Raw genomic sequence first — 72,089 nt, 5'->3', positions numbered from 1 at the left:
GTGCACCCACAATTTTTACTACTGGTATACAGTGCCAGTTTCTGACTGGTAATTCAAAGAATATATTGGGGTTATAAATACCCTCATTTCTTGCTACTGGTATATAGTGCCATTGTCTGACTGGGAATTCAAAGAATATATTGGGGTTACGTGCACCCACAATTTTTGCTACTGGTATATAGTGCCAATTTCTAACTGGGAATTCAAAATGCGCAAGGCTCCCGGAAAGGGACGTGGACGAGGCCGTGGGCGAGGTCGGGGGAATGGTTCTGGGGAGCAAGGTAGCAGTGAAGCCACAGGGCGTCCCGTGCCTACTCCTGTGGGGCAGCAAGCATTGCGCCACTCCACAGTGCCAGGGTTGCTTGCCACATTAACTAAACTGCAGGGTACAAACCTTAGTAGGCCCGAGAACCAGGAACAGGTCTTGCAATGGCTGTCAGAGAACGCTTACAGCACATTGTCCAGCAGCCAGTCAGACTCTGCCTCCTCTCCTCCTATTACCCAACAGTCTTGTCCTCCTTCCTCCCAAAATTCCCAAGCTTCACAGAACAATAACCCCAACTGTCCCTGCTCCCCAGAGCTGTTCTCCGCTCCTTTCATTGTCCCTCAACCTGCCTCTCCACGTCACGATTCCACGAACCTAACAGAGGAGCATCTGTGTCCAGATGCTCAAACACTAGAGTCTCCTCCATCTCCGTTCGATTTGGTGGTGGATGACCAGCAACCCACCCTCATCGACGATGATGTGACGCAGTTGCCGTCAGGGCATCCAGTTGACCGGCGCATTGTGCGGGAGGAGGAGATGAGACAGGAGTTGGAAGAGGAAGTGGTGGATGATGAGGACACTGACCCGACCTGGACAGGGGGGATGTCAAGCGGGGAAAGTAGTGTGGATGTTGAGGCAAGTGCAGCACCAAAAAGGGTAGCTAGAGGCAGAGGCAGAGGTCAGCAGCTTAGGCGAAGCCAGGCCACACCCGGAATCTCCCAAGATGTTCCAGTTCGTACCCAGCCCCGAAAAACTCCCACCTCGAGGGCACGTTTCTCGAAGGTGTGGAGTTTTTTCAAGGAATGCGCCGAGAACAGATATAGTGTTGTCTGCACAATTTGCCTCTCGAAATTGATTAGGGGCTCTGAGAAGAGCAACCTGTCCACCACTTCAATGCGCCGTCATTTGGAATCCAAGCACTGGAATCAGTGGCAGGCAGCAACGGCAGGACAAAGGCCGCCTGCCGTTCACGCCACTGCCACTGCCTCTGCCACTGCCTCTGCCTCTGCCACTGCCACTGCTGACTGTGCTGGCGATGCACTCCAGAGGACGAGCCAGGACACCACTTCATCTGCCTCCGCCACTTTGTTGACTTCTCCCTCATCCTCCCCTGTTCCTGTCTTATCTCCTTCTCCTGCACCATCAAAGGCACCATCAGGCGCTTCTTTACAACAACCCACCATCTCTCAGACATTGGAGCGGCGGCAGAAATACACTGCTAACCACCCACACGCGCAAGCCTTGAACGCCAACATCGCTAAACTGCTGGCCCAGGAGATGTTGGCGTTCCGGCTTGTTGAAACTCCCGCCTTCCTGGACCTGATGGCAACTGCGGCACCTCGCTATGCCGTCCCTAGCCGTCACTACTTCTCCCGGTGTGCCGTCCCCGCCTTGCACCAGCACGTGTCACTCAACATCAGGCGGGCCCTTAGTTCCGCGCTTTGCACAAAGGTCCACTTGACCACCGACGCGTGGACAAGTGCATGCGGACAGGGACGCTACATTTCACTGACGGCACACTGGGTGAATGTAGTTGAGGCTGGGACTGCTTCCCAAACTGGCCCGGTGTACCTCGTCTCCCCGCCTAACATTCCTGGCAGGGACACGAGAAGAACACCCCCCTCCTCCTCCTCCTCTACCACCTCCTCCTCCGCCACCGCCTCCTCCTCCGCCACCGCCTCCTCCTCCGCTGTTAGATTGACCCCAGCTACGAGTTGGAAACGTTGCAGCACTGGCGTTGGTAGACGTCAGCAGGCTGTGCTGAAGCTGATCAGCTTGGGGGACAGACAGCACACTGCCTCCGAGGTGAGGGATGCCCTCCTCGATGAGACGGCAATATGGTTTGAGCCGCTGCACCTGGGCCCAGGCATGGTCGTTTGTGATAACGGCCGGAACCTGGTAGCAGCTCTGGAGCTTGCCGGACTCCAACATGTTCCATGCCTGGCCCACGTCTTCAACCTAGTGGTGCAACGTTTCCTAAAGAGCTACCCCAATGTTCCAGAGCTACTGGTGAAAGTGCGGCGCATGTGCGCCCACTTTCGCAAGTCGACAGTAGCCGCTGCTAGCTTAAAATCTCTCCAGCAACGCCTGCATGTGCCACAACACCGGCTTTTGTGCGACGTCCCCACACGCTGGAACTCAACGTTTCAGATGTTGAATAGAGTGGTTGAGCAGCAGAGACCTTTGATGGAATACCAGCTACAAAACCCTAGGGTGCCACAAAGTTAGCTGCCTCAGTTTCTCATCCATGAGTGGCCATGGATGAGAGACCTTTGTGACATCCTACGGGTGTTTGAGGAGTCCACAAGGAGGGTGAACTCTGAGGATGCGATGGTGAGCCTTACAATCCCGCTCTTGTGTGTTCTGAGAGAATCCCTGATTGACATCAGGGATAACTCAGATCACACAGAGGAGTCAGGGATAGCATCCGATCCGTCACAGCTGGAGAGTAGGTCCACACATCTGTCCGCTTCATCGCGTTTAATGGAGGAGGAGGAGGAGGAGGAGGAGGAGGAAGAAGAGTTGTCCGATGATGTGATGGTGATACAGGAGGCTTCCGGGCAACTTCGAATCGTCCCATTGTTGCAGCGCGGATGGGTAGACATGGAGGATGAGGAGGAAATGGAGATTGAACTTTCCGGTGGGGCCAGAGGAGTCATGCCAACTAACACTGTGGCAGACATGGCTGAGTTCATGTTGGGGTGCTTTACAACCGACAAGCGTATTGTCAAAATCATGGAGGACAACCAGTACTGGATCTTTGCTATCCTTGACCCCCGGTATAAAAACAACATCTCGTCTTTTATTCCGGTAGAGGGGAGGGCCAATCGCATCAATGCTTGCCACAGGCAATTGGTGCAGAATATGATGGAGATGTTTCCAGCATGTGACGTTGGCGGCAGGGAGGACAGTTCCTCCAGTAGGCGACCAAGTTCTCACCGGTCCACACAAACGAGGGGCACACTGTCTAAGGTCTGGGACACCTTGATGGCACCCCCTCGCCAAAGTGCCGCCACAGAGGGTCCTAGTGTCACCAGGCGTGAGAAGTATAGGCGCATGTTGCGGGAATACCTTTCCGACCACAGCCCTGTCCTCTCCGACCCCTCTGCGCCCTACACGTATTGGGTGTCGAAGTTGGACCTGTGGCTTGAACTTGCCCTATATGCCTTGGAGGTGCTGTCCTGTCCTGCCGCCAGCGTCCTATCTGAGAGGGTGTTCAGTGCAGCCGGTGGCATCATCACTGACAAGCGCACCCGTCTGTCAGCTGAGAGTGCCGACCGGCTCACTTTGATAAAAATGAACCACCACTGGATAGAGCCTTCATTTTTGTGCCCACCTGTGTAAAGCACCCCAACATGAAACTCCATGTCTGTACTCAACCTCTCCAATTCCTCCGCATCCTCATACTCATCCACCATAAGCGTTGCACAATTCTGCTAATACTAGGCTCCCTCCAACATGATTTCCCCCAACTCTGCTGGTTAGAGGCTCCCTCCACCCTGATTTCCACCAACTCTGCTGGTTAGAGGCTCCCTCCACCCTGCTTTCCCACAACTCTGCTGGTTAGAGGCTACCTCCACCATGAATTTGCCCAAACTGGGCTGGTTAGAGGCTCCCTCCACCATGAATTGGTCCAAACTGGGGTTTTTAGAGGCTCCCTCCACCATGAATTTGCCAAAACTGGGCTGTTTAGAGGCTCCCTCCACCATGAATTGGTCCAAATTGGGGTTTTTAGAGGCTCCCTCCACCATGAATTTGCCCAAACTGGGCTGGTTAGAGGCTCCCTCCACCATGAATTGGTCCAAACTGGGCTGGTTAGAGGCTCCCTCCACCATGAATTGGTCCAAATTGGGGTTTTTAGAGGCTCCCTCCACCATGAATTGGTCCAAACTGGGGTTTTTAGAGGCTCCCTCCACCATGAATTTGCCCAAACTGGGCTGTTTAGAGGCTCCCTCCACCATGAATTGGTCCAAACTGGGTTTTTTAGAGGCTCCCTCCACCATGAATTGGTCCAAACTGGGGTTTTTAGAGGCTCCCTCCACCATGAATTGGTCCAAACTGGGGTTTTTAGAGGCTCCCTCCACCATGAATTTGGCCAAACTGGGCTGTTTAGAGGCTCCCTCCACCATGAATTGGTCCAAATTGGGGTTTTTAGAGGCTCCCTCCACCATGAATTGGTCCAAACTGGGGTTTTTAGAGGCTCCCTCCACCATGAATTTGCCCAAACTGGGCTGTTTAGAGGCTCCCTCCAGCATGAATTGGTCCAAACTGGGGTTTTTAGAGGCTCCCTCCACCATGAATTGGTCCAAACTGGGGTTTTTAGAGGCTCCCTCCACCATGAATTGGTCCAAACTGGGGTTTCTAGAGGCTCCCTCCACCATGAATTGGTCCAAACTGGGCTGGTTAGAGGCTCCCTCCACCATGAATTTGCCCAAACTGGGCTGTTTAGAGGCTCCCTCCACCATGAATTGGTCCAAACGGGGGTTTTTAGAGGCTCCCTCCACCATGAATTTGCCCAAACTGGGCTGGTTAGAGGCTCCCTCCACCATGAATTTGCCCAAACTGGGCTGTTTAGAGGCTCCCTCCACCATGAATTGGTCCAAACTGGGCTGTTTAGAGGCTCCCTCCACCATGAATTGGTCCAAACTGGGTTTTTTAGAGGCTCCCTCCACCATGAATTGGTCCAAACTGGGGTTTTTAGAGGCTCCCTCCACCATGAATTGGTCCAAACTGGGGTTTTTAGAGGCTCCCTCCACCATAAATTTGCCCAAACTCTGCTGGTTAGAGGCTCAATCCACCCTGATTTTCAAAACAAATGTTGGTGCCAACCTCAACTTACTACAAGGGCCAAATTCACTGCTGGTGACAAGCTCTCCTCACTGCAAGTGCCAAATACACATGTTTCAAGGTGTTTTCCTACTGTCAGAGAGGTGGTATTGAGTGTGTAAAGTGTGTAGTTGTTAGGCTGTGATGTTGGGGTAATAGAGGGTCTTTGGTGTGTTAGATGCCCCCAGACATGCTTCCCCTGCTGTCCCAGTGTCATTCCAGAGGTGTTGGCATCATTTCCTGTGGTGTCATAGTGGACTTGGTGACCCTCCAGACACGGATTTGGGTTTCCCCCTTAATGAGTATATGTTCCCCATAGACTATAATGGGGTTCGAAACCCGTTTGAACACACGAACAGTGAGCGGCTGTTCGATTCGAATTTCGAACCTCGAACATTTTAGTGTTCGCTCATCTCTAATTATTACTATAGAACAGTCAATGTAACTCACTCAGAAAGAAAATCTCCTGCTGTTGAGTGCACTGGCCAGATAAGTAAAATATAGCCGCCTCTCAAGATGTCTTAGAATACGTTATTATTATTAATAGACTATATACAGTATATACAAAATAAACATAAAACCAATTGCTTAAAAAAGTCTATATATTATCCTATAAAGTATATTAGTACAAAAAATCCTAGCTGCACCGCAATGTGATAGTCACACTATAGAGAAGTTAGGGGATCCAATTATAGTGAGCACATGATATCATTCCACCCAAGCAGATAATATGGTTGCACTTTAATTAATCACGGTCCCATCCTAGGAAAGATGGGTGATGTGTTTAGATGCATATAGCTTTGTCAGCAATTTTGCAGGATTGCTCCATAATGGTCCTGAGTGGTAGCAGTAACCAGTAAACGCATGAAGACCCCGACTGCCCCCCTCGGAGACCCAGGGGAAGATACAAACATAAAAAACACTGTTATTTACCTCTCCCTGGCTCCAGCGCATTGATGTCGGACATCTTCAAAGTGGCGTCACTTGAGCCAGGGCTTGCATTGCAACACATAAGATAAGATAATCCTTTAATAGTCCCACAATGGGGAAATTTCAGGATGTAAGCCCAGCCCAAATGACGTCTGGGACGTCACACAAGTAGGCCTGAAGCCTTTTGTAGCCAGGAGAGGTAAGTAACAGTGTTTTTTTTATGTTGTCTCACCTCTCCTGGGCCTCTGATCATTATATTTGAGTGTCTGAAAAGACCCCCGAGTATAATGATAGTGTATGTGTGGTTCGCGGACCCGCAGCCTCACTTACCAATCCCAGCTCCTGCTCACAGCCACCTCCGCAGAAGAGGAAGCGCCGGCGCCGTGAGCAGGAGCGAGAATCAGTAAATAAATAGGGCCCATTACCTGCTGAAGTTACTCTAACACATAACAGCCTATTTAAAAAAACACACAAAAAAAATTCTGCAGCGGTAGTGGCTGCCGCTGGGCCCCCTAATCTCCCGGGCTCTGTGACAGCCGCTAGAAGCCCCTGCAGTGACCTTACTAGAAGACCCAAGACCCAAGATTGCACAGCCCCTAATACATTTTCAGGGATTCAGTGTTTTTTTCTGCTGGACACTACAGCCCTGTCCATAAATTAACAGGTGATTGGTAGTCCCATACCTCCCAACTTTCAAAGGACTGAAAGGGGGACAAAATGTGCAATGAATTTACATATCATAAGACTCACCCCCAGACCCATCCACTTCCATTTTGGCATTGTTCATTCCCATCAATGGCTTTTTATGCCCTCATATAAAGATAGCCTAAGACAACATATAATAAGAATTTTCACCAGCAGTGACCATCTTACTACATCTATATCATATAAGGCTTTGTGTTATGGGCCTTGCCTGAATTTTATCGGTTGACGGTGGGTGATTAATAAATAGATACATAAGATATTTTTATGCTTTTATTGAAATATTGGTCGTACATTCATTTAATTTATATTACAGCAGAAGAAAGCTCAAATTTATAAGTAAGTAAAACAATAGTATTGCATCTTGAAAGAATAAAACTATTACATGTTTTGCATTATATCATAGCGCCCCCATCAGGATGCTGCTGCATTTTGGTTTTTTTTGCTTTTACCTTGCAGTCACAGCTAATTTTGTCTTTTACATGTGGGATAATAAAATTATTGGGATAATAAATAGCAGATTATCCCTGTTTATCCATATACTCACTTAGGGTCGGGGTTAAGCTATTTTTGCTGCAGCTAGACATATAGGAAGAACCTTGCACTAGATGTTACTGATGAGAATCTCATATCATCTATGCCTGCTGCTGATATCACTTCTCCAGGTTCAGTGACCCATGGCCCAGACTCCTATGAGTCAGTCCATATTGATTTCCCATCTGTTTTTCAGCATTACATGTAATCGCTTTTTTACTTGTTAAAATGAACTTGGCTGTAAATCACACTTAGAGACAGTGAAAAACTGCAGTGACAATAAGTCTTTGTTCACATCAGGGTAGAGCATTTTGCCAGGGTGTACATTAGTAGGAATCTATAACACTAAACCTTAGGTCAGCAATCTCAGGGGTGGGATACAGTCAGTTCTCCCTGGTTCTGCTGACTCACTTGTTAAAATTTCTGCCGTTTTGCAGAACTGGGGAGAATGGCACAGTCTTAAACCCTGGGCAGGACAGGAACACTGCCCTACCATCGTCCTGAACCCTGGGTAGAGCGATTTGCAGTCTATAAGTGGCCAACCTACAAGGTGACGGGCATATGGCCAAGATGTCTGTGTCTAAGCCAAGGCTCCGGCAGTCACTGAATCGCACCTAAAAGGGCTTTAAAGTGACCTCTGGCAGATAACGTACCCTTTCCCTTGGCATTTGTTATTGCTGCATAGTCCAAGTAGTAACTAAATATGTCTCGCCTAAATGCAATCCTAACCAGCATGGTTTGAAGAGGAACAAAGGGACAAAGGGGATGGTGCTTAATACTAAGAATACAGTGGTCCCTTGACTTTCGCGGGGGTTACGTTCCAAGTCCAAACGCGAAAGTCAAATTTCCGCAAAGTGGAGATGCAGTATTTAATCTCATGTTAGGGGATGTCCTGCAATACTGTTCATATCCAAAATAGTCTACGTACAGTACAGTATATGAATTGATATGGGTACTCACCATTGAAGAAGATACACAAAACTTTTCTGATGATATTGATGAGCGGCCGCAGGAAAACCTGTGGTGTTCAAAAAAACAACGGAGTATCCTTCCATTAATATTAATATTCAAACAGCCTAAGAGCACATAGAAGCATTTTTCTCTGATAACATACATTACACAGTTTCTTATAATCGCCTGTACATTTAGGCAGAGTTTTCTTGAAAAGTTAGTGAACATTTATTCATGGGCTTCAGCTCTGTTGGATCATAGGGAAGTTTGTACTCACATATGTGTTCATATTTTAGTTTTCTTGAAGTTTGTTAAGGACTCGCACAATTTCTCTTGACACAAATCTAATATAATATTGCACCATGCTAGTAAAAGCCTTGACAGGCTGCAATTCACTTCACAACCAATAGGTGGCCATATATAGACACATATAACACAATCTACTCCTGACGGAGCATCGTTATATTATGTTATGTTATTTATTTCTATAAGGAGGTCTTCTCACCTCAGGATATGTCAAGCCAAGATGAAATGTTAGAAAGGACACATAGGTACCAATGAAGCAGCACATGGTTCCCCTGAAGACGCTAAAACCTGATCAGAAATCTCTATAGAGCAGAGTGTTACAAATCATGGTTGGGTAGGTTAAAACAAAGAGATTGGGGTCAAGCAAGCCTTAGTTTATCCTGTCCAAGATGGCTATTTGTGTCCCAGTAATGGCAACCAGTACCAAATGGAAATCCCATATTCATGTTTACTATTGACAGCAAGAGTCCATCAAAAAACAAGGAATAGTCATAATTTCTAACTCTCAGTATGATATATAAATATTCATGCTGAACTCCCTCACCTCACCATGGAAGATAGGAGCCTTAAGACCTCATCATGGAAGATAGTAGCCATAAGACCTAAACATGGAAGATAGGAGCCATAAGACCTCATCATGGAAGATAGCAGCCATAAGACCTCATCATGGAAGATAGGAGTTATAAGGCCTCATTATAGAAGATAGGAGCCATAAGACTTCATCATGAAGATAGGAGCCATAAAACTTCATTATAGATGATAGGAGCCATAAGACTTCATCATGGAAGATAGTAGCCATAAGACCTCATCATGGAAGATAGTGGTCATAAGACCTCATCATGGAAGATAGTAGCCATAAGACTTCATCATGGAAGATAGTAGCCATAAAACCTCATCATGGAAGATAGGAGCCTTAAGACCTCATCATGGAAGATAGTAGCCATAAGACTTCATCATGGAGGATAGGAGCCATAAGACTTCATCATGGAAGATAGGAGCCATAAGATCTCATCATGGAAGATAGGAGCTATAAAACATCATCAAGGAAGATAGGAACCATAAGATCTAACCATGGAAGATAAGAGCCATAAGACCTAACCATGGAAGATAAGAGCCATAAGACCACTTATTTGGGATCATCTGCTAAAAAGGGGACCCACTATATGATGGACTTATCTAAGCTAATAGTCATATTAGAAGTTGCTGCCCATTATTGGCCTTGTTGAAATTTAACATAGGGTAGGAAAAAATGTGGTATTGTAATATCTCAGAGGATCCTCAGGTTCTGTTTAGTTTCACAAGTTCAGCAGAAATTCTCTGGCCAATATACAATAGATCAGTAATATGTTTCTCTGCAAAGTGTTTATCTGAGATGTAACAGGGAGGCATTGAACTGACAGCACAGTTATGACTTTAGGACAGACCCCAGGCACTCCCCTTTAAAAAAATAAAATAAAAACCTCTGTTAAAAAAACTAAGAAAAAACCTTGTTATGTTGGTCAGATACATATTACTTCTAAACTACAGACACAATGTTTTTTCTGCTTTTTGGTTTTGTTTTTTTTTTTTTTTTTTTGCACAATCCTGTTTGATCTGGAAGTTTTCCTTTTTAGGAAAGTGAACATAACAAGTGTCGGGTGCCAAAAAAAAAAGCTAAATAGCAGAGTGGCGTCTTCTAATACCCCCCTCACAGACATGAGGGAGTGGAGAGGCTTCGGATAAGACATATGGACAATGGAAGAAGTAAGGCTTGTGAAAAGCTCTTTTAAATCACTGCTGGAGGCTCCTGTGGGAAATGGACATATGATCCTATGTGACATTAGATAAGTCTACTAAAGGAGACGTCAAGAAATGAAGCATACAAAATAAATACTAAAACTAAAAATAAGTGTCTCACTTGAAAAGAATGGGACTATCTATCCAGCTTATAGCTGTATTCAGACTGCATTTAGTGTATGTGCTAGAAAGGTCTTTGGCTCATGCAAGAAGTCAATCTATATGCCACAAACCATTGTATTTTGTATTGTAACCAATGGCCAACATATTCTGCTGTAAGGACTTACAGTGCTCTATGTCAGAGGTACTGTATATAATATGTAGGGGAAAACTTCCAGTGCATAACTCCAATATGGAACCCAAACACAATGTGAACAGAAATTTGGTAATGTAACATAAGGCCTCCTACTGAGTAAACAATCCTCTTCTTCTAGCCACTTCTCCCATTTCATGTTATCAAGATTAAGACTTATTAAGACTTTTTAAAGAATGTAGAGACTCTTGTGCTTGTCTTGTGGAAACTTTTTAATTGGTATCACCCTCTTTCTTGTCTCCTTCTTCCTTGCTATAGGTACCAAACGTACCTTAATAAGATCTCTCTAGACCAGGGGGCTTCTGTTCATTTTACTTGGTTCAATAACAGAAACCATGAATACACAGAACGGACGCTGAACAAGTGGAATAATTATTTTATGTTTACATAAGCTGGAAACAAGTTCATGTGATGTGTCAGGATCGGCGAGCGATGACACAAGTCATAGATTGTGTAAAACACAAATAATTGCACAAGACGTTAGGCAAGTATTAAAATGCATCACAGAACGATCATGTTGTGCCCAGGACTTCGTCACTACTTTTAGGATTAATACGTATATCCAGTGTTAGGTCTGACAACATTTTTGTATTTTTCCTTTACAGGACCTTTCATCATCTCCACCACCAGCTCTTTGCATCCTTCAATAGATGCCATCATTCTGATTCCAGCACTGTTGGCATTTTTTCTCTAGCCCACACATTTTCTGAGCTAGTTTTGGTACCCAATATACTAAAGTTCACTTACTGTAAGGTGGGTGGTCCTGTGCTGTAGCTGATAGTCTGGGATCACCTGCCTGATAGGCAGGTTTCTGTCTCCTGTCCAGTTTCGGGCAGGAAACGGAAACCTGCAAAACGGGGACAAGAAGGAACTTGGGATTTATCTGGAAAAACAGAAAATCCCTTTATCTTTATTGCTGAGATAAACAAAATCCTGTTCAAATCCACCCATCTTATCTGTAGAATATCTGCTGTTAGCATGTTCATGTGATGGTATTCTATGCAGATCTAACAATATAGGTAAATCCTGGTTCACATCTGCGTTCGGTGTTCCGTTCAGGGAGTCGGCTTGGGGGACCCCTTCCTGAATGGAAACCTATACGTATTAAAAAGCAGTTAGCTAAGAAATCCCGCGGACCCCATATACTATAATGGCGTCCGTGTGGGTTCCGCACGAATCATGCAGAGAAGAAAGTGTATTTTTCTCTCTGCATGATTAGTACGGACACTGAGCGGAAACCACATGGACCCCATTATAGTATATGGGGTCCGCGGGATTTCTTAGCTAACTGCTTTTTAATATGTATAGGTTTCCATTCAGGGGGGTCCCCAAGCTGACTCCCTGAACGGAACACCGAATGCAGATGTGAACCGGGCCTTACGTAGATTGGAACCACCAGAAGAAATCTCTATAGTACTTTAAATGGGTTATCCCATTAAGAACATTCAGCAATTATTCACAGGATAGGTGATAAGTCTCTGATCATTGGGGGCCCTACCAGTGGGATCTCCATAATCAGGGGAACAGTGCTGCAAAATCCCCTGCTCGCTGTATGACCACATTTGTATACACATGTCCTGTTGCTCTATTAATTTCTATGGAGCCAATACAGAGCTATTGGACAAAGCTGAGCGCTGATCGTGACTACTGTTTTTGTACTTTTACCCTACAAATTTTGGAAAACTTTATTACTCTAGTAAAGAAGCATCTTATTTCAGAATGAAAATATTTTCCGATGTTGATGTTATCGTCCTCTAAGTTGTAGATTCGTCATTTAGATTTTTTGTACCAAAAAAAAAAAAAAATCAGTAATGGTCGTCAGGGTGTCAGGTCAATGAGCGGTGTAAATCCATTAAAACTGGTCAAAGATTACTAAGTGACCTTCATCAGGACTTTTGAGCCCCTCTATCTGATCTATGATAATTCCGGGTCTACCTTTGTACTTTGTAGGTACCTGGAAAATCATTTGAGTTATTTTATTTTATTTATTTCAGCTCAGATACTGTTATAAGAGAAACTAAAACAGTGTTGCAGAGATGAATAACTTAAAGGAAGACTCCGGACAAAGCTGATTTACTGAGTTATAGGCTCTAAGGAAGAGGAGGAGCCTGACACACAAATTTAAAGAGAGGTTTCCTGTTTCATGCTCCACCCCTCAGCCCTTGTAACAAGCAGAACACAGTAAAGCTGAGGCCCCACGTTGCGGAAACGCAGTTTTTGTTGCTGCAGATTTTGTTACAGTTCTTTGAGCCAAAGCCAAGAATGGCTACAATGAATGAGGAATATATAGGAAGTTCTTATACTTCTACCTTCTGCTCAACCCACTCCTGGCTGTAGCTCAATAAACTACAATAAAAAAGCTGCGTTTCTACAACGTGGGGCCTCAGCCTTAATCAGCTTTATCTGGAATGTTTCTTTATTGTATCTACACTGTTGTCTGAGGTCCGTTACTCTAGTGCAGAGATCCAAACCCCTTGAAGAGACCCTGGACAAATTTATCCCACATGGGTACATTGTGCGCTGGTCTTCATGTTCTCAACTTTAGCGGCAGACTCCGGCCTCTTAATAATTCTGGTGCACCACGGTAAGTCTAGTGCTTCAGAAATGAAATCTACGCTAGATTTCAGGTATAAGTCAAACCAGTTATAGGATAGCAGACAGGTTGAGGGGTCCGATCCACTCCAGCTTGTCTTCATCCCTGCCCTGCTCCATCCACTTTTTCCAAAAATGCAGGAATCGGAAAATTGACAAAGTGGCATAAAATAGTCATGCCCCATTCTCAATGAATTTCTGGGGCATTACCGTGTTCCACTGTTCCTCTGTTGTTCCTCCAAGAAATGTATAAATGGACAAGTAGGTGTTACCCATTAGGGGTGTGTCCCTCCACAGACACTACACATGCAGTGCAGACAGTGCCAGAGCAGAGACATGTAGTGGTAACTAGAGATGAGCAAACACTGTTTGGATCAGCTGATCCGAACAGCACGAACCCATAGAAATGAATGGAAGCACCTGTGACGCTAGCCGACCGCCGGTAAAGTCAGCGTCACAGGTGCTTCCATTCATTTCTATGGGTGTGTGCTGTTCGGATCGGCTGATCCAAACAGTGTTCGCTCATCTCTAGTGGTAACATCTAGCTGTCAATATATATATATATATATATATATATATATATATATATATATATATATAGGCGACATAGAGGAACAGTAACTCAGAGTTCTAAGAAAAGATGCCCCAGGATTGTTATTTCATGGTAAATGCAACAATTTACTAAAACAGACATGGTCAGGAGAGGTGACATCATAATAAAATTCTGGTAGCCTGCAGCCATCACTAGGGGGCGCTAACTGTCCACTGATTTATTAAAGGGATTGCTTCTTGATTTAAATGTATCTACATGATAGATGATAAGTATAAGTGGGAATCTGACCAATAGGACCCCAGCAGTGACTAACATGGTGTCCTACATGCCCCTGTATGAATAGATCAGTGCAAGCTGTAGCCACATTCATCTCTATGGAACTGTGGGAGAGAGGCCAGCTATCTTACTAAAACTCATAGCGTTCAATGGAACAATGGCATGTATGCTTGACCATTGCTCAATTCATACAAGGGGGCCCAGAATTTCACCATTCTCATGATTAGCAGGGGTTGTAGCGGTGACTATCATGGAACAGGAACCTTTAAGCTAAAAGAATGCTGAATATATAATAAAAATCCATGTAATTTTTTGGAAGTAATTTTTTCACCATACCATCTAATTGTGGCAAATGGCTAAGGATAAAGTGGAATATTCAATGCAATTCATTCCACTCCATCTGCAGACAGAAAAGCCGTGTCTATTATTGGCAGGTACATAACCTTCTAATTCCGCGAACAAACAGACAGGAACGCAAGCATAACCTGGAGAGCTTAGTAAGCATTTTCAGTATTACCTGTATTCTGACGTTCTTCCATGAGGAGGACTCTGCCCCCTGCACTGTCAACAAGTCTATTTTCACCATTTCTTCATCATTTCATTGTAATATGAGACTGGTCAACAGATTTTTCCCCCTACCCCTACCTGCGTCATCCATGTAATTTTGTCAACAATGTGTTGCTACAGGGATGTTCATAGGGGTCAAAGATCATAGTGGCTGGCTTGAGCTGTAGACCATATAATAGGCAGCCGCAGGGAGCCAGACATCAGATCAAGAGACTCAAGGCAACTAAACAACCATCCAAGAGCTCGACAAAGAGATGGAGAACGGAATGGATGCTCTCCACCACTCTGGGGTCCAAATGGTCCAGTACCTCCAGATGAACTACAAGAGTTCCCAAGACTGGTTCATGTTCATCTCCTTTGCTGCTGATCTAAGAAACACCTTCTTCATTTTCTTCCCCATCTGGTTCCATCTTTGCGAGTCAGTGGGCATCAAACTCATCTGGGTGGCAGTCATTGGGGACTGGCTCAACCTTGTCTTCAAGTGGTGAGTACGTCGCAGATGTCTTGTACGATATCATGCTCTTACTATAGACTGGGGGTTCAACTATGGTCTGTTTTATTAGTCACGTATCCTTTTTGTATGTTCCACCTGTGGCTCTCCGGCTGTTCCGAATCTACAATTCCCAGCATACTCTGGCAGCTTATAGTTTTGCAACAACTAGAGAACCCTAGGTCACCACTGCTGGTTCTTTGACTACAATACCATATTAATATTACTATGAGCAGTGTCCTAATATATTAATATACTATTTGCCGTTCGTTTTTTATGGACCTTGCATGCAGGAAAGTGAAATTTCCTATGGCTGTCCTTAGATTTTGTCTAAGACCTCTATTTATGTCTATGGTACATACTGTAGGCTATAGAGTGTAATGAACACTCCATAGGCTGTGATCAGATTGCTCGAAAGTCAAAGGAAGTTCAGAACTTTGTTCATTCATTCTTCTCCTTATTCTATTGTCTACATAATGATGGTGCTGGAGAATATACATAATGCAGGATTATACCGTATACTTCTTAGTTCTATCCATACTTCCGCAAGTTCTGGGTTGTGACTCTAGGAATATATCTATCTGTCCTCTGTAAGGTTCATCTGATAATCCTTTGTGGTTTATGAGGCATTTTTCTTCATCTCCAGGATTCTGTTTGGCCAGAGGCCATATTGGTGGGTACACGACACCGACTATTACAACAACATGACGGCCCCCATCATCCAGCAGTTTCCAGTTACCTGTGAGACCGGCCCAGGTGAGAAGATCTCTTATCTCAGATTCAATGTCGGTGTCTTATTGCTAGCAAGTAGACAAAACACAGGTCATATAATAGCATATCTAGAAGCCCCTCACTATACATATACTACATCAACTTACATCACACCAAGATGTCCTGGTACACTCAGATATTATTAGGATTATCACCTAGATGTTTCCAGATATCAGGATATATAGATGATATAATGTGTACTATTAAATCTAGGATGTAAAATAATATTTTTAAAAATTGTGCCCCCCTAGGAAGTCCTTCAGGCCATGCTATGGGATCGGCTGGAGTCTACTATGTCATGGTGACATCACTGCTGACTATCATGCTGAACAAGAAGCATTTGGTCACCTTTAAAAGCAGGTAAATAATATAACAATACTGATGATGAAGAAACATACATGATAGACAGATATGGATAGATAGTTGTGCCATGGTGTATTGATAGCAGTCCTCTCCTCTCTAGATGTCTCCAGGCCACTCTCTGGGTTGGATTCTGGGCCGTCCAGATTTGCGTCTGCCTATCGCGAGTATTCCTTGCTGCTCATTTTCCCCATCAAGTTGTGTGCGGAGTCATATCAGGTCAGTATATGACTAATATACATACAAAGGAATCTGAAATCTTATTAGTTAATTCGCTCAAGATGTTGGCCACTAACCGTACTGTCCATTCTTATTGTAGGAATGCTGGTAGCTGAAGTTTTTGGAAAAGTTCAATCCATCTACAAGGCCAGCTTAAAGAAATATGTGTATACGACTCTGTTCCTGTTCTCCTTTGCTTTGGGCTTCTATTTGGTCTTGAAAGCAGTGGGAGTGGATCTCCTGTGGACACTGGAGAAGGCCAAGAGATGGTGTGACCGACCTGAATGGATCCACATCGACACCACTCCTTTTGCTGGACTTCTGAGGAATCTTGGTATCTTCTTTGGACTAGGCCTAGCACTCAACTCCCAGATGTATAAGGAAAGCTGCCAAGGGAAGCTTTCCCGCCAATTCGCCTTCCGTCTCTGCTGTATAGCAACTTCCCTGTTTGTTCTCCATATTTTTGACAGCTTCAAACCACCAACAAGAGTTGAGATGGTCTTCTACCTCCTCTCCTTCTGCAAGAGTGCCGCTGTTCCCTTAGCATGTGTAGGGATTGTCCCATACTGTATATCCCAAATTATGAACAAAAAAGAGAAGGTTCTATAAGAGTTGGTCAACAATTCATTGTGTACATTTTGCATTGGACATTTAAAGGAGACTTTTTCAAGATGGTTGACATGTCCCATACACACTCTTAAGAAGACTACAGTGAAGGAACATACCTTTACTTGTGATCACAAGTCACAGAGCTTCGATAAAGGAACAAGGTCAATCTTGGGATGAAGCGGCTCCCTGAACCAGAATCAAGGAAAACTTGACATTATGGCCACAACTTTTATACATGAACTACTGGTAGGAAATCAGAAAAAGACTAATGTTTATGTATAGGGCTGGTCCAGAGTCAGGATCGGCCAAGAGGGTAACGTAATATGGACACAACAATTGCATTTCATATTTAAGCCTTAAAAGGTGTGTCCTGGATTAGACAAACTATTTATTTCCAAAAATAGTGCCCCATCTGTCAACAGGTTATGCGTGGTACTGCAGCTCAGCTCCCTTCTCTTCATTTGAGCAGAACTTCGGTACCAAAAACAACCCATGGACAATGGTGGTACTATTTCTGCAAGAAAGCAGCAATGTTATTTTAATCCCATACAAACACGTTACACTTTTATATATTTTTTATATCGGTCTGTTCTCAATACCTAAGAATGATGGACTGATCAAGTGGTGACAAAATGGTTAAAAAAGCCACTGCCTGCCTAACTAAAGGTGCTAAGTGCCATCCAGTATTACCGTGCCATGTCCATTCCATATCTGACCCAAAAATAGCCAATCCAATTGTCTTTGTCTCCATTTTTGTAGACGTGAAAAGTATTTGTCATAGGATGAAATAACCATTTTCTTTTGTCACACGTGAAGATCAAAGGTGGTAACATCTCATTTTTATTGTATCGTTCATATTGTTAAAATTATTATAATAAATATTGGTTTTGTAATATAAAGGTTTATTCATTTTTTTCCATTGTTTTAGATGGGTCCATATAATACCATGATTGGGCGGTATAATAATAATATATTAATATATAATAACTAGTAATAATAATCCGTAACACATTATAAAAATAGGTAAAGCAGTTATAATAATAAATGGGTGCCATCAGGGAGAATAAATTAGGGACGTCATCTCTAAATTTACTATCACCTTCTCCCACTTGGGTGTCCATACCAATTACGTTGGTCACTAATACTAGATGCTATTGACTATGTGCTGTATATGGGGACTGAGGAGGAAGTTGCGGCCATACACCTCTTATTTCCCAGAGGATAAAAGATGTCATATTCCCCCAATATCTGTAAGGGGAGCGTCGGCCAGTCCAGCTGAGATCTGTGGGTTCATGTACTGTACAGCTAATGTCTTAACCTTCATGTATAAGTCGCCCGAACCCTCCTATTTTAGTGAGATCTCCCAATTTTCCTCACTTAGCAGATTTAGGAGAAATGAAAAATCAGCTCAAATCTAAATTTAACCTAGGGGAAAGGAAGGACCAGCTCAAGTCAGCTTGACTGAGCCTTTGTTCCTTGGGAGAACAGTCACTACCAGAGATGTCTGGAAGAAGCTTACCCATGCAGGCTTGGTCTGTTAGAAGAAATAGTGGCCAGCCAAACGTATTTCTGAGACAATCTGTCCTATATCACGTTCCATATTGTAGAGGTATACCCAACCTGAAGTACCCATGGAGTACCCATGCTATATGATGGTATGGATGGAGTAGTGAGTGAAACAGTTCAATATGACACGGTTTTCATTGGAAACCATGATATATGGGTGTAACTGCAGTAGCCATCCATAGAGCTGAGTATGGGTCCCTGTGGCCGAGAGGTCCCACTCAGGTATAGGACTGGGGGGGGGGGGAATATAAAACATGGCGGTCTCCAGCTGTCTAGCTATAATACCTAGGTTTTCTTGTAAGGAAGATTCGCTATTGGAATTCTATCCACTTTTATATATGATAGTATATGCTGCTGTTCACATTACTACAGTTTAGCTTGTAACAAAGTGGGGAACCCATTTTTGGTTAATAAACCTTATGAATATTAGTTATGCCCCTGTCTGTGTGGAAGAGTGGGCAAAGATAACATGCCCCCATCCAGGTTTGGTATAGGTAAGTGACATATAAGAAGGGCTATGGCTATCACCTCCTGGGCCTCATAGCAGTTACATAGTCTGTTTCTATGACATAGTCTTTGTTTTTGGACAGCACTTAAAATTTCCTCATGGCTACCTCAAGTCATGGTCGACAAGGTTTGTCCTGACATTACATTGTATACGGTGTAAAGAATACTCTTAATAAGGTTAGTGACTTATCTATTAGAACAATAGGGGGATATATATATATATATATATATATATATATATATATATATTCATAGATAGATAGACAGATACTATAGATAGATCGATAGATGATAGATAGATGATAGATAGATACTATAGATAGATAGATAGATAGATAGATAGATAGATACGATAGATACGATAGATAGATAGATGATATAGATAGATAGATAAGTAGATAGATAGATAGATAGATAGACAGTTAATAGATAGTTAATAAATAATAGATAGATAGAAGTTCATTTCCCTTTCAGTGTTTTGCACAGAACAGGCCTCTTCTCTATACTAGTCAATGATTTCTTTATTAACTTTCCAGCGAGGACATGTTGTGTTTGACAGCTTTGTCCTCCGCTTCTTGGAGCCGGCATTTGGCCGATTTACAGTGAAAGTCATTGGAGTAAAAACATGTTTGTGCTAAAAGGCCAGAGAACAGATTCCTGCCTTGTGTCATGTACAATTGGCTTACTTTGAAGTTCACCCTGAAACACTCCGATATCTCTCACCTGTCACCTACTTTCTTAGAATGTAGAGAACTCATTCACTGTCATGAAAAACAATTGTCAGGACATGAACAAGGCAACAGAAAAACAACTGGACATGGCCAAATATCTTTACAAAAAGAACAACAGATTGATACAATTTAGTGTTTCAAAACGTAATTATTTGTGATCACCTTTCAGTAGTATCAAAGATGGACGCAGATATAGCAATAAATGGGATGTCTACTTTAAAGGGTAAGTACACACAGCGGAAACCTTTTCCGCCATGTGGCTTTTTGGCGTAGCTACCCACCACAGGATGCCGATTCAGTGTTGTAGTGGACCTGGCCAATTTGTGTATTGCATAGATACTCTTTGATATTAAAAAAAAGCCATGCGGGATATTACGTCACAGTCTCCCCACAGAATTCTTCATTGACTATATGTTGCTGACTAACTTCTATTTTTACAATGAAAGAGTTAATTTTCTCCTTTCTGACAGTGGAAGGTTGTGTGTTACAAATTGCCTGACTCTAGTGCATTATAGGGCAGAGGTAATACATTTATGATGCACAGGCTGCCAAACATCAAAGGAAATCATAGAAATGTTAACAGCCTGAGTGGGTAGAATGACTCGTGGATCCCTTTGGCTTCTGCGCCCAATTGCCGCTGCCTCCACTGCTTCCCTATAGTTAAGTCAGTGGTAGTGGTAGTCACGTAGTGCTTAGGAGGATGTGGGATCTGTCGACGTGATGTCAGTGCTGCCAGACCATAACAGCGCCATGGAGGGTCACAGTGCATAGTAAGAGGAAGCTTGGAGGTCATTGGTTTAGAGTGAAAAGTTAGGTTCCAGAGTTTCTCCAAGAAAGGAAAAAGGGTGCTGTTGATAACTTATCCATTACTTTACCTAATGCGATGTCTTGGGTTTTAGGCAGAAGACCTTGACTAGTCTGACAACACCTATCCCTAAAGGCCTTACAGAACAGTGGAAACGTTTATAGCCTTGCAGCGCTGGAGTCCTGGGTTTGAATCCTGCCACGGGCACCATCTGCAAGGAGTTTGTATGTTTTCCCCATGTTTGCGTGGGTTTCCTCCTATACAACATAGACATACTGATAGGGAATATAGATTGTGAGCCCTATATGGGACAGTGACTGACAAGGCTGGTAAAGTATAGCTTAAGGCTTGGAGTACTAAATGCCTCTTATGATCTCAGAAAAACCCTTTATTAGGGTCAAATTAAACTAAAAGTCTTCTGTTCCCTTGGAAAAACTTTTTTTCCTTTTGGCCGGACATGAGCTATAATCACTGGTGTCCATTCCAAGAACTAGGTCAGAAAAATATTTCCAGTAAATGTATTATTTACAGCGCCAAAACATGACATTTACAGCCAGGTTGATGTCAGCAAATTCAATGACTAATGTAAGACCTGCATTCAATATGATCCTATGGGACTGTTGCTACATTTGGATGCCTCACTGAGGAGGGAGCGGTCACATATTATTATATCCAGCATTATGGAATTTCAGATTTACTGTTTTCCTGACTCGTTCTAGCTACTATTCAAATGTAACATTGGCCGGGGTGTATTATCTATGACACAGCACTTCTCCAGAAATGCCACCCATTGATCTCATGGGGCTGTTTGAGACTACCCCTTCCAGAATGGGGCCACTGAGGTGATAAGCTAGTCACTGCACATCTACCCCTTCCAGAATGCGGTCACAGTTCCCACTGCCAGGGAAATGTGGTATTAGATGGCATTCATTAAAAGGGCAATCCACCTATGTAATGTTAATGGCCTATTGTTAGAATAGGTCACCAATATTAGATTTGCAAGAGTCGGACACCCGGCACCCCTGCAGATCAGCTGCCTTCAGGACAGCACAGCTCATGGTAATATTTACATGCTAGAAGCAGTGCTGCCTACAACCATACGAAATGTAGCTGCAGCTTTAGCTACTGTAGTGCGGCCTATTGAAGTCTGCTACGCTTTGTACCTTACTGAGGAGATGAGCTGTTCCATAACAGCTGATCTGCAGGGGGTCAGACCCTCACATATCTAATATTGATGAGAAATAATAAGGATAATCAATATTAGAAACTGGAAAACTCCTATAAGAGGAAGAAATATCCATGTAACAAGGAAAACTAGAGACCACCAGAATATGACTTTCTTATCTACAGTGCCTCAACATTTTAGGTCTCAAACGGGGAGAGAGTGAAATCGTAACAGTTATATCTTTAATAGGACATACGAACAGGTGATGTTTTGCCGAGTAAACAAGACTGAGTTGCAAAACCAAAACCTCTTAGAATCTTGGAGAGCCCCTTTGAATAGTTCAGCAAAAAGTAAAGAAAACCTGAACAGTCCATGTGTGTAAAGTTAATAGAGACTAGAGATGAGCGAGTACTGTTTGGATCAGCCGATCCGAACAGCACGCTCCATAGAAATGAATTGATGCACCTGGTACTTCCGCTTTGACGTCGGCTGGCCGCTTAACCCCCCGCGTGCCGGCTATGTCCATTCATTTCTATGCGAGCGTGCTGTTCGGATCGGCTGATCCGAACAGTACTCGCTCATCTCTAATAGAGACCTTTCCACGTGGACATATGGAGCACTGCCAAAGCCACTTCTACAAAATACTGACTTGGAGGGGGTGAATAGTAATGTATTCACTGGTGTTGGGTTTAATCATTGTAAAGGATACAGATCACCATGGTAGAAATGTGTTAGTATAAGTCTTGCATTTGTTGATCAGTGTCCAGCGCCTGGTCCTTCATTTACCCCAGTGTACACGTGGCAGCTAACCTAATAATATTTTACTCACTGGTGACTTTGCCATCATGATAACTGAATTTCTACATACAAACCTCCAAAGCTGCAGATTATATTCAGAAGCCAAGTTATAAAGTCAAAGTTGCAGTGTAGAGAATGGCGAAGGACACAGCAGCAACCTACACGTCCAATGAGACAGAAGGACTTTGTAGCCTAGTCACTAGTAAATAAGCATGGTCCATGGGCACTGGCATGTAAAATGTATAGGACATTGCTGGACCCCAAAGAATGGCCTACAAAGACTCATAGACAAGATGTAGACAAACAACACATTCTCCAAGAAACGCACATCTAGACACCATGATACTAATAAAATAATTGTTCTGTTGTTTTATTGCACTAGTCACTTATTGTATTTTTGTGGTTGTAGATAAGACATACATAAATTTTGGGTGTAATGAACAAAAAGGGTTTCTTCGAGATTAGAAGAAAAAGGTGTATTTCTACAAAAACAGCAGCTTTCTTGCTTTTTGGCTTTTTCTAGTATTGTGGTTCATTGCCATCTGAATAAGAAGGGCTTGGCTGCAATACCAGAATCAACTCATGGCCAAGAGAGGCGCAGTATAGGTTTAGAAGAGCACTTTCTTCCGATTCTGTACAAGCCCTTGCAATAAATAACATAGATATGTAAAGTACATAGCTATACAACTCCAGTACTATAGACTGTATACTTCCAGCTTAAAGGGGTTTTCTCATTTCAGAATTTCAGCTGCCCTTCCGTCTCCTCTTCCCTTCACTCCCTGGTTTTCAGCATGGTGCTCATACTTTTTTTTTAAAAAAAGCCGGCAGGTTTCCGTCTCCTGTCCATTTTCGGGCAGGAGGCGGAAACCTGAAAGCGGAGACCCCGGGCGCAGATGTGAATGAACCCTTAGCTGTATCTGAAAAACTGAGCAGGATAAATACTTGATCCTTCAGATGGGAATACCCCTTTAAACAATAGATTTTGCTCTGACACTCTGTGTACTCCTAGAGATGTGTACGCAGCTATCAGTACACACAATACCACATTCAGTTTCTGGATGGATTTTTCAAGCATATTGTTCATTCTGATACCTGAACCACAGAAGAACCGTCAGGGTGGACTATGATCATGTCTACCGTATTCCTTGAAGGCAACTAACAATTAAGCGGGGGCAACTACATAACTATCTATTAATATGTGTCTATTCATGACTGAGTGCTAAGTCTGTGATCTTTGATAGGAGTTCTCCATGCTTTACACTGGATCAGTAGCACCACCTAGTGGTAAACCATGTGTTTGTACAGGACAGCATCTAACACTTCATTCCTCTTTAGGTGCAGAGCCATTTATGACTTCTTGAAGCAGACTTTCTACTTCTCCTCTCTGACTCATCTTATTGGCTTTGCCTTGAAATCGCCCCTTCTTTCCAGCTCCTTTCCCTTCTAGAATGTTAGCAGCTCTGCAAAGATAAAAAGTGATAAGATATCATATCAAGGTTATATATCATTACATAGTTCCATCCGATCATTCAGTGCTTTAAAGATATTGATAATACTGTCACAAACTAAATTCCCTATCAGTATGTGGAGGGTGTGAGGAAACCCTTGCAAACACAGGGAGGTCCTACAAACTCCTTGCAGATGTTATCCTTGGTTGGATTTGAACCCAGGACTCCAGTACTGCAAGGCACCGTGCTAACCACTGCTGCCCATGCTTCTCCTTTATGTATTACCAAACTATCCACTAAGGTTAGGTCGTTGCTTGGCATTGGGAGATTTTTCCTTCCCAGCTTGAGACTTTCTTTCTAACTCAAACAACTCATAAACTTCCATACCAGCTCCAGAAGCCATCTTAAAGTGCACCAGTCGTCTTTTTTAAAATCTTATGTATTGAGAAGGGATGTTTGATGAACAATATAATATTTTATTATATTATACCTATACATACTATTTTACTAAAGGGGTTATCCAGCTTTGTAGAAATGATCTGCATTTCTCAGACCCCCCACAGATCAGCTGTTTCCACATTGAGGGGGCTCACTTGCCATACTTTTAGGGTCCGTTCACACGGGCACAGAGGGGGCGGATTATGGCGCGTAATCCACGTCATAGTCTGCCCCCTCACAATGGTGGTCTATGTAGACTGCCAGGCTGCTTTTTTTCGTGAGTGGCAGCAAAAGAAGTGGGCTGCCCTTTCATCAGGCGGATTCCATGGCTCGGTGAGCCGCGACTACGTCAGTCGTGGCAGGCTGTCCCCCCCCCCCGTGTGAACTAGCCCTTAGTCATAGCAGTCGTAGTGAATACTGCAGTGATTGTCCCATTGAAGTCTGTAGGACCACCATGGCAGTACTCACTACGGCAGCCATTAAGAGTCCAGCCAGTGCTGCAGCTCACAGTGTGAAATAGCTGATCTGCCAGGATCACAGCAGTTGAACCCCTGACGATCTAAAATGTGATGTGTTATCCCATGGATACAGCATCAATTATAAGAAGTTGGATAAACACTTTCACCTAGTTAATTTCTTTATAATAGGAAACAAACTATAATGTTCTCTCCAGCAACACTTTAAGAGTTGTCAATGAGAGTCCATCCTGTACAAACTGTGTATTGGCAGTAAGTAAAAATGTAGCAATTGCCAAAGAGGTGGTGGATTACATCAGAAAAGCCATATCTATGATTTTATAGCAACACTGGTTCTGGTGTCATATGTAAGCTAAGATTCTCAGCTTAAAAACTGAAGATATCACTTGTTAAAGACAAAACTGGTATTGTAAACTTTGTAGCAGTTTTTATACGACACTTGATCTACTGTTCTAGGTGGTATGAAACCAAAGATACAGCTTGCTGATGTGACCCTCCCTTTTCTGACAACTCTTACATCTGTACATACTGAAAATATCCTGCATGAGATTCATTCCGACTTTTTGCAAGTGTTATTTTAATGCCACCATCAACACTTTCCTGAAAAGACGCCTGGTGAAGGCATGCGGAGAACGGCCAATGGCCCTACCAGTTTCTTCATCATCATCATCATCATCATCATCATACCTGAAACCTACGCCAGCTACGAATACATCAAATGTGTAAAGGATGGACTGTCCCAGGCAATGAGACTTGTTACTGGGGGGGGGGAACTTTGTAGCCCGATTTATAATAAAAAGAAGTAAATTAGGTTAATAAAGTACAAAGTCACAAAAATGTTCACCCAACACCCCCTGCACAATAGGTAAAAGCAACAGTTACACTTTATATAGAATGTTTCACTAGTTATTTTTTATTTATTAAAAATATACACATGAATTTGGTAAGGAATCTGTGTTAAAATCCTCATTTTATTTGACAAGTATGAACAGGTTCTAAGATGCTTGAGTAAGAGGGCAACTCTCGTATTTCCCACATACAATGGCAATAAAGGTAACACGTGACCAGAGATGACTATGACCGCAGGCCCAGTTACACAACCACTAGGTCACTGCTGTCAAGGGCAAGGGCTTGATAAAGAGATGAAAAGACTTTCTGTGCAATAAAGGTGTGTAATAAAAATTTTATACTTTGTATATCACAGCACAGAAGGCAAACTATTATGGTCGCCAATAAAATGTTGCCATGTTCTGTATAATACCACTTTGTACCTGGAGCTAGATATAACACATCCACAGGGGCATAATATATAATATACAGTACACTCAATAAGGGTTGGAGAGGATGGGGACAACAAGTGCCAGACCCTACACTCCTGGTCCAGATCTTAAAGATTGGCAGGGTGGATCAAAACCAGGCGGAGGTCTCCATTCTAAGATAAAACTTAAAGAAGATACATTAGGAAGACATACCTTGGTCCTACTTGGTCAACGACTTCAGGAGGACCAGCTAGAAGGAATAATCCTGATGTCTTTTCATCTCCAACAGTTAAGAAGACAATGGTGTCCTATAATATGGAATATATTACACTTTACATTCACTCCACAGTTTACAGTTTCACATTTCTTAACAATAGGTACAAATAAATACCCCACCCCATTACAATCAATACAATAGTTTGGTCCAATGGCTTGGTAGAAACACCAGTGAGATCATAACCTGAAGAACATAATTAACAAAGTCTGCTCTTATGGGAATAAGCCAACTGAAAGATTGGAATTACACTGCTTTCCCACCCAAAGGTTATGTCTTGGAGGTCTAGGTCTTTACAGGGTGTCCATCTTCTTTAAAAGCACATGAAAACAGGGATATCAGACTTCATTCTACAAGCTGTCCAAATAATGATTCTCCGCCTTGACCGCTGGTCATACAAACACCGCACTACCCTCCCGTCTAGAACAATATAAATAAATGAGAGGTCACAATGTTCTCTTTATATTCCATGCTCTTCCTGCTTTCATAGATGTCAAAAGACACCAAGAACAAATTTTTAGGTGCACTGATCACCTGACACCTGGGCCGTGTAGTGGGGAACATAAGGGGTGGATTTGATGAATGTTGTCGCTTATTACATAAAAACAAGCCTTACAAAGTCAGGTCAGATCTACGGGTGCACAAAGGCGAGTCTGGAGCATCTGCACCGACCCACACGAAATAATATTTTCAATAAGGATATACGTAAAGTCAGCATACAGAAAAGCTTGCAAAACTTGGCACTCTTTAAGTCAACATACCGTATATAGTAGAGTATAAGCCGACCCGAATATAAGCCGAGACCCCTAATTTTACCACAAAAAAACTGGGAAAACTTATTGACTTATTAAGCCGAGGGGGGGAGGGAATCCACCATTGCAGATAAAAAGTCTGGTCATGTGCACTGCAGCTTAGTAACTCCATGGGGATCATAGTAATAGCAGTTAACCCCATCATGTCCCTCACATTAACCCCCTGTGTGCCTCACATAAGAGTTACTGATTCAGCATGTAACTGATTTAAAGTGTCTTTTATGGAGGTAATGATCCTTCGAAAATAATGAAGTCAGTCTTTGACTTTTCTGTAAAGTTAACCATTTCCAGTGACAAGCAATATGGCCACTGTTATAGCTGGTCCATGAGTTATCGCCCACTGACTTAATGAAAGTATGCAACAACATGATGGTGTTACAATAAATGCTATGAAAGTTCCCGGATCATCTCGTATCAGAAGCATTTTCAATCCCTGTCAATGATGAGAAGCAGCAGGGGCAGTATGATCATTTAGATGTATCCGCCACATACCCCCCTTCCCTGTACATGAGGCTCGTTGTGTTGTGCTCTTGGACTCTATTACATAGCAGTAAACCTGTAACTTGAAGCATCTGGTTGACATTAAAATTTCATTCTAAATTAATTCAGACTTACAGGAGACAGAGAGCGCACTGTAAGAGGACTGGCTGCATACAACCCATCCAAGGTACATTATACATAAGCCCTGAGGATACACAGCCGGGTCTAATAGACTATTCCCAATGTCGGATGAATAGTTTATGCATCACCTAGCTAACAAAACGTGCTGAGAATCGAGCCGTATTGTCCCAGTGACCATATTACAATAGGAAACAAGCTGTCTGAACACTGTGCCTTTTAACTGAAACACTCCTAACATTAAAACCACCTTACCGATACAGTGCAGGTCCATGTCAGCCTACCAGCACAGCTCTGAACTAGAGATCAGCAAATCAGTTCATAGCGGCTGAGTTCATTACAAATTTTCCAAAAACCTTGAAAACCGCAATCAACAAATCATTATTATACTCTCGGGTTTCTTCAGACCCCAGAATATAATAATGCAAGACCAGGGTTGGTGCAGAAGAATAATACTAGTAATACTCCTACTCATCTTCCAACACTCCTCTCCAGGACATCCTTGTGGTGTAAGGTGGGCATCTTTAAGTCATCGCCTTCAACTCTTTGTTATGTTTCTTAAATCATAGCTGTACAATTTTTGCCTTGTGGAAGGATGGTTTATTCTGCTAAAGGCATCATTACTATTAGGCCTAGTTCACATCTGCGTTCGGTATTCTATTCGGGGAGTTTGCTTGGGGATCCCCTGAACGGAATACCGAACGCATTGACGAACGGTAAGCAATGAAAGCACAGACCCCATAGACTATAATGGAGTCTGTGTGTTTTCCGAGCAGTGTCCGCACGAGTCATGCAGAGAGAAAGGTACTTCATGAACTACTTTTCTCCCCACATGATTCGTGCGGACACCACACGGAAAACACACGGACCCCATTATAGTCTATGGGGTCCGTGTACCTTCATTGCTCACCGCTTTTTAATGCGTTGGTATTCCGTTTGAGGGGTCCCCATGCGGACTCTCCAAATGGAATACCGAATGCAGATGTGAATCAGGTCTTAGGGATTACCATTAGCATGAAGAGGTGTAGCCGATCTGCAACAATCTTTATAAGCCTTGTCAACAGTTCTCCTTCCTTGTACCCTTTTGGCAGACACTACAACTGCATACTGGGAACACTCTGATTTTTTTGGAGTTGCTCTGATCCAGTTTGACCCTTGCCAAAGTAGCTCAGATCCTTACGCTTGCCCATTTCTGCTGCTTGCACGCATCGGTTTCAAGAACTTACTGTACCGGCTGCCTACTAAATCCCTAAATAATAAATCTCTTAAAGAAAAGGTAGAGACAAAAAGAAGGAGTACAGGAGGAAGGTACACAGTGATAAAGAAGCTCTGGATCTGCAGCTTTTGTAGGGCACCTATCCAGGTGCTCTCATGTCATGCTTTATTTCAGAAGTTTTTCTTGGCCAGAATTACTACAAAATGCTATGGTTTAGAAGGAATTTAGCAAAAATGATATTTTGTTCTGGTTTCGTAGATGGCGGCTTCATGCTGAAGAAGCAGGCCGGACTCTCTATTTCGGGGTGTAGGATGACATGAGGCAAGCTTCAGCGTGCCCCACAAATCTAATCTCCAAGACTCAGAAGGAGACAGCGCTATTGATGTCACTGACTGCAATAAGAAGACGATCCTACTCAGATGTGCGCCCAGGCTTGGCCTCTGGTGAACTTTTATCTAATATAGAAGTAAACATAATTTTCACAAAATTCAAGCAACCATTCTGCCAACTCATTACAGGACTGTGCTCAGTGTACGCCGTGTGATAAGGTACTGAGGCGAGTGTAATGGTCATCTTCTTTCTGACCTTTAACATCATTATAACAACATCACAAATATGACAAAATAATCTGCCTAATACTTAATGCAGGACACATTTTCGCCTCCACATCATCCTGCCTACGGAAATGTGTGTCAGTTTAAGATTTTATGATGATATTCCCATCATGTGCCAGGTAAACACTTCCCTCTAGTGGTCAGACTAAAAAATAGCAGAGGAGAATCACATCTCATTTCTGATAAACGTATATAGAGCAAGGATGAATATAGCTTCCACTCTACACACCACGATGAACCAGGAATTTTTGATCACTGGAGGTTTGCAAAGCCGGACCCACCGTAAACAGTTGATCACCATGGTAGGACCTTTATATAGAAAAGGTAGATGACAATTTACCTGCATAGTAGGAGGAAAATTCCTTCCCACCATTTGAATATCAGAATAAAATCGCCCTTAGTCCATATGTAGACAGACATAATGTATCCGCAAATCCTGTCCTGACCACAGATCTAATGACCCAAACTCAAGGAATCCTAAGGATCTATGGCGCTGAAAAGTCAGACCATCAGTCAGAGCAGAATTTTAATGTTATGCAAATTAAGGTCTACTAGTCAAGTGGGCGGTAACACTAAATGATATACAGGACAAAGCAGACAATGTTACCACCCACTGACATACATCATCTAATAGGCGCGGTCACTCTATGAGCACTTTGGTATTTTGTTTATTCAAATCCATTCATCTGTTTCAAAATGTTGATCCAAATTACAGTATATTAGCCAAATGGGCGGTAACACTGGTGGTGGGATCTGTTTGGTGTACATCATACAATATTACAGCCTACTTGACTAGCAGACCCTAGTGTGCATCAACACTAAACAAAAAAGCAGCCTTATTATATCTAATAATACTGCTAACCAAGTATAATAGGAAAGAGATCATTCAAAACACATGGGGGCAATATGGAAAGATTGCGGCTTCTTTCATTAGGCCGTGCGGGCTTCTTGTAAGAGAAGAAAAGCATCATGGAATAGTTGTCGGCAAAAGCAAAGTCAAGGGCGCACACAGTAATGTCACGTAATGATCCTGTCTAATAATAAAATAACTTATTTCCTCATTTTTCTGCTTCTGTTCTTGAAGGATTCTGAACTACCTTGTAATTTAGAGACAATGCTATGTAATTTAGAGACAATTCTACTCACCTCTGTGCCAATCTCATTGGCGATAATATTCATAAACTCATTGTCTCCCTCTTTTCTGGTCAAGAAATAAGATGATAATGATCAGGCCTGTATTATAATACATGATATAACATACAAGTATAGGGATATGCAATAACATCATGGAGGGTGGGAGATCACAAAGCAGGCAGATGTATAGGGCATGTACAGGGTAAAGCGCTTTCCAAGTAGTGACACTCATGTAGAGAACAAGTAGTCCTTTCTCTCACATTTGTGTGCATGTGTCAGGTCCATGGCTCAATGGCACAGATGACTCTCGGATGATATCCATGTGCCTCCGTGCCTGCACGGACCCATTCATCTCCTTTAGTGAGCCCGGTCTGCAAAATATTTAGGTATAAAACCTGTGCTGGGTTTTGGCCCAGGCTCACAGTCCCATACATACAGAGGCATGTATATGGCGCCATTAGGATATAGTGATAGCCGTGAAAAACCTTTGTGTGCATGGAGCCTTAGTCACTGTTATCTTCACTGTGTATCTACCTTGTTCCCTTGTCACTGCCCTGTGTCTGACTGTAAGACAACTGACTGCAGCAGGAGCCTCCCCCTCCGCAGCAGGTAAAATGGACTGCTGAACAGCACCCCCTTCAGGCTGACAGATATCGTGAGCAATATTATATCTTACTTTTAGTAATTTCTAGGTTTAGTGTTCCTTTACATGGATCAAAGCAAACAAGGGTCAATGAAAAATGATTGCCGAATGCAAAGTTTAGGGGTTCACTCACCTGTGTAGGGAAAATACTTTGCTTTTGTTTGGGTTGTTTTTATAGCTCTGGGCTGTGAGGACAGCAAGATCTCTCAATAAAGTCAGGTTATTCTGAAAGACAACACGGACCTCATCTTATCATCATCATCACCATCCAATGTCCACACAGTCACTTCCTCTAAGTAGTGCTATGGTTGAAGACTTGACTGAGAATCAACAAGTTCTCCTTGATTCTCCCAATTTTCCATAAGGAACTAATCACATCACGTTTTGCTTTTGTGTCCCACAATGACTGACTATGTAAACATTCGATGTTTGGCCCCATACAAAGCAGATAAGATTAAGAAATATTGAGAGGTGCAAGTGCATCCCTTTACACGTGTTGTTTCATATGAGCCTAAATGGTACAAGCAAAGAGTAAGACATTAATATTTACAGAGGTCACAATAATTAGCAATCTTCTTTCTGCAGGTAGCAGACATCTTTAGGGGCAAAAGGTGCAGCCTTAATATTTATAGGGAACACTATGGGCGGCACTGTGACTTTCAGGGGACACTGTGTGGCATTAATATTTTCAGGGCACACTATAGGTAGCTATGGGTTTTTCAGGAGCAGTTTGTGTGGCACAATTATTTTTAGGAGGTACCCTTGTGGTGAAAATTATTTTTGTGGGTACAAGTTGTTATTTTCAGGAAGCGACATTTGGAACTATTTTCAGAGAGGGACTAATCGTGGTATTATTATGTTAGTAGGCACCATATGCAGTGGTGTATTTTGAAGGCACACTACCACAATTATATACAGGGGCATAGCGTGCGACAAGAGGGGGTACAGTACGTAGCGACATTATATTCAGGAGGCACTATGTACAGGTCGGCATCATATTGAGAATTCCTTTTCTAACAATTTGAAGAGTTTCTTCTACACAAACCCTGATAGAGTCCTAGCTGCTCCCACTAAGGCCACTGTGACTTGTCCTCCATACTGACATTACACTTGTTGGCCAAGTGTCCCTGTCATCCAATGGCTCATATGTCCAGGGGTTATTTTTATAAAGTATTTTTACATCAGGACTTATATCACTATAAAGAACACAGGTAAGTACACACGTCTGTACCTTCTGGAGAGTTTTCACTGATTTCTGCAGTTTCTCTACAGCTTCAATGTGCTCCTCAGGACCATTCCTGTATACAGCGAAGCACACAAGATTTTATTATGTGAAAATGTGCAAATAAGGCAATAAAATAATATAGAATCCGAGAATCTTAATAAGATCTATAAAAATGTCAGTTTCACAGAAGTGTGATTATGAGCATGAATCATATACAGTAGAGGGGGCGATTTCTGGTTGCAGACAAGATGGAAGGTGAGACAGAGTAAAAGAATGATGAGTTATGGTATATTGGATCAGTAAACTCACATGCTATCAAAATGGCTCAGAGGGGTTTGTCCTTAAAACTCATTTAACGTTGTATCATTGTAAGGACAAGCTTCTGTGACCCCCTTATGGATTATCACCTTACCCAGACAGGTGCATGTCTCGGGTACTCTAGCTTCGTCCAAATCTAGTGAATGGTGGCAGAACTGCACTACAAGGTCCAGCCACACTAGTCTGTATGTTGAATGGAGTAGCAGTGTGCGTGTTCTAATCAATTGATATAGGGGCTTGTCCTGGCAATCTGTGGCCACCCTACTGATCAGACAACCACTGATCTAGCAGCTAGCACCTATCCAGTGGATAGGATATAACAGGTCATTGCAAGAATATCCCTATAAGTGGCATTTACAATAGTGAGGACAGGTGAATTTAGGAACCTAACATACTTAACATAGCTCTTACTTTAAGAGTGCGGTCAGAGCCTTCTCCATACTGTAGCTGCGGGCTGCGTATTTCAGTACTCTCTCTCCTGCAATGAATATTAAATTAGTTTTGTTCTTCTTTCCTTTTTCCGTTCCTAAAAGTTTAATCACCTATAGAAGGACAGAGGAAATATTAAAATTTGCCAAGGGAGCTTTATATCACACACAGTTATATTATGGCTCCTCAAATAAATGGAAAGCTTGTTTTTATAAAAAATACTGCTAAATCTCAATCACCAGGGTATTAATAATTTAGGTTGGAATCAGGCCATTGAGGTCCCCAATTGGGTTGGGCCGATCTTGAGACTTCAGGATCGATTTTAAAATCCGATTTCCAATCATTTTCCAGCCGATCTCGATCCCGATCGTGAAATTTGCTCGATCGCCGATCGGAATCTGATCTTTTCCGATCCTGATCCTCAACCCTAGTCAATGCTTCTCTATGGGAAAAGTCACTTTTAGGGTTGAGCCGATCTTGAGATAACCTCCGATCTCACTCCCGTTGGAAAAGATCGGGTTGGAATTCCGATTGCAAAATTTACTCAATCGCCGGTCCCGATCGCTCAACCCTAGTCCCCAACCCTCTAAGTTAATGATGACGTCCACCCAATACCCACAAAAAATGGTATTCAACCAAGTGATCCAACATTCCTGTGCTAATGTTCCCCGGGGCCTTGCTGGCTTCTACTTACTCTTGACACGCTGAAAATGACTGCTTAGCCAGTCCATGACTATAGTGGATCACTTTTTCGGTTGACAGAGGTCATTTTGTGTGTGTCAAGAGAGACCAGTAACTGAAAACCAGCAAACGCTCAAGAAATACTGGAACAGAGGTGACACTTTTTTTCCCCTTTTTTAATACTATGGCAATATAAGGCAACCGTGAAATAAAGATCCCATATATATTCATGATAGGTTGTCTGAGCCAACTAACTCCGGTTTGACCAGGCAACTATTTATGTATATGGGAGGTCTCCCTCCGCTCCAAAACAGATGATGTTCAGGCATGGTGAATTTCAATGTTCTTGGGTAGAAGTGGCTTACTTTTCAGAATACAGAGCATGTGTGTGTAATGAGACTCAGTTGCCGTTTCTGCTGGAAATTGGTGGACGAAAAAGACCCGCACACTCAATTTTTTCATCCATTGCTTTTAGTTTAAAAATAATAGACACCAGGTTCCATTATATTCAATGGTGTTTATCGTGGTCCACATTTGTCTGCTATTTTAGCAGTCTGTCAATACTTTGTTTTGGTCTTCCAATGGACCAGAACAACAGATATCTCAAAGCTGGAGTGAGTCTAATATTATACATCTGTATTAACTGGGAATTCCACCTACTTGGAGGTCACTTAGATTAGCAACATGAGTCCCGCAGCACATATTTGCATCAACTCCTTCTATATCAATTATTCTAACTGGTCCGGCATGGTCATCGGGTAAACCTCGACTTCTGACCTAAGGAGAATTGAGGAAGTTATAAAGCAACTACAAGATATCTAGATAGATAGATAGATAGATAGATAGATAGATAGATAGATATAGATTATAGATTCAGAAGCTGCAGTGTTATTGAATGTACCTAGAGAGACAGAACAATTACTATATTTCTCATATTTCTCAGATTAACAATTGGTTTCTAGTTGCTCACAGTCTGGACCAAAAGAAGCAAGTAAGTTAAAAGCAATCTTAATGCATATTAGTATTAACATCAATAATCACACAGTCTTTCATACGGGAGTGTTGAGGCATAGCAAGGTCACTGAACATCCATTATATCTGTAAACTTACTTGGTTAAATTCAGGGTCATCAGTAGTAATAACTCTGACAATGACAGGCACACGCTGGCGGATCTTCTGGTTTACCAGCTGTTCTATAGTCTCAATCTGCTCACCGGTCATTGTAGGAGTGTCCAGTTCAATAAAACTGCGCTGTCGTCCCAGCTCCCTGTAAATTTGGAAGTGTACTAGAAGTCACATTAATGCCACATACAAGGGGGTGACTTTTCCACTCCCAATACTATAATATCAATGAGCTGACAACTGAGGTACAATAAACAAGTGACAACTCTGATCTAGTAGCAGAAAATGGATAAGGTATGCTCACATGTTGGACAAAATCTTGTGCTTTTCCCCACAGAAGTCAAAGATTTTCCCTCAGATTTTTGCCTGGGATTTGATGTATGCCATAGGACCACACAATGGGTAGCATTTATAAAGAGGGGGCCTATCCTCCTCTTTTCAATGGAGAATTTACACACATAAAGAGCACGCACAGTGGCACTCTATGCAAAATATTTCAATAGCCCAGTTGCAGAAAACACATTTGAATGAATGGTATGGCGAACACAATTTTGACACTAAAATCTGACAAATGAGAAGTTTTGGTTTGCGTCTCAGGTCCAGCAGTGCCCATCATCTTTGCCAATAGTTATGGTATTCCTAGATTCACTTTTTTGACAGCTTAGGCTTTGCTTTAACATGCTTCTATCATGATGGATGCAAATTAGAGAGAAGAGGTTCCTTTTCTGTTTATTGGTTGTGTCTGGTAACTGCAGCTCAGCCCCATTCATGTAAGCAAGATGCAGTACCAGACTTAAATCATGAACATAAGTGGCACTGTTTCTGAAAAAACAAAGCAGATCCTTTATCTTCCTAATCCCACACAACCTCACACAGACAATTTATTGACTACTTTATGAATGTAAGCAGTGGGCATCAAACCTGTCCCCCTACATTGCCACCTGAGCCATGGGGCTGCACAGTGTTTCCAGCTCCTCAAAAACTCAATCACATGGGCAGAGAAGTGTAATGGAGGACGTGCATGCCTCACTTACCTCAGCAAGTCTTCTCACCTATGCCAATTGCCATATAGTAGTCAAAAATTCCTCTCAAGGAGCCATCTACCTGACTTGGTAAGCAGGTGGAAGGAGTACATAACCCTCCATACTATGGTCTGTGTCCCCAGCAGAATTAAAGGTATCTGACATATGTAATGTTACAAAAATAAAGAAGTAAAAACTTCAAGATATATCTCTTACCATGAAGTTGTCTTGAACCCATACAAAGAGTCTGCAATGGCTGTGATAAGGTGCTGGCCTGGAGTAAACAGACATAAGAATGTAACACAAGAACATGCTGGAGAGGGATAGAAGAGAGTAATATACAGTGAAGCCACTGTGGGGTAGTACTGAATCTTTTATATACCTAAGTCAAAGAGACAGACAAGCAGTAGTAAAGAAGTGCACACCTGAGTGTTGCTGCATGTGGTCGAACCGACGGCCCCAATCTACCTTCACTAATACTTCTGATCCTGGGTCCAATGGAGACAATACAAAATGTACAGCTTCTGGGCCCTGCCGGGTTACACGATGCACTGGAACCTCGCCGATGAATCCTCTGTCATCAGGCTGGTAGAGAAGAGGATGACCATTTATTATGTATACCAATTTTATGCCCTGAGCAACATATTCACCACCATTTTATTTTACTACACATATTAAATAGGATCTGTATCCACCAAATGGCCCTGTCTGCTGTCATGATAAAGGATTACAAGATTTGTATATTAAAGCACTTGTGCAAGCATATGTATCTATTAAACAGTGTACACAGAATGAAAAAGTCAGCATATACTGTATACTCAGAAATTTCTATCCTATTAGGGTATATGGACAATATATAATTTGAGGTTCCCTGGTCATAATACCCATTATGGCCAGAAACAGCTCCAATTTTGGGGGACAAGGTTTATCTATGCAAAACATTTCTAGAATGACATTTGCAAATAAATCTTTACCTGTCCTCCCCCTTCAGGAAACAGAACGGTGTCCTTCAATATAACACTGTATCCAGACAGCGTCCCCTTCTTCCCTCCATTCTCTGTCTTCAGTTTATCAGGACTGCAGGACACCACCTCCGTCAGCAGCTGACAAAAAAAAGGAAATGTATTATAAAATCTGTAATAATATGAATAAATCATAACCACAGGAAAAGTATTACAGGAGTACACAACAGCGAGGACTTACACGCCAACCACACGCAGTCCCACGATAAAACATCAGCCTTAGCAAAAAGCATATTACAATTTTTTCCTATTAATAGCCATATCTAAATAAAAATTGTGATGAGGAACTTAGTTATAGAGAATCTGTCCTCACATTATCTAGTCCGAAGTGTACTTCTTGTCCATTATAAGGCTCAGGCTGATGCTTAATGGCTCCCACATGCTTTACACTACAGCTCTTCTTATTTCTAACTGGCTGCTGTGTATAAAACACGTCCTACTAGAAGTGTATGGAGTACTGAATTTTTAGTAATGGAGGGTAAAATGACTAAACTTCAAACAGCCAAACTACCTAACATCATCAGAAAATTGACACATATATGGGGAGCTACTCATGTCTTCTCTGGAGTGACCACCTTGCTTATAGAGCTGAAGACGTCTCGGCTTCCACTTCAACTAAAACAATGTACAGAATAGAACTGGGCAATTCATTGAAAAATAACCAAAACTGTCCATCAATCTGGTTACCAATGTGTTTTGTGCATGTCAGTTATCCGATTATTTCTGAGCCTTTGCCTACAGTTTCATTCAGACTGAAAATGTTCAAACTGGAACTTCTATTATACGTCAGGGACCGCTGAGGCCTGTTATTGAGCCTCAGTGGTCATGTGGCGTCATGACGCAAAGACGCAAGTGTGACGACATCAGTCACAGGCCTCAGCGGTCCCTGTTGTCATTTAACAGGTCTGAAGTGGACCACAAGCAGTGTCTGAGCCCAGGGGAGATGAGTAACACTATTTTTCATGTTTACTTACCTCATCTGAGCCTTCGCTTATTATACTGTGGGGTACCTCAATTGTAATTGGGGTAAAATGCTTGGTTAATCACTATTTAGGTTATAATCACCCAGTCCTAGTACAAAGATGTGACTGGTGGACAATAGGAGCCACAGACCCTTTTATCAGCTGGCCATTCTAAGGATAGTTCCCTCTCTCCACTCAGAAACACGTGTACACTTAGCTGAGCCAGGGGTTCATGTAAACGTGGGGTTAGGAGGAATAGCTTTCATCTAGTTGGCAGCTATGTAAAATGTATTGTCAGCTTAAAAGGGTTTTCTGGCACAAAATAGTTTTTTTTGTACTGATAGCTATGCACACAGGTCATCAGTATGTCATTTGTCGGCGTCCATCACCCAGATAGGCTGATCTGCAACATTGGCGTTTCGCTTCACAGGTCATGTGATGTTACAATAATCGGTCACATGACATTTGTAATGGCTGAGATACAATACCAATAACAGCTGCTATGCAATGTATGGAGCTGTGCTTGGTTTTCAGATCAGCAGAGGTCTGACACCCAGGCTCCTAGCCGATCAGCTGTTTGAAGAGATTGTGAGATCCACATGGGCACTGCGGCTTTTTCAGCGTCGTACACTGTATAGCAGCTGTGCATGGTATTGCATCTCAGCCCATTTACCGGTACTTGTATGGGACTGAGACATATTCAGAACATGACCAATAAACGTGATGTCACATGGCCTGTGAAGTGGAAGCGGCACTTCAAACAGCTGATCCATGGGGGTGCTACTTGATATACCCCACCAATTTTAAATAACAAACTATCCTAAGGATAGGTAAAAGTCCCGAGAAACCCCTTTAAGAGCGTGTACAGTATAAACATAGGTCCCTAAATAGTAACAGAGTATTAAACACATCACTGATGGACAAGCGTTTTCTTCTGCAGGACAAGAGCTGATCAGCAGGTTTTATAGCTGATCATTGGTCTTTAGACAAAATCTTTTAGTCTAAGCAGACCACATGGTCACAGCCACTATTTGACGTGCCCTAAATACTAATGTTTCTTTAACATGTAACCATTAGACAAACCAAATATGTATATTACTTTAATACAGGAATTAGTGGCCATCACATGAATCTCGTACTGCTCATCTTCAGAAGAGATAAGGAAATACACAGCTTAAAAACCAACCTACTGAAGAGACCAGAGGTTAGTCCTCCTCCGATTAACAGCAGGCGACATTGGTACACAGCAATAGATGTACAGCATAGGACACACAAGCAACTGGAATGTTACAAGAGGCAGTAAATGACCACAGAAGCCCCTCGCCATCACACACTCACCTCTGTGGCATAGCTATCTTTCTGGCAGAAGAACGCCATTTTATCTGTACAAGATGGAAGCCTTGGTTACTGTAATATCAGTCTCTGTTCATGCAGCTGTTCACAAGGACTCCACCTGAGAATGGTAAAAAGAATACAGGTATAAGATACGAACTACAAACAGACTTTGCTAACTGAATGGGACTGCGGCGGTACAGGCGGTATATGGATGTCAGCCATGTGCCATCTTTTCCGTTTAATCACAGCCTGACTACATGCACACAGTCGTGTATATGTCGCTCAGGCTACATTCACATCTGTATTTTTAAAGGGGTTGTCCAGGATCTGAGGATAATTTATACCGATGGCCTATTCTGACACCCGAACCCTGCACTGATCAGCCGAAACAGCCAATGTAAGCCATATTTAAGGTATTTGACCTGAAGCTACTATTCGAATAGAGCTGCAGGTTCTGGTGCCGCTGTTACAGTGTACAGATGGTGCCTGGAGCTGCAGCTTTGCTTCCATCACTTGGATATGATTAGGACTGCTTCTGGCCTTATATGATTCTTACGGGGTCACATCAGCTGATAGGCATGTGGTCCAGGTGTTGGACCCCGACTGATCTGATGCTGATATCCTATCCTGTGGATAAGTCATTTGGTTGAATTATCTTCAGATCCTGTATAACACCTTGAAGTCAATTGTTCTAATTCATCCTAGGATCAGCACAATGGACTGAAGCCTGACGTGATGATGGATGCAGAGAGAACAAACTCTGTCTGCATTTATAACAGTAGGTAAAGTCTTTAATCTTCTGTCTACGACAACAAATAAGATGGAATAAACTTCCATCTTGTTTTTCACATTCCAGTGAATGGTAATGAATAGAGACACAATGCTTCTGCATTTATCTGTCACTACTTTACTTTTAAAGTCCATTGTTCTGATCCAGACTAAAAAAAACTAGATGTGACCTTAAAATTGTGGATGAAAAAAAATCTTTCAAGCAGAACTTTCTCATCTGGAATAACAGATACCTGATAGACCCCATTATAGTCAATGGGTTCCCTTGTTGTCCGTCATTACAACAGACCAGAAGAAAGGGCTAAACAATAAATATGACCCCGGTCTACATTAGATCACAACAAAGGTGATGTCATTTGCAAGTGATGTCACCCAGCTTTCCAAAAATCCAGAGTGGCAAACCTCTTCAGCGATAAAGCAAGTTTTTTGTTTTTTTTCTTAAAGGATCTATCACTGCACGACTTCATAGATCTGAGCAGTATTGGAAACGTGGGTGACAACCTGTCTCGGAGCTGGACTGATGGCCATTTTGGTTGTCACCCAGCTTTCCCACAGTCAGTGACACATAAGGGGTCAAATGTACAAGACGAACTGGCTCCTTTTTGCAGAACATTTAGCAGATAGAGACTCAGGGGTTGTAGTATATGCAAGTGCAAAATATCTGTCAGGTGCCATTCACATTAGCAGGTACATTATATAGAGAAGTACAAGGCTATGTAGTAGCATGCACAATTCATTCATACAGCGCATGTGCACAGGCCTGTCTCACACACAACACCCCGACACACATCTCACCCGAGAAGTCAGCCTTCTGTCTATATTAATCCAGTAGCTGCCATGCCGGGTGACGAGCACAGCACAAAACTACAACTCCCAGAATACTTCGCAACTTCCTCCCTACGGAGGCCATCTTGGGTCATTTCACTACAGCTGTTTCTGCGCATGCGGCTGTTCTACCTCTCGTTACTGTGGTCAGAAGGGATAGTTCTGATACTGGACTTATATATGTACTAATAAAAGCTGGAGCTGTGGGGTTATGAGGAAAATGGATGTATTGTGTTATTTTATAAAATATTTATTGTCCCAGCTCGTTCTTAGGATGAAGATTTATGTTAGCAAATGACAGTTTCACAAGTGCAGTATTCACATTAATAGGGTTGTAGGGCGACTTTCCTTATTATGCGACCTCCCCACTAGATGTTCTTATATCCTAATAGGGCATTTGGACAGGAATTTTCAGACTTGAGGCAACTTTTTTAACCCCTTCCTGCTGCAAACATTTTTAATTTTTCATTTATTTTTTTACTCCAAAAGCCATGCGTTTTTTAATCTTCGTCTCACATAGTTATATAGGGTTTATTTTTTGCCAAAAAAACCGAATCATTACAATCGCTAGTATGAACCAACCCTTAGACTAATGCCAATGCTGTTTCCTATTTAACGGCGGAAGGCATGACGTACATCACGACCGCAGATATCTTGATTTGCATGGGTGTCCAAACACTTATTGGTAGACAGTGTATTAGATCTGCAGAGGTCTGACACTTGGCACAGACCCACGATAGATCTATTATTGATAGTGTATCCTAAGGATAAAACAATAACCCCATTTATAATTTTACTAATATACAAAAATTATTTTAGCCGTCGTATTTTAACATGTAACTTTTTTATGTTTTCCCGTACGATGCTTTCTAATGTGTCTTTTTTGGTACAAGGTGTAGTTTCAAAGTATACCACTCTAGAGAACAAATCACCATTCTGCTTATTATTTTTATTTAAAAAAATTGAGGGAGGTAAAAAGGCAATTGGCCTATTTTTGTTGTTTTAATGCTAAATGTAAACTTTTTTTTTAGTGTCCCCCCCCCCCCCCATGACCCTGTGGTCATTATATTACTTGTACCATACACAACAATACTACCATAAGATGAATGTGACCAGTATGCTATAGATTTGTGTCTACTAGCTCTAGTAATAGCTCCATCATATACCCGTCAGCAATGTATGGAAGTCTTCACATCCTGAAGCTGCAGATACTAAGCTGTCAGCAATTCTATAAAGTCCATAAATGTTTAAAAGTTTTCTATGAATGAATATTATGTATCACATGACTGATAAGCAGATAACAAACCTCAATAATGTACTCAGGTAGTCCTTTTAAAGTAAGGACCTGACAACTTGGTGTTTATGTCCCTGCTCGGTCTGATCACGTCAGCTCTGCTTGTCATGAAACAACCCCTTTGGGTAGAGCTCAGAATATGGCCTAATACATAGGTTCTTATGGAGATTATAAAGTCAATGCTGCGCCCCTTTTTTTTTTTTTAATGGAACACTTCACAAATTTGTGTGTCATCCTTGTGCAGGGGCCATGCTAATCTTCACTGTATTGTTCCAATTTTAGCATATGTGCTGCTGAAGCGAGCATGGCTGACCCCCATTGATATCGGTCACATATGTACGAATCGTAGGTATCTAGACCAAGGGTCTGCAAACTATGGCTTACCAGAAACAACTCCCAGCTATACCATGAATCCAAGTGCAAGAAAAGCTGCTGCGAGTCAATATGCCTTCTGGAGCGGTGAATAAGATTATTGAAGGAAACAAAAGACCTCCAAGGGCAGTTCTGGAGTTTATTGCATCATTGTATGAAGGTACCCCAGTCCGGTGCTGTCCTAGGGCTTTTTCCCTTACATTACCCACTGGACAGTTATATAATTCTTATAAAAAATACAATAGATTTAAAAAAAATCATAATTTATTAAACACAAAAAGTTACAAAAAGGAAGAATGACACAGTAACTTCTCTCTTCTCTTCTTCTTCAGCATCATTTATTTGGTTCTGAATTTGGGCTCTGAAAGTAAAAATGCATATGCTTCAATTCCATATGGCAAAAAATTCCTATACAGCCTGATGTCACCTTATTTGATGATAACATTGGGCAACAGGGCGTTTGATAGCCTGAGACTGCCAACTAACCGATGCACTGGGGATTCCATAAATGAAACTATTCGCCCATGTAGAAGGTGTATATAGAGGGTGGATATACAATAGGTCGCTCCTACTTGGCCAGTAATTTTTATTAAAGGTACAGAAATATTTTCCTTTATGTTGGACAAATGTGGATGTTTCCCTCAGGGAAGTAGTTACAAAGGTCCTATTAGTCAGCCTGATAATCTGGGCAATTATCGGGGACAATCGTTATTAGAATCGCTCCTTGGCGAGCTGACAGCATCTTTTATGCATATACAGATTATGTATGTGTGCTACCAATAACCTGTGCAGCTTAATGGATGAAGAGCGATTGCAGTAGTGATCATTCCTTCCTAATTCCTTCCTCGTTCATGAGAGCCCATTGATGCGTTTATCTTCTTTTGTGCTCTTCCTGGTTGGGATTGGGCGTAACTAATGCAGAGGTAGCAGCTGAACCCAGTCCTTGATACCCGAGGAGGCTCGGCATTCTCTCTGTTACATATACCAATAATATAACTTGCATATGGTTGGTAGGCACCATATTCTAATTTTCCTTAAAGGGGGTGGTTTACCATGAAAACGTATCACCTATTCACATGATGCATGATAAGAGTCTCACTGCGGGGTACCCAACCAATCACAAGAACAGGGGTATCAAATCCTTGGTTTATTGGTAAACAGAACCCAAAACCTTCATTCTCATGATTGATGAGGGCCCAGGAGTGAGACCACCAGCAATTAGGCACTACTTGCATATTCTGTATATAGATTGTAAGCCCTTACAGACAGGGTCCACTTTCCCACCTGCAATAGGCCAGTTATATTGTTAGTTTTGTGTTTTTTAGTAAAATGGTCATTTATTTCCATTTATAAGTTTAAGCTTACCTATAGCAGGGACAGACTCATTCACATATCTCATATGTCATCCTGGTAAAAGAAATGTATTGTTATTATTATTATTTCATGTAATATATATTATGACATCTAAGATATTTCATCATCTTTACCCTGCTGTATTTAATTTAAAAAATATCTCCTAATACTAAGTCTTTCAGGGAGTCTAAGCAGGTGGAAGGAGAGATCACTCTGACCTCTTAGGGTCCGTTCACACGATGTAACGCGCCGTTGATTCTGACACGTAAACTCGTGTCAGAGTCAGCGCTGCAAAACAGAATCCCATTGACTTCAATGGGTTCCGTTTAGCGCGCGTAACACATTGAAATCAATGGGAGGCTTTTCAACCCATTGATTTCAAAGTGTTACACGTTACACACATACAGTGTCAAGAACCAGATTTCTCCTGTCCACCATTTACAGGACTGGATTGAACAGGGAGCAGTATAAAAGCTTCCTATATATTTCCCATTCCTTTCTAATTCCAATCTACTCCTGTCTTTGGCTCAAAAAAAACGCAACAAAATCTGTAACAAAAAAAGCTGCATTTTCGCAATGTGGGGCCCCAGCTTTAATCCATTTATGCCTAGTGTTCCATTATTGGAACTCAAAAATATATAACCTCCAGCATGAGTGGGTTAAGGGGGTTTACTACTAAAGCACATGACAGCATAATGCTAGGGTATACCATTCTTTACCCATCAATGAGGATCCGACTGCTGGAACCCCCACAAATCTTTGATTGGAGGTGCAAATACAACTACAACACATTCCCCTACAATTAAACTTCTGTCACTTTGGCCTCCCCATCAGTCACAATACATGACATATTCAATATGCTGTAACATTAGAACTTGACAATATCCCTTTAATAACCTCAACTGTTCCATTTGCACTCTGTGAATGATGTATAAATTATTCCATGAACTGTGATACACTCACATCCAAATCATCCAGGTCGTCCATACTTGGAGGTTCTCCCTTGTCCTTCACTTTGTTGATCAGCTGTAGGAAAAAAATCATTATTTTTCAGTGTTTCAAAGGGTTTTACATCCCCAAACTGATTTTTGCTACTGATGATCTACCTACAAGGCAGGTCTTCAGTATGTGATCTGTGGGAGGCCGACACCCAGACCCTGCACAGATCAGCAGTTCTGACAGTCCACAGGTGCTGGAAGGTGCTTGTGGATGGGTAGCATTTGCAGCACCGCTTCTGTTCAAGTAGTAGGAGCCACATTACAATTCCCCGGCAGTATTACTATGCAGTAGGCAGAGCTGATTTGTGTAGGGGCCAGTTGTCAGCTCCCAATACATCACCTCCTGTGGATAGGCCATCAAAATAAAAAAAACTTTTGGTTTATGTTGTAAATATAAGGCTCTGTTGCCATTTGCATCACAGCTTTCATTTCTAAGGATTCCAAGAAAGATATAATGGATGTGTATAGTAAAGGATCGAATTTCTTTCCAATCCAAATAAACACCTATTGTGAATGGAGCCTTATAAGGCCATATAATGACATGCTATATTATTTGACTTACATCCATGTAATGTTCTGCCATTGCCATCTCTCCTTCCTCTTCTCCATCCCAATCTCTCCAGTTGTCAAAGTCTACAAACAACCAGGCAAACTACAAAGGAAAGGCCATCAATTCATTATTAGATAAAGGTAATGCTTTTATACATTTATGGCAGCTTATTCAATGGGAAAAAGTGGAAATAAATCCGTTATGGATAGGTGGTATGGTAAAGCCGACACACTACACAATTTGCTACTGAATGGGAAATGCTCCCACATTATCATTAGCACACTTGGTATGGTCATGCCACAGGTCCACAGAGCTCAGGGAATATTAGACTGACCAAGTATTACCATCACATTTTTGTCGACCATGAGATACCACCTTGTTGTTTTCCTTGGTTAGTCTTGGCCAAGCCACTTTCTCCTTCCACTTCCTGAGGAAACAAGTAATCGACCGGTCTGAACGCTTCTCCCTGGAATCCTAAATATAGAAACATTGCTTAAAACAGGTTGAGTTGAGGTTGGTTGCAGCTCGTGATCAAAATATACAGCAAGACATGAACCTCATCTGACCCCCTATAGGAAAATTGTGTAGGAAAATTGATTATAATGCACTGAAGTCTGTGCAAGTTATGGAGAAAATCATATCAGAGACTCTTTTAGACTTTAAAAGAGGAACCTACATGAATCTAATGGCTGGATAGGGTCTCCTAATAGCCATCAGGGTATCCCCCAGTACAAGTCCTATGTGCCCTCACAATGATCCTACAGAGCTGAATAGTAAGTAATCCATCCTGCCATCTGTCATAGTGCCGCCTTACCTTTGGTTGTATTCTGTCATACAGCTCAATCTCATTATATATCTGAATGTTATCTTCATTTAGACAACTGTACAGAAATAGAAGAGAAAAAAATATTCTGGTTATTCTGATGATTATAACTGGAGGGATTACAATGGAAGGAATTTATTAGACTGGTATTCTGTATGTCACTATTAATGAAGTCCCAGACTGGCGCTAACTGCATCTGAATGATCATGGCCTCCACCCCAACCTGCCTTGTTCTCCGCCCCATTCTGTCCACGTGCACAAAACTTTCTGAAGACTCTACAAAAGACTCTCCATCTAATCATGTACCAATTTTAATGTTAGTGTCTTCTTATATGGCAGAGGGGGTCTTTGGGACTCCTCAAGCATCAGGGACTAAGTGCAAGTTCTACCTTGGTATCCATTATGTCTATGCCTCTGACCAAAGAAATTCCAAAGAATATGATCCATCAGAAAGGTCATCTGTATCTGATCAGTAGGTGTCTGACACCTGGGCCCCACACCCAGCTGATCCAGCTCCAAAATATACAGCAGTGAATGGGACCAAAAGCTATAGCGGTCATGCTGGGGTGCTGCAGCTCTGTATCTATTACTTGAATAGGAACAGTTGCTTCTGGTCCTATCCAGTGCAGGAGCCTCCAGTACCCAAAGGCAGCTGAATCAGCTGATCTGTGCAGGTCTGGGTTTCGGACCCCACTAATCAGATGTTGAAGAGTTGATTTATCCCATAGACAAGTCATCAGTGTGAAAAAAAAACCTGTGGGCTGGAAGAAAAACTTTTGATAAATTAAAACTAATTTGACATTAGATACAATTTTCTTTTTAAAGGACATATAATATATTATCCACACTACTACCCACCTGAATATCAGCTTATGGGACATGTAATATATTATCCACACTACTACCCACCTGAATATCAGCTTATGGGACATGTAATATATTATCCACACTACTACCCACCTGAATATCAGCTTATGGGACATGTAATATATTATTCACACTACTACCCACCTGAATATCAGCTTATGGGACATGTAATATATTATCCACACTACTACCCACCTGAATATGAGCTTATGGTCTTCTATGTCCACCTTAACGTCCCGACTGTTTTCAACACAGAATTCAAGAAACACATATTTTGCCCGGTCGTACCAAAGGACTTTGCAGGGTTGCCTGGAAATAAAGGAAAGGCATAATACAAGGTTTTTATAGTTAAAGGTTACTCTCATATTACTAGTAAAGGTAACCAAGAAGTGCGCTAATCCACAAAGTAAAAGACTGCACTCTTAAGACAGAGGGTGTAACATGGCATCACTCCTACTACATAGAAAAGATGCCTTGCCTTCATAAGGGGATGAACTGCCATATATTATTTCTATGTGACATCATAAGCCCAAAAACAAATAGAAGAACTTGCAAGGTGATTTAGGCTAATTCACAAACTCCACAACATATGCCGACTGGCAACCTGAGCCTACGATTCCTCCCTACTACTAAAATATAACTGTTAACTATAGTGTATTAAGCATTTGTAGTGTCAGTAAGCGGTATTGTATTATACAATGAAAAGTGATTCAGTACTCTTGTGATGATCATTAAATGTGCCCAATCCAGAACTCTACCAATGGGGGACAGTCAGGAGCAGAAGCCTCAATGCAAAATCTCCATTTTGTGCCATTTACTTGCTTATCTTATAGGGCAGAGGGACTCTTGAGGTCCCTGCAGGGCCAGGACCAGGTAGTGACTGATACCTCTGCACCCCCTGTAGCTACATCCCAGGTCAGGGACATCCATACACATTAGATTGATAGTGAATCCTATTGATTGGGACAGTTGACAGTAACCTAATGGATAGGCACAAGACTTGTTTCTAAATACATTTGGTCATGTGTGAAACATGTATGCCTCAGTTGTATACAACTATACAGGGATACGGTAACAGGTGACTTCCACAGAAAAATAAAAACACTGCACAATATGCATTTTATACATAGTTGTATGAAAGGCATTGTCAACTACCCCATTCAGTACAGATGAAACAAGAACAAATATCACATACCAGAGAAACGTATCCTAGCTGGACATTCTTTTGGCATACATGGAGCTGTACAATTGCCTATAAACAGAACATTTCCCAGCATATATATGTCAAATGTACAGTAAAGTCCAAGTATTGTATAAGGTATAAGCCTTAGTTATACAGTTGTAAGCAAGAAAAAACCCACATCTGAAGAGAAGACAACCCAGCAAGGCTTTCTTTCCAGAGGTCATCCAGATTGGATCCAAACCTCAGTTTCTTGAAGTCGTTCCTTAACATACCTCATGATAGTCCTGTGAAATCCACGTAATGCTCCGAGAAGATGGTTGAACTACTGTGGTAGGTGAAGAACTGCAGGCACTGCTCGTATGACCACAACCAAACGTCACTCACAATTCCTATTTTTAGGAACAGCTGCTGGGTGCCCTATCTTACACCCTCCCCTTTAGGAAACACTAGAAGGGTCCATCGCCGTGTTAGGAAGACTCCACTGTCTTCTAGAGTATTCTTCACACTGATGTAGTAAACTGAATGCCTGGAAAATAATATGTTTTATAATAACTTATAAAGAATTGCTTGAAATAGCGTATAGAAATCAGATTTACTGGACACAACAGATGACCTTGATAGGGCCACCTCTGCTGATACTATCTGGACATTACTGGGAGTATTAAGAAGCAGTATTTTATAGTCAGTATATGGCAGTATTATATATTACTTGCAAGCTCTATCACAGGACTACTACACTGACCAACGCCTCCATATTATACACAGGACTACTACACTGACCCCTCCATATTATACACAGGACTACTACACTGACCCCTCCATATTATACACAGGACTACTACACTGACCCCTCCATATTATACACAGGACTACTACTCTGACCAACGCCTCCATATTATACACAGGACTACTACACTGACCCCTCCATATTATACACAGGACTACTACTCTGACCAACGCCTCCATATTATACACAGGACTACTACACTGACCCCTCCATATTATACACAGGACTACTACACTGACCCCTCCATATTATACACAGGACTACTACACTGACCCCTCCATATTATACACAGGACTACTACTCTGATCCCTCCATATTATACACAGGACTACTACACTGACCCCTCCATATTATACACAGGACTACTACACTGACCCTCCATATTATACACAGGACTACTACACTGACCCCTCCATATTATACACAGGACTACTACACTGACCCTCCATATTATACACAGGACTACTACACTGACCCCTCCATATTATACACAGGACTACTACACTGACCCCTCCATATTATACACAGGACTACTACACTGACCCCTCCATATTATACACAGGACTACTACACTGACCCCTCTATATTATACACAGGACTACTACACTGACCCCTCCATATTATACACAAGACTACTACACTGACCCCTCCATATTATACACAGGACTACTACACTGACCCCTCCATATTATACACAGGACTACTACACTGACCCCTCCATATTATACACAGGACTACTACACTGACCCCTCTATATTATACACAGGACTACTACACTGACCCCTCTATATTATACACAGGACTACTACACTGACCCCTCCATATTATACACAGGACTACACTGACCCCTCCATATTATACACAGGACTACTACACTGACCCCTCTATATTATACACAGGACTACTACACTGATCCCTCCATATTATACACAGGACTACTACACTGACCCCTCTATATTATACACAGGACCACTACACTGACCCCTCCATATTATACACAGGACTACTACACTGACCCCTCCATATTATACACAGGACTACTACACTGACCCTCCATATTATACACAGGACTACTACACTGACCCCTCCATATTATACACAGGACTACTACACTGACCCCTCCATATTATACACAGGACTACTACACTGACCCCTCTATATTATACACAGGACTACTACACTGATCCCTCCATATTATACACAGGACTACTACACTGACCCCTCTATATTATACACAGGACTACACTGACCCCTCCATATTATACACAGGACTACTACACTGACCCCTCCATATTATACACAGGACTACTACATTGACCCCTCCATATTATACACAGGACCACTACACTGACCCCTCCATATTATACACAGGACCACTACACTGACCCCTCCATATTATACACAGGACCACTACACTGACCCCTCCATATTATACACAGGAGTACTACACTGACCCCTCTATATTATACACAGGACTACTACACTGACCCCTCCATATTATACACAGGACTACTACACTGACCCCTCTATATTATACACAGGACTACTACACTGACCCCTCTATATTATACACAGGACTACTACACTGATCCCTCCATATTATACACAAGACTACTACACTGACCCCTCTATATTATACACAGGACTACTACACTGACCCCTCTATATTATACACAGGACTACTACACTGATCCCTCCATATTATACACAGGACTACTACACTGACCCCTCTATATTATACACAGGACCACTACACTGACCCCTCCATATTATACACAGGACTACACAGACCCCTCCATATTATACACAGGAGTACACTGACCTCCCCATATTATACACAGGACTACTACACTGACCCCTCTATATTATACACAGGACCACTACACTGACCCCTCCATATTATACACAGGACTACACAGACCCCTCCATATTATACACAGGAGTACACTGACCTCCCCATATTATACACATGACTACTACACTGACCCCTCTATATTATACACAGGACTACTACACTGATCCCTCCATATTATACACAGGACTACTACACTGACCCCTCCATATTATACACAGGACTACTACATTGACCCCTCCATATTATACACAGGACTACTACACTGACCCCTCCATATTATACACAGGACTACTACACTGACCCCTCTATATTATACACAGGACCACTACACTGACCCCTCCATATTATACACAGGACTACTACACTGATCCCTCCATATTATACACAGGACTACTACACTAACCCCTCCATATTATACACAGGACCACTACACTGACCCCTCCATATTATACACAGGACTACTACACTGACCCCTCCATATTATACACAGGACTACTACACTGACCCCTCCATGTTATACACAGGACTACTACACTGACCCCTCCATATATTAAACAGGACTACTACACTGATCCCTCCATATTATACACAGGACTACTACACTGAGCCCTCTATATTATACACAGGACTACTACACTGACCCCTCCATATTATACACAGGACTACTACACTGAGCCCTCTATATTATACACAGGACTACTACACTGACCCCTCCATATTATACACAGGACTACTACACTGACCCCTCCATATTATACACAGGACTACTACACTGATCCCTCCATATTATACACAGGAGTACTACACTGACCCCTCCATATTATACACAGGACTACTACACTGACCCCTCTATATTATACACAGGACTACTACACTGACCCCTCCATATTATACACAGGACTACACAGACCCCTCCATATTATACACAGGACTACTACACTGACCCATCCATATTATACACAGGACTACTACACTGACCCCTCCATATTATACACAGGACTACTACACTGACCCCTCCATATTATACACAGGACTACTACATTGACCCCTCCATGTTATACACAGGACTACTACACTGACCCCTCCATATATTAAACAGGACTACTACACTGATCCCTCCATATCATACATAGAACTACTACACTGACCCCTCCATATTATACACAGGACTACTACTCTGATCCCTCCATATTATACACAGGACTACTACACTGACCCCTCCATATTATACACAGGACTACTACACTGACCCCTCTATATTATACACAGGACCACTACACTGACCCCTCCATATTATACACAGGACTACACAGACCCCTCCATATTATACACAGGACTACTACACTGACCCCTCCATATTATACACAGGACTACTACACTGACCCCTCCATATTATACACAGGACTACTACACTGACCCCTCCATATTATACACAGGACTACTACACTGACCTCCCCATATTATACACAGGACTACTACACTGACCCCTCCATATTATACACAGGACTACTACACTGACCCCTCCATATTATACACAGGACTACTACACTGACCCCTCCATATTATACACAGGACTACTACACTGACCCCTCCATATTATACACAGGACTACTACACTGACCCCTCTATATTATACACAGGACTACTATACTGATCCCTCCATATTATACACAGGACTACTACACTGACCCCTCCATATTATACACAGGACTACTACACTGACCCCTCCATATTATACACAGGACTACTATACTGACCCCTCTATATTATACACAGGACTACTACACTGACCCCTCCATATTATACACAGGACTACTACACTGACCCCTCCATGTTATACACAGGACTACTACACTGACCCCTCCATATATTAAACAGGACTACTACACTGATCCCTCCATATCATACATAGAACTACTACACTGACCCTTCCATATAATACACAGGACTACTACACTGACCCCTCCATATTATACACAGGACTACTACACTGACCCCTCCATATTATACACAGGACTACTACACTGACCCCTCTATATTATACACAGGACTACTACACTGATCCCTCCATATTATACACAGGACTACTACACTGACCCCTCCATATTATACACAGGACTACTACATTGACCCCTCCATATTATACACAGGACTACTACACTGACCCCTCCATATTATACACAGGACTACTACACTGACCCCTCTATATTATACACAGGACCACTACACTGACCCCTCCATATTATACACAGGACTACTACACTGATCCCTCCATATTATACACAGGACTACTACACTAACCCCTCCATATTATACACAGGACCACTACACTGACCCCTCCATATTATACACAGGACTACTACACTGACCCCTCCATATTATACACAGGACTACTACACTGACCCCTCCATGTTATACACAGGACTACTACACTGACCCCTCCATATATTAAACAGGACTACTACACTGATCCCTCCATATTATACACAGGACTACTACACTGAGCCCTCTATATTATACACAGGACTACTACACTGACCCCTCCATATTATACACAGGACTACTACACTGAGCCCTCTATATTATACACAGGACTACTACACTGACCCCTCCATATTATACACAGGACTACTACACTGACCCCTCCATATTATACACAGGACTACTACACTGATCCCTCCATATTATACACAGGAGTACTACACTGACCCCTCCATATTATACACAGGACTACTACACTGACCCCTCCATATTATACACAGGACTACTACACTGACCCCTCCATATTATACACAGGACTACACAGACCCCTCCATATTATACACAGGACTACTACACTGACCCATCCATATTATACACAGGACTACTACACTGACCCCTCCATATTATACACAGGACTACTACACTGACCCCTCCATATTATACACAGGACTACTACATTGACCCCTCCATGTTATACACAGGACTACTACACTGACCCCTCCATATATTAAACAGAACTACTACACTGATCCCTCCATATCATACATAGAACTACTACACTGACCCCTCCATATTATACACAGGACTACTACTCTGATCCCTCCATATTATACACAGGACTACTACACTGACCCCTCCATATTATACACAGGACTACTACACTGACCCCTCTATATTATACACAGGACCACTACACTGACCCCTCCATATTATACACAGGACTACACAGACCCCTCCATATTATACACAGGACTACTACACTGACCCCTCCATATTATACACAGGACTACTACACTGACCCCTCCATATTATACACAGGACTACTACACTGACCCCTCCATATTATACACAGGACTACTACACTGACCTCCCCATATTATACACAGGACTACTACACTGACCCCTCCATATTATACACAGGACTACTACACTGACCCCTCTATATTATACACAGGACTACTACACTGACCCCTCCATATTATACACAGGACTACACTGACCCCTCTATATTATACACAGGACTACTACACTGACCCCTCCATATTATACACAGGACTACACAGACCCCTCCATATTATACACAGGACTACTACACTGACCCATCCATATTATACACAGGACTACTACACTGACCCCTCCATATTATACACAGGACTACTACACTGACCCCTCCATATTATACACAGGACTACTACATTGACCCCTCCATGTTATACACAGGACTACTACACTGACCCCTCCATATATTAAACAGGACTACTACACTGATCCCTCCATATCATACATAGAACTACTACACTGACCCCTCCATATTATACACAGGACTACTACTCTGATCCCTCCATATTATACACAGGACTACTACACTGACCCCTCCATATTATACACAGGACTACTACTCTGATCCCTCCATATTATACACAGGACTACTACACTGACCCCTCCATATTATACACAGGACTACTACACTGACCCCTCTATATTATACACAGGACCACTACACTGACCCCTCCATATTATACACAGGACTACACAGACCCCTCCATATTATACACAGGACTACTACTCTGACCCCTCCATATTATACACAGGACTACTACACTGACCCCTCCATATTATACACAGGACTACTACACTGACCCCTCCATATTATACACAGGACTACTACACTGACCCCTCCATATTATACACAGGACTACTACACTGACCCCTCCATATTATACACAGGACTACTATACTGACCCCTCTATATTATACACAGGACTACTACACTGACCCCTCCATATTATACACAGGACTACTACACTGACGCCTCCATGTTATACACAGGACTACTACACTGACCCCTCCATATATTAAACAGGACTACTACACTGATCCCTCCATATCATACATAGAACTACTACACTGACCCTTCCATATTATACACAGGACTACTACACTGACCCCTCCATATTATACACAAGACTACTACACTGACCCCTCCATATTATACACAGGACTACTACACTGACCCCTCTATATTATACACAGGACTACTACACTGACCCCTCCATATTATACACAGGACTACTACACTGACCCCTCTATATTATACACAGGACTACTACACTGACCCCTCCATATTATACACAGGACTACTACACTGACCCCTCTATATTATACACAGGACTACTACACTGACCCCTCTATATTATACACAGGACTACTACACTGACCCCTCTATATTATACACAGGACCACTACACTGACCCCTCCATATTATACACAGGACTACACAGACCCCTCCATATTATACACAGGACTAGTACACTGACCCCTCCATATTATACACAGGACTACTACACTGACCCCTCCATATTATACACAGGACTACACTGACCCCTCTATATTATACACAGGACCACTACACAGATCCCTCCATATTATACACAGGACTACTACACTGACCCCTCCATATTATACACAGGACTACTACACTGACCCCTCCATATTATACACAGGACTACTACACTGACCCCTCTATATTATACACAGGACTACTACACTGACCCCTCCATATTATACACAGGACTACTACACTGACCCCTCTATATTATACACAGGACTACTACACTGACCCCTCCATATTATACACAGGACTACACTGACCCCTCTATATTATACACAGGACCACTACACAGACACCTCCATATTATACACAGGACTACTACACTGACCCCTCCATATTATACACAGGACTACACTGACCCCTCTATATTATACACAGGACCACTACACAGACCCCTCCATATTATACACAGGACTACTACACTGACCCCTCCATATTATACACAGGACTACTACACTGACCCCTCCATATTATACACAGGACTACACTGACCCCTCTATATTATACACAGGACCACTACACAGATCCCTCCATATTATACACAGGACTACTACACTGACCCCTCCATATTATACACAGGACTACTACACTGACCCCTCTATATTATACACAGGACTACTACACTGACCCCTCCATATTATACACAGGACTACTACACTGACCCCTCTATATTATACACAGGACTACTACACTGACCCTCCATATTATACACAGGACTACTACACTGACCCCTCTATATTATACACAGGACTACTACACTGATCCCTCCATATTATACACAGGACTACTACACTGACCCCTCTATATTATACACAGGACCACTACACTGACCCCTCCATATTATACACAGGACTACACAGACCCCTCCATATTATACACAGGAGTACACTGACCTCCCCATATTATACACATGACTACTACACTGACCCCTCTATATTATACACAGGACTACTACACTGATCCCTCCATATTATACACAGGACTACTACATTGACCCCTCCATATTATACACAGGACTACTACACTGAGCCCTCTATATTATACACAGGACTACTACACTGACCCCTCCATATTATACACAGGACTACTACACTGACCCCTCCATGTTATACACAGGACTACTACACTGACCCCTCCATATATTAAACAGGACTACTACACTGATCCCTCCATATTATACACAGGACTACTACACTGAGCCCTCTATATTATACACAGGACTACTACACTGACCCCTCCATATTATACACAGGACTACTACACTGACCCCTCTATATTATACACAGGACTACTACACTGACCCCTCCATATTATACACAGGACTACTACACTGACCCCTCCATATTATACACAGGACTACACTGACCCCTCCATGTTATACACAGGACTACTACACTGACCCCTCCATATATTAAACAGGACTACTACACTGATCCCTCCATATTATACACAGGACTACTACACTGACCCCTCTATATTATACACAGGACTACTACACTGACCCCTCCATATTATACACAGGACTACTACACTGACCCCTCCATATTATACACAGGACTACTACACTGACCCCTCCATATTATACAAAGGACTACTACACTGATCCCTCCATATTATACACAGGAGTACTACACTGACCCCTCCATATTATACACAGGACTACTACACTGACCCCTCTATATTATACACAGGACTACTACACTGACCCCTCCATATTATACACAGGACTACACAGACCCCTCCATATTATACACAGGACTACTACACTGACCCATCCATATTATACACAGGACTACTACACTGACCCCTCCATATTATACACAGGACTACTACACTGACCCCTCCATATTATACACAGGACTACTACATTGACCCCTCCATGTTATACACAGGACTACTACACTGACCCCTCCATATATTAAACAGGACTACTACACTGATCCCTCCATATCATACATAGAACTACTACACTGACCCCTCCATATTATACACAGGACTACTACTCTGATCCCTCCATATTATACACAGGACTACTACACTGACCCCTCCATATTATACACAGGACTACTACACTGACCCCTCTATATTATACACAGGACCACTACACTGACCCCTCCATATTATACACAGGACTACACAGACCCCTCCATATTATACACAGGACTACTACACTGACCCCTCCATATTATACACAGGACTACTACACTGACCCCTCCATATTATACACAGGACTACTACACTGACCCCTCCATATTATACACAGGACTACTACACTGACCTCCCCATATTATACACAGGACTACTACACTGACCCCTCCATATTATACACAGGACTACTACACTGACCCCTCCATATTATACACAGGACTACTACACTGACCCCTCCATATTATACACAGGACTACTACACTGACCCCTCCATATTATACACAGGACTACTACACTGACCCCTCCATATTATACACAGGACTACTACACTGATCCCTCCATATTATACACAGGACTACTACACTGACCCCTCCATATTATGCACAGGACTACTACACTGACCCCTCCATATTATACACAGGACTACTATACTGACCCCTCTATATTATACACAGGACTACTACACTGACCCCTCCATATTATACACAGGACTACTACACTGACCCCTCCATGTTATACACAGGACTACTACACTGACCCCTCCATATATTAAACAGGACTACTACACTGATCCCTCCATATCATACATAGAACTACTACACTGACCCTTCCATATTATACACAGGACTACTACACTGACCCCTCCATATTATACACAGGACTACTACACTGACCCCTCCATATTATACACAGGACTACTACACTGACCCCTCCATATTATACACAGGACTACTACATTGACCCCTCCATGTTATACACAGGACTACTACACTGACCCCTCCATATATTAAACAGGACTACTACACTGATCCCTCCATATCATACACAGGACTACTACACTGACCCCTCCATATTATACACAGGACTACTACACTGACCCCTCCATATTATACACAGGACCACTACACTGACCCCTCCATATTATACACAGGACTACTACACTGACCCCTCCATATTATACACAGGACTACTACACTGATCCCTCCATATTATACACAGGACTACTACACTGACCCCTCCATATTATACACAGGACTACTACATTGACCCCTCCATGTTATACACAGGACTACTACACTGACCCCTCCATATATTAAACAGGACTACTACACTGATCCCTCCATATCATACATAGAACTACTACACTAGAACAGATATTGAAAACTACATCCAACATACAGGACAAGAAAAGTGATACTGTGCAGTGTATACAGGGCAATGGAAATGGAAGTGGTACTGTGTATTGTCTATACAGGGAATTGGAAATAGAAGTGGCTCTGCTCAGTGGCTATATAGAGGATTGGAATTTATGTCATCCCACCATTATTGCCTCATCTGTATTGGCACCTCTTTACTGCCTATTCACAGTATGAGTGCCCACTTATTACCCCGTAACAGTACTGGTGCCCCTTACAGAATTAGAGTCATTTTAGTTGCTGCCACAAAGTAAAGGAGTCATTTTTAGATCCCTCCATAGCCTTGAGGCCTCTACATATTATGAATTATATATTCACCTAGTCCAGGAATCTCCAATGCTGCAGCACAAATCAGCCGCACATAGAAAAAATGTGAAGTTGAAAGGCCACATTCAGATATATTGTTAAATAACCTCAGCAGTGGCCCCATACAGTTTAATATCCTCCCAGCAGTGGCCCCATACAGTTTAATATCCTCCCAGCAGTGGCCCCATACAGTTTAATATCCTCCCAGCAGTGGCCCCATACAGTTTAATATCCTCCCAGCAGTGGCCCCATACAGTTTAATATCCTCCCAGCAGTGGCCCCATACAGTTTAATATCCTCCCAGCAGTGGCCCCATACAGTTTAATATCCTCCCAGCAGTGGCCCCATACAGTTTAATATCCTCCCAGCAGTGGCCCCATACAGTTTACTATCCCCCCAGCATTGGCCCAAGTAATTCCCTCACTATGCCTGGTTGCGCCCCCTTCCTTTATTCCTGGTGCACATATGTAACCTCGGTATGCCCAGAGCAGAGGAAAAGAGTGGAAGATGCTGGGGAGCGAAGAGGTAAGTATCAACACTAAAGCTGTCCCTCTTATAAGCCGCAGGGGTGAATTTCCATTTATGTTTGTGATCACCAAACCCCATAAGAGACTGAAATGACAGCTGAGCACCCAGATATAGCAGTCACATTATCTGAAGCCTGTCTTCTATGGTTTACAATTCTATATGTGGAAAGTCCATCTATGCCTTTCTGTATCCATCTACACTAGATGCCTCCATTACATTGCATGTGGCAGAGCAGATACATGAAGCACCTACATGGCAGGTGCCAACACAAGATTCCATTTCCTGTTCTGAGGTCATGTGACTGGCGCACGCTCAACTGCCGCTCACTTTTCAACTGTCGACTGCAGCGAGTAGAAGAGAGTTGGATTGCCCGGCGGGGATTTCTGCGCAAAATGACGTTCGATGGACAAGACGGAGATAAGAAGAGGAAAAGAGAAGAGGAGAAGATGGAGGGAGGAGATAAGAAGAAGAGGAGAGAAGAAGAGGAGGAGAAGACGGAGAAAGAAGAGGACAAGAAGAGGAAGAGAGAAGAGGACTACCTGGAGGAAGACATCAAGAGGAAGAGGATTGGACCCAACGCCAGAGAGTTGGAGGAGGAGGAGCCAAGAACAGGTAGGGGGCGCTTTATTTATACAGGGCACTTTTTCATCCACAATGTGTTTCTAGTTATGGATTTCTTTATTATAAATGTCCCCATATAAAGAATATGATGAGGGTTATACAAGTTCTGTGTATTAGACATTGCTATTGTACATTTATATGGTTGTTGGGGGTTAAAAATTATATTTTTACTGCTGCACTTAATACAGTGTGTGGGGCTTGGTGGCAGGGGGTGTGAGCTCCACAGTCTAATGCACTTATAGTGGTTTAATGCTTTATGAGTTGTGTTTTCAAGTGTTTTCTCCTAATTTCTTTGAAAAAAAAAAAAAGAGCTTGTCAAAATGAGTAAATAAAAAATACCACGAAAAACTGTGATTGTATTATTATCACTAAGCACTATTCAGACATTGCAATGAGAGGGAAGTTGCTGGTGCAGTATTTACCTGGGGGGTCTTTATGTATATTACAGCTTTGTTAGTGACAGTTTACAGCCGAGTTTCCCAACCCCTGGAAAAAAAAAATTCTCCGGGGCTCCTCTACCAAATAATTTTTACCAAAAGACAAAGAAAACTACAGTTTTTTAGTGTTTTTTTTTTAGTGTTTTTCTGACATTACTGCTGGAAACGCACCAAAACTGCATGGATTTTTCTAGTGCAGTTTTGATGCAATTGTAACTGCATCACAACTGCGACATGTGAATGCATACTCAAAGTTGCACCATCCTACACTTACCACACGGCACATACAAAAATTCACGTTTTTCCATCACCAAGCTCTGTTAGTGGCCACACATAGTATAAAGCCCCCCCCCGGCAAATAGTAATGTTCTTTAGTAGCCCCTAATAATGATCTCTGCGAGCCTCAGAGAAGTAATATTGTCCTAAGTGGCCTCTAGGCACCTAATAATGCTGCTCACTGGCCCCCAGACACCTAATAATGCTGCTCACTGGCCCCCAGACACCTAATAATGCTCTCCATTCACCCCGAAACACCTAATAATGCTCCCCACTAACCCCCATGAAAGTAGTAATTTTCTTCGGTAGTCCCTAGCAGTGGTGACCCTAGCCTTCCTGCTGCCTGAGGCGGATGAACAAAAGACACCCTCCCACCCCTGACTGAATACCAGGGGGGTTGGGGTCATTTTTTGATCGCCCACCTCAGACAGCGGGGGAGGGGGGTTGCTAAAGGTAACATTACAGTGAATACAATGCAGTAATATATTGTGCAGTAATACTTACAGGAGGACGTCTTCCCACGTGGCTCCTCTTCCTTCGGGACATATATGCCGGGTCGGTATTTAGAAAAAGTGAAGCCCTGGGCAAAATTAAAAGTGGGGCCCCAAATGTTTAAGTATTGTACCTACTACATAATCTTATTGTTAAGTTGATGTACTGCACTGCCTATCACTGCTGTTTACTAGAGTGTTCCTCAGATCTTTATAGAGGACTATTCACCTCCTGGGGCACATGCAGTGTAATACACCACTAGAAAGTCAGCAGTGCACTGAATTCAGAGCACTATCGGCTTTCCCGTTCTGTGCCCCCGGTGAAGAGGTATCAGTGCCGGTACCGTCGCTCTTCACTGTCAGAATGTAAAAGACCCCCAGATCAGCCTTGCTTGACAGCTGATTGGCAGCTGATGATTTTATGGCGGGAATTTTGAGTATAAATAAGGGCAAATCAGCTGTTTCTGGGGCAGCTCGTCAAGACCTTCAATCAAGCTCCTCCCTCCCTCCCTCCCTCCCTATAAAGATGCGAATATCCTCATGGTGTTTATTGAAGGGGTCAGTCTTATAGTACGCTGAATTCAGTAAAACCGCATGTGCCCCAGGTGGTGAAAGGTCAGAGCCCCACATTGCGAAAACCCAGCAGTGTGAGTGGGGAGGAACGCCCCCTTCCTCTGCTCAAAGTGCTCATCCATAGACGAGTATTATCAGGAGGGGAGGGGGCGTTCCTCCCCGCTCACACTGTACAGCGCGATAGGCGCTGCTGTGGAGAAGGACGTTCCTGACAGACTGTCAGAAACGCCCTTCTGACTGTAAAGCGCTACGGTACCGGGACCGATAGCGCTTTACCCGGGGCACAGCGCACTGTCGGCTTTCCAGCAGTATATGGAACTGCCTGTTCCCAATCTGATGAAAGGTCCTCTTTAATTTTAGCTGTGAAGTTGCGAGCATTACCACATATTTTAATAGGGAAAGTAAGGGCAGAGAAAAATTCAGAAAAGCTCGATGAAAAAGACTGCAGGAAAAAGGGGCCACACAGTGGCTCAGTGGTTAGCACTGCAGCCTTGCAGCGCTGGAGTCCTGGTGTTCAAATCCCGCCAAAGGGCAAAAAAAAAACATCTGCAAGGAGTTTGTATGTTCTCCCTGTGTTTGCATGGATTTCCATCCCATATTCCAAAGACATACTGATAGGGAAAAAAAAATGTACATTGTGAGCTCTATGTGGGGCTCACAATCTACATTTAAAAAAAAAAAAAAAAAAAAAAGGCTGCGGGAAAAAAACCTGTGTTTTCACAGTTTTTTTTCTCCAGTGTTGTTTTTGCAACGTTTTGCAGATCCTCCACAGCAAAAAAGCACTGCGGGAAAAACCGCGGCAGCAATGCATCGCGGTTCTTCCTGCAGCGCTTTAGACGAAAAGTTTGCAGATGTTTCCTCTGCGGACTTATCTGTTACAATTTTACTTATGGGGAATCTGCCGGCATTTCTGTAGGTATAGTTGACATGCTGCGATTTCCAAAAACCACACCAGTTTTGGAAGTCGCGACGTGTCCGCACCACACTTTTTACCGCAAAGTGTAATGTCCCCATTGGCCTCTTAATAATGCTCCCTACTGTCCCACAGAAACCTCATAATGCTCCCCAGTTCCCCTAGGCAAGTAATAATATTCAATAGTGGCCCTCAGGCAAGTAGAAATGTTCTCCAGTAGCCCCCTGACAATTAATAATGTTCCCAAGTAGCCTCCTGACAACTAAATAATGTCCCCAGTGACCCCCTGACATCTCAAATTGTCACCCAGATCGTCCGCCTCAGACAGCTGGGGGATTGGGGGTGCTAGCAGTACCATTACAATGAATTACAACATTACAATAAATACAATGCAATGTGACATTTTGTGCAGCAATACTCACAGGAGACGTCTTCCCACATTTCCCGTCTCTTCCCTTGGGACCTCCTTGACCACTTCTTCCAGCTCTGACTTGACTCTGTAAAGTTTGAAACACAGACATCTTTGATTCCTCACTTCTCCACACATCCAACCCATATATATATATATATATATATATATATATATATATATATATATATATATATATACATCTCACAGCAGCCCCTGCAGCCTATATTATGCCCCACAGTGGCACAATAGACTGTGGGGTATAATAGAGGTTGCAGGGGGGCCGCTGTGGGGCATAATAGAGGTTACAGGGGCCACAGTGGACCCTTCAAGCTCTATTATGCGCCACAGTTGCACACCCATAAACTATTATTATACTTGGGGGTCTTTTCAGACCCTGAGTATAATAATCGGAGCCCCAGGGGAGGTGAGGGAACATAATAAACACTGTTACTCACCTCTCTGGGATCTGATGTTACTCCTAGCAGGCTTTGGGCCTATATGTTAATGTGTCAGACGTCACGTGGTCTGCTAGCCTGTGCTAGCAGTAACATATAGGCCCAAAGCCTGTAGTAGCAGTAACAGCCTGTTACCATACAGGCCCAAAGCCTGTGCTAGCAGTAACAGATTATTACTACTACCACAGGCTTCGGGCCTATATGGTAGTATCCCAGACCATGTGATGTCTGACACATTACCATATAGCCCCGAAGCCTGCTTGGATTAACACCGGATCCCGGAGAGGTGAGTATCAGTGTTTATTATGTTCTCTCACCTCCCCTGGGGCTCCGATTATTATACTCAGGGTCTGAAAAGACCCCCGAATATAATAACAGCGGCAGTGGGATCACGGCCTGGCCCGGGCCTATTCACTACCGCCCGCGCGGCCTAAAGTACAAGGGGAAGCGGGGGCGGCAGTGAACAGATCCGGGTTGGTAAATAGGCCGCTGCCTGCTGGTAGATACTCCAACAGGCAGCGGCCTATTATAAACCAAAAAAACAGTTATTATACTTACTGACCGTCGCGCGCTGCTGCTCCCGCATCCTCTTCTCTCACAGGATACGTAGATGTCTGTACCAGCGCAAGGAGAGCGGCAAACACCCCCCCCCCCCGGACTGCCGCCGCGTCACATCGCCTCATTAGAGGTGCGGCCCTGCCTGAGTGGCTCCCTGATAAGTAATAATGTCCCCCAGTGGCCCCCTGGCAATTGCACTAAAGGTTTCCTCTGCAGACTTTCCGCTTCAATTATACCTATAAGGAATCCGCTGGAGTTACTGTAAGTATAATTGAAATGCTGCAATTTCCCAAAACACAACGGTTTTGGAAATCGCAGCATTTCCGCTGCTCGTATGTTTCTGCAATTTACAGTATGGATGGCATTTGCTAGAATCCCAACCAATTTGCAGGCGCTGTAATGTTATGGTTTTTGCCACGTATGGTGCGAGCCTTAAGTGGTCTTTGGGGGATAAAGGGATGTCTGCTTATAGAGACATCATCCATAGAGTATAATGGGAGGAAAAATGGACATTGGAAATAAAATGGTATGTAAAAGGGAGGGTCTTCTCAAGGGGTGGTGTGGAGAGTATATTGTTATATACTGTATTGTATATTGCTTATACTGGTCTTTAGATAAAATGACCTTAGCACCTTTATAGAATAATCTCATGTTATCTCCCTGTCTTATTCCTGTATTCCTTATTATTTTCCTTTAGAGCCCAGCACCGCCATAACATGTAGCTCTACAACCCCACTTTCCATCAGCAGGTTTGTTTTCCATCAGGTGCTGGGTGAAGGCAGCTTCGGCAAAGTAAGTGTACGCTTTTCTATATCTCAGATATGACTGGAAACCCAAAATCTACGGTATGTTACCTACAGTTATTATTTATTAGCTCTCCATTGTTTTCTTTAGACACTTATTTTGCATTTCTTTCCACAGGTGGTGCTGGCATCTGTCCCCGGCCGAATCACCTACAGAGCCGTAAAGATCATCCAGAAGCGGCAAAATAATGCAGCCAGCGCCCAGCGAGAGAGACGGGTACTCCTGGCGTCCAGAGGCTGCCCATTCATCAGTCATCTCAGTGCCGCACTGCAGTCTCCACGCCACTACTATTTCATCATGGAGTACCTGTCTGGAGGAAGCCTAGAGTCTCTACTGAATACATGCGGGACCTTGGACATCGACTTTATACGGCGAGTAGCTAACCATAAGAGCCATGGCAATCTATGGGGAAAAAAATGTCCTGAAAGAGGGAGGAAATATGGGGCATTTATAAATGGGGGCTTGTACGTACATTCATTACATCACACTGTATCACATAGGACATTGATGGTAATATTCATGTAATATTGCTAGTGGCCTAAAGGGGTTTAGTGGTTAATCCAGAGCGTGGCCTCTGCCCAAGGGTGACACACAAATTTGTGAAGTGTTCCCTAGTAACTCTGGTAGTCTAGGGCAAAGACTGGGTTAATATCAATTGCTCATAGTGGTCTAGGGTGGTTCAGTGGGTAACATTAAATATTACACAGCTATATAGTTGATATTAATATATGGCTTGTGATAGTGAAGGGGTTAATGGTGGTGGTCTTCTGCAAGAGCTCTGCTCTTCTTATAAAGAATTATTTCATGTCATTGACACTCTCCTGTCTCTTTCAGGTTCTACACAGCAGAATTGATCTGTGGCATCCAGTTCCTTCATGGCCATGGCATCGCCCATCGGTAAGAAGAACATGTTTTGGAGCATCTCTAATATCCATGGCCTGTGTCTGGTACTGTAGCTCAGGTCCACTTCAATGCGGCAGAGCAGCAACTCCACTTACAGACATACACAAACATGTCACTGTTTCGAAAAACATCTGTATATTTTCTTTTATTTCATACAACCCCTTTAAAGAGACTGATCTAGATATGTTCTTATTTTCTGGCAGAGACCTTAAACCAGCCAACATCATGCTGGATGCAGATGGTCACATCCGGATAATAGACCTGGGGATTGCAGAAGACGGTCTGACGGCGTCCAGTAAGATCTATGGACGGAAGGGCACATTCCGCTACATGGCCCCAGAGATGCACCTGGACAAACCTTACACCGTAGCAGTGGATTGGTGGAGCCTTGGGATAGTTGTGACCATCATGGCATCAGGACCCTATCCATTCTCCAACAGCTCCCTGAGGAAGGACGTCTACAAATCTATCATCAAAGATGAGCCAAGGTTTTCACCATGGATGAATGTAGACGCGAAACATCTTGTAGTCAACCTGCTACAGAAGGATCCAGAGAAGCGCTTGGGAGTGTCCGGAAACATCAGAGACCAGCCGTTATTCAGGACCATCTGCTGGGAGGAACTGGAGACAGGAAGAGCACGGGCCCCATTTACACCTTTCCATGTGAGTGAAGGCTTATTACGTAGGGAGATTTGGAGATTAAAGGAAAAGTCCCTTTATTGTAATTTTATGTAGCAGATCTGAGCAAGTAATGATGTAAATGTTGTAGGTGTCCAATGACTGTACATTAGTGAATTGTCACATACAAGTAAACTGCTGCTATTAATATATACATTACATTATACCTAACACTGATAGCAGAATCCTCCAGACTTCAGTAAATGGATGGAGAATTGTTTGTATGGGCCAGTGAGGGGTGTTCTGACTAGGCTCATGTGAATGAGGGGTGATTTATGGTAAATGGCTCAATGAGGTTTTTTCGCCTTCCCCTGGATTAATGACAGCTATTATAGTTGATCCAGGGAACTAGTCTGACTGCCCGAAGTGGAGTCGGGAAGGAATTTTTATCCCTTACTGAGGGTTTTTCGTCTTCCCCTGAATCAATGAAAGTCAATGGATTTAACATATCCTTGACTTTTAAATGTACATTACATCAGATCATCCGTCCCCTCATTACTAAAACTGTAAATTCAATAAAATTCTCCATTTTCACCCCCTATCAGTGCGTACCTGGTTTCATTTCCATTGACTATCCCTGTGCTGCTCAGGGTTGGGTTTCTTGGGTTCTTCAGTCTTGTAATACTATTACATTGTTGGATTCTGCCTTTCACATTCTGTAAGTAAAAAGATAACAGAAAAGTTGTTTTATTTCTTACAGATTTTGCTTCGTTTTCTTGAGCCAATTCCAAGAGTGGCTACTAAAGGAAAGGGAAGCTCTTATACTTCTCTACTGCCACATCTACTCTTGGTTTTGGTTCAAAAATCTGAGAAAAGAGAAAAATGTAGAGGAAAAGCTTCATGTTTTTTCATTACATTTTTGCTGCTTTCTCTTCGATTTTTCTTCCCTTATTAAATCTATAGGAAAAACACAAGCGTTTCCACAGGTAAAATTGACAAGTTATATTGTGGAAACGCAGAGTTTTTGACTGTTGCGAAAACACAGCAGAAAGAATTGCTCGCATTTTCCCTATATAAATAATGAGGTAAAGAAAAACACAATATAAAACGCAGCAGGGTTTTTCCACACTGCATTTTTCTATGCCGTTCTCTATGGGGAATTGCACACAGGATAATATACCCCCATACCTCCCAACCGTCCCGATTTCCGCGGGACATTCACGATTCCGGTGACGTGTCCCGCGGTCCTGGTTGGAGGGTGGTATGTCCCGATTTCAACTCAGATCTGCATCCAGAGGACACATACGCGGTTAAAGCAAGGAGCTGTCACAGCTCAGCTCCTTGCTTTGCCGCTGCCGCTGCCTACTGGCTGTGTAGACGCGATGTGATGAAGTCACATCGCGTCTACAACTGTGTCAGCGAGAGAGAGAGAGAGAGAGAGAGAGAGGCGCAGGGAGAGCGGCGAGAGAGCGAAGGAGAAGGTAAGTGTAATGTGTACACTAAGGTGGAACGTGAAACTGGGGGCAGATGAAGGAGAGGACGGCATGACACTGGGGGCAGAGATGTGGGGACATGAATCTGGGGGCAGAGATGGAGCGACATGAATCTGGGGGCAGAGATGGAGGGGACATGAATCTGGGGGCAGAGATGGAGGGGACATGAATCTGGGGGCAGAGATGGAGGGACATGAATCTGGGGGCAGAGATGGGGGGACATGAATCTGGGGCAGAGATGGAGAGGACATGAATCTGGGGACAGAGATGGAGGGGGGACATGAAACTGGGGGCAGAGATGGAGGGGGGACATGAAACTGGGGGCAGAGATGGGGGGGACATGAAACGGGACAGAGATGGAGGGACATGAAACTGGGGGTAGAGATGGGGGACATGAATCTGGGGACAGAGATGGATGGGACATGAATCTGGGAACAGAGATGGAGGGGGGACATGAAACTGGGGGCAGATGAAGGGTGTATATGAAACTGGGGGAGAGATAGAGGAGGGACATATAATTTACGGGTGACTGTAGGAGGATTATACTGTGTGCGGGCACATGAAAAATTAATGATTGGGCGGAGTCAACACAAAAGTGGGCGGGGCTAAATTTGCAGCAGCGCGCTACGCACACCGCACATTTTGTCCCTCTTTCGGTTCTTCAAAAGTTGTGAGATATGTACCCCAGTCCCTCCAGGGTATAAAGATCAGTGGCCCCACATGGCATATAATGTTCCACAATGGCCCCTGAAAGTTTTAAAATGTTTCCCAGAGCCCCCCACAGTATACTGCTCTATAGTGCACAAGGTATAAGATGTTCCCCAGAGCCCCCACAGTATACTGCTCCATAGTGGTCCCACATGGTATATATTGTTCCACAGTGCCGCCTACAAGGTATAAGATGCTCCCCAGAGCCCCCCACAGTATACTGCTCTATGGTGCACAAGGTATAAGATGCTCCCCAGAGCCCCCCACAGTATACTGCTCTATGGTGCACAAGGTATAAGATGCTCCCCAGAGCCCCCCACAGTATACTGCTCTATGGTGCACAAGGTATAAGATGCTCCCCAGAGCCCCCCACAGTATACTGCTCTATGGTGCACAAGGTATAAGATGCTCCCCAGAGCCCCCCACAGTATACTGCTCCATAGAGGCCCCACACATTTTAATGCTTCATAGTGGCCTCACACAGTATCATTTTCCAGCGACAAGACAGTTATTTACTACCTGTGCCACTGCCAACCCCTCGTCTCTCTGGCAGAGAAGTTTGGGCAGAAGTGGCAGAGGCGTGCAGCGGCAGCTTGTGCTACCATGCTAAATCAAAGATCCATGGGCTGGAAAGGTTTTATCATTAGTCATGAAAAGCAATGAGAAGTTTATTTTACAAAGGGTTTATTAAAAAATAGTAATAACAACAACCAGTAGCCAGTAGATTATTCACCACTAGGTGGCAGCATATAAGAGAATATTGGAGTTTGTAAGAGAGCTCGCCCATTCTAGAAACCAGAATTACAGCTCATAATCTACAGAAACACATGCAGAAATATGTAACGTGTGACCTGTGTCCTGTGGTGGACAGAAGGTGAAGAAATACATGACAGAGATGAAGAAAGTCATATACATGTGAAATCCCTGAAATCTAAAAACTATTTCAATATTTTTTACATGAGGCGCTGATGTACATGAGGAATATACTGTAGGGTAGTTACAACAAGATATGAGCAAGGTGGACATAGAAACTAACACTGGAACTTTACTCACAAGGAAGCAGAGTAAAGAAATCTGAAAACAGGCAACTAGCGCATCACTTATACACGTCACTTATACACGTCACTTATACACATCACTCATACACGTCACTCATACACGTCACTTATACACGTCACTCATACACGTCACTTATACACGTCACTCATACACGTCACTCATACACGTCACTTATACACGTCACTCATACACGTCACTCATACACGTCACTCATACACGTCACTCATACACGTCACTCATACATGTCACTCATACATGTCACTCATACACGTCACTTATATAATAGCCTTTGTCAGGCTCTGGGGTTGCTAGGTGGGGTGGCATAGACACAAAAGTCCAGATTCTTTAGTCCAAAACAAAAGTAGAGTTTAATTTCACTCAAAAAGGTAGTGCGGCAACAAAAAACAAAAATAAATCCCTGCCCGTCTAGGCTCTAACTAAACATAGAATAGGTTACCTCACCTAGAATAACAAAAATCCAAAAGGCAGTAGAATTGTTCAGGACACAGCTCCAAAAATATGACCTCTCTGTTGGCTCTCCAGCCAAACTCTGCCCGCAGTCTGCTGCTGGAGTTGGCTTCTTAAGCCTCCTTGACGAGGAGACTCAACAGCTGGGTCGCTGCCGGAACATCCCCAAAGTGTGGACTGGAGGGGGGGTGGAATGACAGATCCCACTACCAACCTACCTGCCATTCCAGCCTAGTAACCGGAATTCTGAAATAACACTCAGCAGAAAGAATTATCTGCTAATAAACGTTCTTTCTGGAGTTTTCTCATCTCACCCACCTGAGTAGTCTGGGTGAGATGTACACCCCCTCCATTAGCTGACCAGTCATCGGCTTACATATTCCCCCCCCTTCCCCTTCTCCAGACTGGAGGGCTGGGCATTTGTGGCCATCATACAATGGACCTGTGACAGGGCATCAGCATTTCCCAATAATTTCCCGGGTCTATGCTCCACACTGAAAGAAAAATTTTGCAAGGATAGGAACCATCTGGTAACCCTAGCATTTCTGTCCTTATTGATTTTCATCCATGTAAGGGGAGCATGGTCAGTTATTAACTTAAACTTTCTCCCCAGGAGGTAATACCTCAGAGCATCCAGCGCCCACTTAATGCCCAAGCATTCCCTTTCCACAATGGCGTAATTTTTCTCTGCAGGGGACAGTTTCCTGCTCAGGTACATCACTGGATGCTCCTCACCATTTACCACCTGGGACAGCACTGCTCCTAGACCTGCATTTGAGGCATCTGTCTGCACCAGGAACTCCTTCCTAAAGTCAGGGGCTATCAGCACTGGCTGCTGCTATGGAGCTTGCTTTAACCTCTGGAACGCCTCCTCTGCCTCTGGTGTCCAGAG

The 72,089-nt window shown here is 42.9% G+C and overlaps 2 protein-coding genes and 1 non-coding gene across 6 annotated transcripts; 1 reads left to right on the top strand and 2 right to left on the bottom strand.

Moving 5' to 3' along the window:
* The first annotated feature begins 14,816 nt into the window (after nt 1-14,816).
* Nucleotides 14,817-17,868, top strand: G6PC1 (glucose-6-phosphatase catalytic subunit 1). Its single transcript, XM_075278751.1, has 5 exons — nt 14,817-15,076; nt 15,729-15,838; nt 16,105-16,213; nt 16,317-16,432; nt 16,533-17,868. Exons 1-5 carry the CDS (start codon nt 14,847-14,849, stop codon nt 17,039-17,041), a joined length of 1,074 nt encoding a protein of 357 aa, XP_075134852.1. The 5' UTR covers nt 14,817-14,846; the 3' UTR covers nt 17,042-17,868.
* Nucleotides 17,869-22,982: 5,114 nt separating this feature from the next.
* On the bottom strand, nt 22,983-49,081 carry LOC142208667 (alanyl-tRNA editing protein Aarsd1-B-like). 4 transcript variants are annotated; one of them, XM_075277307.1, is made up of 17 exons: nt 48,988-49,081; nt 47,728-47,841; nt 46,657-46,723; nt 46,218-46,316; nt 45,855-45,944; nt 45,258-45,320; nt 37,317-37,445; nt 36,768-36,927; nt 36,559-36,616; nt 35,309-35,465; nt 34,859-34,975; nt 33,500-33,630; nt 32,777-32,843; nt 31,679-31,770; nt 30,915-30,969; nt 26,448-26,542; nt 22,983-24,073 (listed from the first exon to the last, which is right to left on the bottom strand). In XM_075277307.1, exons 1-17 carry the CDS (start codon nt 48,990-48,992, stop codon nt 23,935-23,937), a joined length of 1,638 nt encoding a protein of 545 aa, XP_075133408.1. In that variant the 5' UTR covers nt 48,993-49,081; the 3' UTR covers nt 22,983-23,934. The 4 variants fall into 4 exon arrangements, with proteins under 4 accessions (XP_075133408.1, XP_075133404.1, XP_075133406.1 ...); XM_075277303.1 differs by lacking the exons at nt 45,258-45,320; nt 45,855-45,944; nt 46,218-46,316; ... (1 more) ...; nt 47,728-47,841; nt 48,988-49,081 and adding exons at nt 39,665-39,779; nt 41,237-41,365; XM_075277305.1 differs by lacking the exons at nt 45,258-45,320; nt 45,855-45,944; nt 46,218-46,316; ... (1 more) ...; nt 47,728-47,841; nt 48,988-49,081 and adding exons at nt 39,665-39,779; nt 41,246-41,312.
* LOC142211028 (U6 spliceosomal RNA) lies at nt 42,769-42,875 on the bottom strand. Its single transcript, XR_012717128.1, has one exon. It is a non-coding gene; the product is annotated as a U6 spliceosomal RNA (small nuclear RNA).
* Nucleotides 49,082-72,089: the final 23,008 nt, after the last annotated feature.

The sequence above is a fragment of the Leptodactylus fuscus genome, chromosome 6 (assembly GCF_031893055.1).
Source record: "Leptodactylus fuscus isolate aLepFus1 chromosome 6, aLepFus1.hap2, whole genome shotgun sequence".
NCBI lineage: Eukaryota > Metazoa > Chordata > Amphibia > Anura > Leptodactylidae > Leptodactylus > Leptodactylus fuscus.
This window is presented reverse-complemented; position numbering and strand designations above follow the sequence as displayed.

Coding starts and splice junctions, on each gene's coding strand:
- G6PC1 (XM_075278751.1), top strand. CDS start 14,847: ATGGAGAACGGAATGGATGCTCTCCACCACTCTGGGGTCCAAATGGTC. Junction 15,077..15,728: donor CTCAACCTTGTCTTCAAGTG/GTGAGTACGTCG, acceptor CTTCATCTCCAG/GATTCTGTTTGGCCAGAGGC. Junction 15,839..16,104: donor TACCTGTGAGACCGGCCCAG/GTGAGAAGATCT, acceptor GTGCCCCCCTAG/GAAGTCCTTCAGGCCATGCT.
- LOC142208667 (XM_075277307.1), bottom strand. Junction 46,724..47,727: donor GACCATAAGCTCATATTCAG/GTGGGTAGTAGT, acceptor ATTTCTGTACAG/TTGTCTAAATGAAGATAACA. Junction 34,976..35,308: donor ATGACCCTGAATTTAACCAA/GTAAGTTTACAG, acceptor AATTCTCCTTAG/GTCAGAAGTCGAGGTTTACC.